Source organism: Primulina huaijiensis, chromosome 8 (genome assembly GCF_012295235.1).
Source record: "Primulina huaijiensis isolate GDHJ02 chromosome 8, ASM1229523v2, whole genome shotgun sequence".
Lineage (NCBI taxonomy): Eukaryota > Viridiplantae > Streptophyta > Magnoliopsida > Lamiales > Gesneriaceae > Primulina > Primulina huaijiensis.
Genome location: NC_133313.1, coordinates 2,343,285 through 2,414,288, shown reverse-complemented (window position 1 = coordinate 2,414,288; position 71,004 = coordinate 2,343,285). Strand labels below are relative to the sequence as shown.

Here is a 71,004-nt window from a genome sequence, read left to right as displayed (position 1 = left end):
CAACCAAGATATAACTTTAATTTCTTATACTTATAACGAATTAGAGCCTCATATTAAGCGAGAGTGGAAATGAGCGGCTACACCTACTTGAGTGTTGATGGATCGGACGGTTAGTTTCATGAGTTCAAAGAGAAGATTGTCTCATTGTTGGTGTTGTCTCGTATATCTTCGAAACCAGTGTTATCATTTCTCTGTCATCGATCATATCCTCATCAGAGACCGTCTTATTCGTTAAGATCTTACGTCTCTCTTTTACGGTTCACCTAGCAAACTAAATCAAACAGCACAACGTCGACAGCTTGACAAGCGAATGCTTTCCAAAGTGTCACTCATCTCAATACTTATATCGCTAATACACCTTAACCCAACAAATTCAATGCATTTTAACGACATAAATTAGTCAAACACTAACTAAGGATACTGAAGGTTAAGGTTGTTAAATTTTCTTTCGCTACATCAATTTTTCTGTTAAATAATGTAAGTAAATATTAACCGATTATCTCGTACCAAACTATTGTGTTTTTACTTCTTAGTATTTTTATAATTCGTCCTTTTATAACTTTTTTGAATAATATTTCGTGAAACATGGTACATATTCTTAAAAATTCCAAATACGTTTCATTTTTGGCTTCGGTGTCTCTAAGGTTTTGTTCTTGACGTAGGTGATGATCCAATACGTTTCATTTTTCGCTTCGGAGGAGCGACATCGGACCACCTGAATCCAACATGCTAATGTTTGCTTGAATCTTCCTCTTTCATCTGATATCAAGTGTTTCGAGCTCAATCATCTTCAAACTTCACCATTATATTAATTTTTTTTAAAATAATATTGTAAGATATAATTAATTACTAACAATAAGTTTCGAACATCGTCATCATATTTAATAAAAAAAAAACTTTATTATTGTATATAATTATTTGCTGAATATCTAATTAATCTGACAAAACAAAGTAAAATAAAATTTAGTTTTAATATTTTTTCATTGCAGTTGATGAATAAACAAAGAATCAGTTAATTACTAACAATTAGTTTTAATCAAAATAATTGCTCGCTCACTCGTCGGAAATTCGGTTTTAATTTTTCAAAAAATCGGTCAAATCGATTGATTCGGTTTTGTTTTGGTTTTTTATTTTAACAAATCGGCTTTGTCTTTTTTAATTTTAACAAATGGATAACCAATTTAACCCTTTTTTAAAATAAAATTATTTTTATATAGATTTTTTTTAAAAAAAATCGGTCATAAACTGGTCATAGCCTTGCAAAATCCAACCCTAAACACCCCACAACCATCCAACCCTAAATTGCAAATGCATCGTTCCTGAACACTTTTTGCTCGTAAACAACGACTGATTTCCAGGCTAACAACGAGATTTGTGATAAAAATTGCACGGTTCTGTTTCTGAACTTTAATAGAAACCTCTCATTGATTAAGTTTTTTCTCTTAGTTTTTTTTTTCTGAAAAATCCATTAATTCGTTCGCTGATTTTAATTCGGTTCGAGTTTTTGCATAAAATAGGACAGGTGGGATCTCTGACAAGATCCTAAGAGGTGTCTTATAGTGTAATAAAAAGGTTGGAACCAAACAAAATAGGACATAATGAAGTTTGTGCCATTGCCTGTGAAAGCACGAAATAGAGACGACACCTATTTGCCCTATTACCAAACAACAAAAGTTGCCATGTGAAGGAGGCCCATTTTTCACTGCTCTTATATTTTATATCCCTTTTTTTCTGGATGACAAAAATTTAATGTCGACGCTGCAAACAGTTTGATTTTTATGTATATTTTAAAGAAAATTGTAAAATTTGTCATATAAATGGGGATGTTTTAGTTTTTGATCATGTAAATAAATTAAAGTTTGGTTTCATTACAATAAATATGTTGTCGATACAGTAGGAACATGATGAAAATTCTTATCAGAACATCATTGTGATGAAAAATGACTTAAAATATAAAATAAATCAATTTTCTGATCAAATTTTAACAAATTACAAGACCAAAAACCAAAATATGTCAACATTCAAGACCAAATTTTAGAATTTCTCCTTGTGAATAAAATGTTCGAGATTTTTACTCTAAAAATTCTAATCAGACAGTCTTTTTTTAAAGCGTGCCGCAATAGCCGAAGTATCACATAAATTTGCTATCACTTATGATCAAATCGAGGTCTCTCTCATATCGCTTGTGCTCAAGTCGATAAGTTAATCATATTCGAAGGAGAGCGTGTTGTCCAACTTACTTTCCCGGCTCGTTTGCAGCCCTAACCCTTGCTTTGGAAGGTAGAAGAACAAGTCCTCAAAAAATGCACTTTAGAAATAAGGACTCTTTGGGCTTCCTATCATGCGCCATAAGTGGGGTGATAACCGACCTGACTTTATGACATGCCAAATGGGAATTCAAGATATATTCCTTATAATAAAACGGTTAAAGAATTTGAAGATTCTACTAAAAGCCAATTTTATAATTCTCTGGTCAATTGTGAAATTTGGAATCCTCATCGACTCAGCCATAACAATAACTAGTGTATCGACGCTCGTGTTACATGTTTGTACCGTCTTTTTTTATGATTAAATTGATTTGTATTCAAATAGAAGTAATATTATAATTGTAAAATTTATTAAAGATTCATAATATAAGTTTTTTTTTGAAGGAATTCATAATATAAGTTGAAATTATAAAATGAAAATAAAATAAAAGATATAATTTTAGTTTTTTATTTTATTGGATATTTCGAATATTGAGATACCACTCAAAAGTCAAACCAGACGGTAAATAAAAAGTCTCCACTAATGACTCAAAAGTCAAACCTGTAGACGATAACCAAATGCTCCGTCCTTTCGAATGGACCCATAATAAACCACTGAAAGAACATATAGAAATTGGTCTTCAATCTTCGATCGTCGATTTTTTTTGTATTCAGTCCCTGGGTATTTTTTAGTACCACATTTCCATATGAAGTGTACCACATTTTGTATGACATAGTACCATAATTTTGTGGGTAGAGAATGAACCCAAAGAAATATTTTGATTAGAGATTTTTCACCAACTTTCTCTAAGAAATATTTTGATTAGGGATTTTTCACCAACTTTCTCTATTATTTATGCGGATTATTTAAAAACAAACAAACAAACAAAATTTCAAAAACTGTTTTGTACATTGGCCTAGTTTCAGTTTTTTCTTCTAATAATTAGTTTTAATGCAATAAAAATTGGCAGTTTTGCACATTTAGTCCAATTTTGTTGCAAAATTGACAGAATGCTGGACAATACTGGTGTATCGAAAGACATTTTCATATCTTGAGATAAAATTGAGGATTTCAGAAATGTATAAAATTTACTGCAACAAAACCAAAACTTTATCAATCAGTGATACCCTGCTCACCCTTTAATGAGCGACCATGAACGTCAGCTGTCAGCTGTAATTTTTTAAAAAAAAAAAATAAAGCAAAACAAAATTAAAAAAAATGAGACCCATTACACTCTCAAATTTAAGAAAAGGATTGGACGACTTTCAAACACTCATTTCATGAACCGAATGGTGAAAAGCTTCTCGGCCATGCTCTTTGTGAGGATCAACCAAGCGCTTAGTCGACTCACGCTTGGGTGGTAGACCCAAGTTTTGGCCAGCGCTTGGTCGACCCAAGCGCTTGGTCGACCCAACCCAAACGCTTGTGGGTCGACCAAGCGCTTGCGTCGACACAGCGTTTGGGTCGACCGCTTTGTGTCGACCCACGCTAGCGCTTGGTCGACCCAAGCGCTTGGTCTTTTTGTGATGTGTGTGATTTTATGTATTTGTGTAGACAATAGTGTTCAAGAAAATCCTCCATATTTTTCCAAGCTCCAAAACAGAAGAAAAATGTAACAAAAGTAATAATATTTATTTTACTGTTTATTTATTTATTGTGTATATACTTAATATATAATATAATGTTATAATAAAATAAATTTTTTAAAAACTTGTTATAAATCCTGGGAGGATGTTAAGACGACATCTCACACTCCCAGTAAGGGATACGACAAGTATAAAAGTCTATAAGGTTTTTACACAAAATATCTTATGACACCTCATTATAATATTGTGATATGATATACATAATTATTTAAAACATTACTAATATTATATACACCATATTATTACCATAAAATTATACAAATACATATATTTATTTTCTTGTACACCAACGGTCATAAACGGTAACAAAACGGCTAGTTTTTGCCCTATAAATATGATCTCACAAACATATTCAATCACTCCAACTTTCTCTTCTTCTCTAAAATTATTCTTCATCAAATTTTTGAAGAAAAAAGAAGATGGCTTTCACAAAGTTATTTTTAATTATTTTGGTTATAATACTCACGAATCTTGTACTTATCAGAGAATATCCTCCTCGTGTGTTTTCTTTATTTTTACGAATGCTTGTATTTGTAGTTTATCCATTACTTTGCATTGCAATATTCATTAACTAATAAAATGCATCATAATTTTTTTTAGTACCACCATGTCAAACTTGACAAAGCTCGAATTTGTTGCACTCGACATTACGGGGAAAAATTATATGCCATGGACTCTCGATGTAGAAATGCATCTTGAGTCATTGGGTCTAAGCGAGACCATTAAAGAAAATGGTATATCTTCATCACAAGAAAAAGCAAAAGCTATAATATTTTTGCGTCGACATCTTGATGAAGGTTTGAAATGTGAATATCTCATCGAAAAAGATCTCATGGCTCTGTGGAAATTATTAAAAGAAAGATTTGAACATATAAGGGAAGTTATACTTCCGACCGCCCGTGATGAATGGAATATGTTGAGATTCCAAGATTTTAAGAAATTAAGTGATTACAATTCGGCGATGTATCGAATAATCTCGCAATTAAAATTTTGTGGACATGAGGTTACAGAATCAGAAATGCTTGAAAAAATATTTTCCACGTTTCACGCATCAAATATAACTCTACAACAACAAGATAGAGTGCGTGGATTTGCGAGATATTCTGAACTCATCGCCTGTCTTCTTGTGGCGGAAAAAAATAACGAGCTATTAATGAGAAATCATCAGTCCCGACACACTGGATCAACAGCATTTTCAGAAGTAAATGCTGTAAGCAAAAATGAATTTAAACCTGGAAACCAAAATCAAAGTTATAGACAAGATTTTGGTCGAGGACAAAATCGAGGTCGTGGTCGTGGACGTGGACGGGGACGTGGAAGTGGTCGTGGTCGTGGTCGTGGTCGTGGACGCGGCCGTGGTTTTGAACATAATCGAGATAGTTATTTCTATAACTCATCTTAAAAGAGCGTCCCAAACCATCCACCGAAAAGAAATCAAGAGAATATGAGTGTTAATGAGAATCACTCAAAAAGATTTGAAAGTTCTTGTTTCAGATGCGGTACTCCAGGACATTGATCCCGTATTTGTCGAGCCCCTGAGCACCTTTGTAAACTTTATAAAGAATCAATAAACGGGAAAGAAAAGGAGACCAACTTCGCTGAACATAGTGAACATTTGAGTGATTCAACTCATTTTGATGCCGGAGATTTTCTGATTGATTTATCAGACAATGATCAATTTGCTGGTGGATTAAATATGTAAAATATTTTATTTTTCTATGTACTCGTATGATAATGTTTTATAGTGTGTTATATTTTTAAATATGTATTGTATTGTATTTTATTGTCAGTAATTTTATTTCATTGCATATTTTTTTGAAGTTCAAATATGGAAAATGCTATGAACCAAGCTGAAGTTTGCATACCTGATAGTGGTACAACGCACACTATCCTCCGAGATAAAAGATATTTCTTGGAACTAAAACCAACAAAAACAATGGTGAATACAATATCAGGTCCTGTAGACTTGATTAAAGGATATGGTAAAGCACAATTTTTGTTACCTAATGGTACAAAATTTTTGATCAATGATGCTTTGTATTCACCACAATCGAAAAGAAATTTGTTGAGTTTTAATGATATATATTCCCATGGGTATGATACTCAAACAATGAATGAAGGGAGTGAGAAATATATGTGTCTTACCACATATAAATCAGGAAAGAAATATGTGATTGAAAAACTACCAATGCTCCCTACTGGATTGCATTATACACATATAAGTCTCATTGAATCAAACATGGTAGTTGATAATTCTTCAATATTAACCCATTGGCATGATCGATTAGGACATCCGGGTTCAACAATGATGCGAAGAATTATAGAAAATACACATAGTCATCCGTTGAAAGACCAGAAGATCTTTCAGAATAATAAGTTTCAATGTAAAGCATGTTCTCTTGGTAAAACTTATTATAAGACCATCACCAGCCAAAATCCAAACTGAATCACCAATGTTTTTTGAACGTATTCAGGGTGATATTTGTGGATCAATCCATCCACCATGTGGACCATTCATATACTTCATGGTATTGATTGATGCCTCCAGCAGATGGTCACATGTATGTTTATTGTCAACTCGAAATGTTGCATTTACAAGATTACTTCCTCAAATAATAAAATTGAGGAATCAATTTCTCGATTATACAATCAAGAAAATTAGACTTGATAATGCTGGTGAATTTACTTTCCAGACTTTCAATGATTATTGTATGTCTATGAGAATCATTGTTGAGCATCATGTTGCTCGTGTAGATACNGACCTCAAAGAAAGATTGGAATTTATATCGGTTATGATAGTCCATCAATCATTCGATATCTTGAACCTCAGACAGGCGGCGTGTTCACAGCACGTTTTGCTGATTGTCATTTTAATGAGGAAATCTTCCCAATGTTAGGGAGAGACAATAAACATACCGAAAAGGAAATTACATGGTTTGTATCATCATTGTTACATCTGGATCCAAGAACACAACAATGTGAAAAAGATGTACAGCAAATTGTGCACTTGAAAAGAATAGCAAATCAAATACCAGATGCATTTACAGATGCAAAAAGGGTAACTAAATCATATATACATGCTGTAAATGCTCCTGCTCGAATTGAAATTCCAAAAAAACAAATTGAACAAAGTCATGATGTCGTAAAACGCCTGAAGCGTGGAAGGCCAGTCGGTTCCAAGGATAAAAATTTTCGAAAAAGAAAATTCTTAGAAAAACACAATGATCACAAAATAGAGAATGATGTTCCTGAAGAAACACATGATGATCACAAAATAGAGAATGTTGTCCTGAAGAAACACATGATGATGAAAATGTTGTATCAGAACCACAAACTGACGAGAATCATGAAATCTCTATCAATTATATTAATACTGGAAAAATATGGAACCGAAAAGATATAAAAGAAATTGATGATATATTTTCTTATAATGTGGCAATCAACATCATAAATGATAATGAAGATCATAAACCAAAATCTTTTGGTGAATGTAAAAATCGGTAGGATTGGATAAAATTGAAAGATGCCATCCAGGTTGAATGTGATTTTGTGTGTGATGATGAAGGTAATGATGTAATTTATTTTTGGATTATTTGTAAAGATGAAGGTAATGATGTAATTTATTTTTGGATTATTTGTAAAGATTTTCTATAAATAGATCTCTCATTTGTGAAGAAAATCACAATTGAGTTGAGAGAAAAATATTATAAAGTGTGTAGTGTGATAATTTTGAGAGTTTGAGATTTTTACTTTTTACCGTAAATTTTTATTTTTTCACAACAAATCATTCCAGTTGGATATTTGTATAACATAAATATTTCGAGAAGCACTGATTAAATATCTCGATTTAAATAAATGTATATAACTTAAATATTTTCATTACTCATACACAACTTCTTAAATAAATTTTAAATATATTATTCACAAAACCAAACATCCAAAACCCATACAAAACATTTAAAATATCAAAAGTCGTTCTTCATCAAATGCCTCAAATTTTAATTATATTAATACAAGATATACTATATACATCGCACGAGTGAAATACTATTGTTATCAAATTCTACTATAGTTTTGCGACGATGACCCTTAATAATAGTGACCAGACTAGCGTGGGGGATTTGTAATTTTGCCAAGAATAACTCGGTGGGGTTGCGCATTTATGATAAATATCATCATAGGAAGAAAGCAAAGGACAAACACAAGGACAATGTCGTGAGTATTCCATTTTGCCACAAACTTCCAAAAACTCATCATACATTACAAATTTACTTATTCCAATAATAAGAGGAAAACGAAAGCAAAATTTGCCAAGTAAGTTGGTCTGTGTTTTTTTCTCTAAGCGATCAAATTTTAATTATAGAGTGATAAATTATTATTTTTTGGTATATTGAAGGTGATTTTCAACGTATGATATCAAATATTTTTTTAAAAAATACTAACATAAAATTGAACATGCCTGCTAGCACATCGACATTAAGAATTTAAGTGGAAATAGGACTTATTGTGCAAAAAATAGAGTAAGTTTCTTGTGAGACGATCTCGCGGATCTTTATCTGTGAAACGAGTCAACCTTACCGATATTCACAATAAAAACTAAAAGGTAATACTCTTAGCATAAAAAAAATAATTTTTCACGAATGACCCAAATAAGATATCTGTCTCACAAAATACGACCCGTGAGACCGTCTCACACAAGTTTTTGCCCAAAAAAAATAAGCCAATTTATTGCATTAAACCAATTTTTTGGTCAATTAGAGAAGCAAAACCTATACAAAGCAACTTTCTGAACCAATTTCGTTTTCTATAATAAAAAATAAATAAATAAATAAATAAAATAAAAGTAATCACACACTCGCGCTAGAATCCAATGCATCGAAAGCTCTGTCAATCCTCGATGGATTCTCGCTAGCTCCTCCTATTCTTCTCTATCATGATTCATTCCAATTTGTGGGTTGTCAATTGTCATGTGTCTTTCTCTTGGATTCATTTACTTAATTCGAGTCTTTTTAATATCCTATCCAAATTTTATGTTTAGCATGTCACCTCCATTTTGGCCCCCTATATTATTTTTCCTATTTGGATAGACCCCTTTATTTTAATCTTTAAAAGCTCTCATAATTTTCATAATTTGAGAAGGATGACCAAGGTTGGTTTCAGAAAATTTCATATAAAATGGTTGATATTACATCACCAAATTAGTAAATTCGTCCGGTAAATTCGTAAATTTCAAATTTTAGTCCTTTGTGTTAAAAGATCGATTTTTTTAGGTTGACAATACCTTAAGTTTTGTGAACTAACATATTCTGGTACAAACGCAATTAAGATTAGAGGTAAGATCAATTATCGGAACAAAGTTCAAAGATTACTTCACTAATATATATCAAGATCAAGGCAAAAGAAGATCAACATATCAAAATACTAAGGAATACACCAAGATCAAGACACAGAGATGACTATCAAAAGCAGACATCAAATCATCGGATCAGAACAAATGTTCGAGATCAAGAATTTATCTTTCAAACTCAAATATGAATACAAATATAAGCATCTCAGGAAACGAAAAACATCAGAGCGTATCAAGATCAATTAAGCTTATCAGAAGACTCGATGCTTTTTGAAAATTTTATTTAAGAATATTGGATTAAACACTTAGAATTTTTCTAAATATTCGATATCATAACATATCAGAAGAGATGAATGATAGCTGATCATGCTTATTTTGTGGCTTGCAACAACTCTCAACTATCATAAATGGATCAACATATCAATGGGAGCCGTTATTTTTTAATTTTCAAGTGATAATCAGACATGTGGAGTCCAACGACTTCTTTTACGTGATAATACGAGGAATTAAATGCGCATTAAATGACAATGTACTATCAGCACCAGAAAAGAGTATATAAGCACATTGATAAAAGATTTGATGATCAGAAAACGTCGGTGAACATTGGATTGAAGGCTATAAATACCCATAATTTGGTCATTTATTAGTAATCGAGTATTTGACATCTAGAACATTCAAGATACCTCAAGAAAAAACTTTCTTAGTTGATATACAATCCACATGGATGATCTTATTGCATCACACTTCAAAATTTATTTGTGTATTCAATTCGCCCATGCTGCAAGCCATAGCCATGTCAATTTTTTTGTAGCAATCTTGTATTGCATTTTTCTTCCTTGTAAATCGTCATACTGTGTTATTTAGACGTGCAGCTGAGTGTGTTGTAAATAAGTTTAACAACTTAGCATCAACTTGTGATCTATAATTTTCTTTCAATAAAAGAATTTATCAAAAATAGTCTATTTGTGCACGCCCTATCTATACCACAATTTTTGTTATTTCGATCATAACACTTTAATCAGTCAAAATTTGATTTCAGTTCAAGTTTTTTTGTTTGACTTTCAATCTTATTTTTTATGAGTGCAAATATGATGTTGGATATTGTTTACATTATATCAAACATTGCCTACATAACACTCCGAAAAAATACTAAAAGTTAAATAAATAAAAAAAAAAAAGCAACAGAAGACCTTTCTTTACTTTACTTAAGGGGAACTTTGACTCATCCAACATATATGACGACAAATTAAGATTGTGTTCACGTTTAAAATATTATTTATTAGATTAATAAACCTCTAAAGCATGATTAATGAAAAAAAATACTAAATCTTGCCCATACAAATTAATGCCCTTGACTAGATGTAAGGGTAAATCCTAAATCTCAATAAATTATGGCTTAACATGTGAAATTGAACTATCTCACATCATGATCACAGTGTTCACGACGAAAATGATAATCTACGCGATGTTATTTGCATTCTATTTTATGTCATATATACACTCATTCTTGATGAAATTTATATATTATATAGATTATGAACAACACATATTAATTACAATGGTCATCTAGCTAGCTAGAACATAAAAGATCGTTTAAATAAGCAAGTAGATCTCTTGTAAGATAGTTTCACGGATTTATATTTGTGAGACAGATCGATCTTATCCATATTTACTATGAAAATAATAATTTTGTCATAAAGAGTAATATTTTTTCATGAGTTGCGTTGGGTCGGAGATCTGTATCATAAAATTAACTAGTGAGACGGTCTCACAAGAGTTTTGTGTATATTAAGTAGAGTAGTTAACATTTACTTCATTAACAAATTCATCTTTGCCAAGAGTGGTGGGTTGCAAGAGTGACCCTATGAACTTGTGTAGTGCATGAAATAGAATGGAAAACCAACTATTTTCTGTGAGGAAATAATGTAAACGTGCACACTTGAAATGAAAAGACAAATGCAAGTGTTCCTTTCTATTGGGTCTTCACATTGGACACCATTATAGCTAGCTATGAAAAGAGAGAGAGAGACCATTAGTATTTCAAAATATTGACAATGATTCTATAAAACGATCGAATTGAAATTACAAAATTGCCCTCATTCACTACATAACTTTATTCATTTATTCACAAATTCCTTCTATTTCAATTCGGCCATTGAAATTTTTTTCTGCATCCCTTTACTAGTCCCGACTGTACCTAGTAAGAGGGTCGATCGACGTAACGCCGGTGATACTTTTCGAAAAAGAAAATGGAAAGGCCAAATGATATATTTTAGGGTACGTAGCTAAAGTGTGGTTGACCTTAAAGAGTGCACTAACACATGATGTATCAGCTTATAACTCTCATAGGTCAACCACGATGATCGACGATATGTTCCGTTTTATCGTTTCTCTTTTTTAAAGAATCACCGGCCTGGGATTCGAGCGAGCGAGTGAGAAATCATATGGGATTATTGAATTAATCAAGAAATTTCAGCTGTATTTTGTTGTTGTTGTTGTTTGAGGATCCAAGTAGAGAAACTCTTAAGGGTATCCATGTCAGCTCTGTAATGTTTCTGTGTGAACTCGAGCAAGGTCGGCCACCTGAAATCCGGATATATTCTAGGGTTATTGGAGTCCACCAATTCAGGTGGTGGGCTCACCACCTTATCCTTTTTAGGACAAAGAAAAAAAGCAAGAGATTTCCTAGGACACTTGCTGTTCACCACTGCCCTGTGCAAGCAACTTTTGTACCTCCCATTTGAAAGTGCCTATTCCAAGAAAAACCCACAAATTTTTAGAATCAATAAACTATATTAAACATGTATTTTTATGATTTATAATGTTAAAAGATTGGTTCTTGATCTTATCTAACCATGAAAGTGTCGCCTATGTTGACAACAAAGGCATTGAAATTGGGAGTAATGGATCTCCATTCGTCGTCCACAAACACTTGGAGTCCATTTACTTTGTCTTGGTGAAGAATAGTTAGTGAGGTCGGATCACAATGCGGGCCCGTGCCTAAGGTCTCCTCGGGCCTTTGGCACGGTGGGTAGTAGTTTAATCTCATTATAGATTCGTTTTCCTCGAAAAATTCTTTGAAGTGGCTACGGCTCACCCCGAGGCTCATCCCCAAGAGTTCCATGATCCCTAGAGAAAGTTCGTTCATGGAACCACAATAGTCTTGGTACGCTTTCCTGTAATTGTAATTCATTCAACGTTTCGAGAATTTCGACAAAAAAAAAAAAAAAATTAAACCAACTGAATAATGTAAATCTTTACATACCCTAAATGTTCAAAATCATGGCCCAATGTGTTTAGGAAGTATTGCTCCACAATGTGTGATGAGTCCTCGTGCGTAGAATAGTGAAAAGAGAGCGTTTCCTTCCATGGTAACTTGGACGAAAACCGCCCGGTAAAGCTACTCGCGTAGCCACAATGCTCGCCGAGTTTCCTCTGAGCCTTCTGCTTCTCATGAAGTGGTTGCTCGAAGAAATGGTCCATGTAACGATGAGCATCTGAGATAAGCCCCGGTTTGACTCCATGATTCACCACTAGAAAGAAACCATGCTTTCGACACGCCTCTCCCACGAGCTCCGACGCTTTAGTGGAGGCGATAGGGTCTCCGGAGAGGAACCCCGCAAGGTCGATCAGTGGCACATTGAGCTCCGGGAGATTAGCCTTAGGCTTCTCGTGGTCTGGCCATGTGAATTGTGATGGTATCTCAGTCTGGTGTTTTAGAAACGAAGCGTCGAAGATGAGTGACTCATCTCTCTGCTTGTCCTCAAGTGGAGGAGGCATGGAGGGCTCTTTCTTGATCATGCAATTAATCGTCATTGAATCGTAACCAAAACGCAGCGGAATTTATAAGGGACGAAGGGGAGGGGATGAAAATAAAAGTTTAGGGGGTGTGATAAAGGAAAAGTCAAGGCCGTTCTAAGGAAACATAGGTGTACAAGACTTGGAATCTTTATAGTCTCCCTCCCCAGTGTCCCCAACACAAACAACAAAAACTAGGTATTTGCATATAGGGCCCTTGGAGGATCGTATTTACAATGAGGTCCTTCGGCTTGGGTGATTCTCAGATACGGTCCCTCTTGTTTTTGTTGTTTATATTATTGACAGATAAGCTGTTCCCAATGGCTTTTGGCGTTTCTATCGGTGTTTTGGAACAGTTAACAGCCTTCCTTTTAAGGGATAGAGAAATCTTATTTTATTACCTCAAAACAAAAATCTAAGTAATTACAGTTTAGTCCTTGTGTCATTATTTATCATCCATATATCCATAAAATAATTACAATAGTACAAGTAGCCGAAGCGTCGATGTTGTATGCTGTAAACGTTTTCTGCTCGCAACTTCATTTATCACATAATCGAGTAAGAAGGGAAACATTTGCCTATTAACTTTTAATTTTGATTATCTAATCAATCGAAATTTGGTTTAAACACAATAGACATTGCTGGCTTTAGATTAAAAATCATTGGCGTGTTCGATGTCATAGCAACCAGAATTCAGCGAAAAGGACTGAATTTTGTGGGGAAAAAACAGTTTTTGAACTATGATCGAATTTTGACTACTTAAAAACTAGTAGTTGTGTTAAAAGATCAAATTTTAACAAGTGATCTTATAAAGTTGCTAGCATTTTTTTTAAAAGTTGGGTTTTACTTTTGCAAGATTCTCCAATTATTTTTCTATCAGGAATAAGTTTCCACTACTAAAAATGAATCTTTAAATTCGGAGATGAAGTAAGTATTTTTCAAGTTGAAAATTTTACGCATGAAATTCGAAGAATTTTTTTTTTTTTTTATCGAAAAGGCAATTATTCCTCTTACGAAAGATGAATCGAAAGGGTAAAATTGAAAAAAAAAGACGACTTTACCCCCCATCACATGCCAACATGAACTAACTAGCATAATGATCAAATGGTCATCTATCCACACACAAATTTCAAACATCAAATTTCAAACATCAAGAAAGTTTTGAAACTTTTACAGTTGACTTTCAATTTTGGTAGTGAAGATGACCAACTAGGGTTGTTTGGAGTTTTTCTTCTTCTTTATTTTTTCCACATGATGATAGTCTTTTCAGTTGGCCATCTTTGTTCCCCAACCTCTTGCCCTTCAATGCTACTACTATGTGTACCATTATTAATTTGTCCAATCCTATATTATATATACACATTTTTTATTAAAAAAATTGACACGAGCAAGGGGAATTCGAAGTACCACCATGATATAGTGGTACACGAACAATATTGTTATCAATCTTGTCGTGGATAAAATTGCAATAAATAAAATGTAACTGAAAACAATTAATATATGTGTTTGTTGTAGTGTCCAAAAAACGCCACAATCTGTCTAGATATGGCTTATTCGAGTCTAGAACTTGCCCTATTCATCAATTCCCGAGGGGTTTTTGTCTATATCCCCAAGGGATGGAGGAGTGGGGAGCATTAGTTTTTGGGATTTTGCAATGGGTTCACGTGTGGATAAATATATATATCGGGTTCAGATTTTCTTGGGTATGGCATCATGACGATTGCATTCATATTAATTAAGAACAGTAATAGATTGGAACACTTAACATTCTTAGCCTAGAGATTTAGTTTTCGTAAACATGATATCGAATAAGATAGATATGATTTATTTCTCTTTATCGTATGTCTACTTTAATTTAACATATGCATCTTCATGTAATATCTAGTTATAATGTTGCTTGTAGTTTGGAATGGAGGATTGCTCAGGACGGGCTTCCGCTATGGTGCATTGATGGGATGAGATCTATGTCCCTGGAGAATAGGGGGGTTCCGGCCAGAGCGGACCTTTATCATGGTTGGGTTAAGTTGAATATGGTTTGTAATAATTGAATAATTATATGTTTAATCTCGGATCGGACTATACTTCAGCAGTAGTAATTCTTGTTGAGAAAAATCTATAAACCGCATAATCCATCATGATAAACCATTAAAAATTTGACTGAAAACTTAAGCGGAAGCGTACCTAAAGCCATAATTCTGAATTCTTTAGAACATGTATTGATCTTCCAGACCTACACGCTCTTTCCATGAGAGAATCTTTTAATTTTTTCTTCTAAAATATTTTCTTAACGAGGAAGAGAATAGTGAACGTGATGCAACGTGATCTAGGCCGGCACCATGACCTATATATATAAATAATGTTTATCATTATCTTCTGATATTTCTGTTTTAGCCCATCATAAAAACAAAAATTGCACTTATGTCTCTACACATTAAAGACCCACAACCTCTTAGATACATTAAAGTCCAATAACTCATAACATTAGTTGATCACTTTGTTTTGAGCTTAACTTAATAGAGAACTCACAACACATAATTATTCACGTATAAACTTATATAAATAAAAATTGATCCAACAATTCTTCAACGAAACACAAACTTTTACACACTGATCTTAGCTCGATTTCATCATTTGTTTACATGCAACTATGATGATTTAACCAAGGGGGACTCGCATTTCGGAACTACTTGCCCCGAGGGACTGTGCCTTGATACTAGTATATCTTTTGTCCAATATTCTCCCAATCCTCTCTCTTTTTCCCCAACTTTCGTTTAAAAATAGTCGGTTTTCTACATTCAAATAAATGACAAACATTAGCTACCCCAAGAGTTCGTCCTCTAATTCTAGGGTGGGAAAATTGCAACGACGGTCCTATAAATTGACCTATATAGATTTTTGGTTATTTAACTCTTAAAAATTCGATAATAGTGTAGTAAATTAATTTGTTTTGCATTTTCCGTCGGAGTGTTAATACATCGTTGATCGAGCACGATGTCGGGACTGTGATTAGTGTAAAATCAATCGTTTTATTCTGATAATATCACATTTCAACGAACTGATGAACCTAAACCCTACTTTCAAGCTAACTCGGCTTACTTCACAATCCAAATCCTAGATATAATTGAACAAAGACAAATCAATTGATTCATCTGCGCAAGGGTAAAATTCAATCTTGTTCCAAATTGGACAAGCTTTTATCTGTGAGACGAATCAACCCTACCGATATTCACAATAAAAAGTAATACTCTTAGCATAAAAAATAATATTTTTTCATGGATGACCCAAATAAGATATTTGTCTCATAAAATACGACACGCGAGACTGTCTCACACAAGTTTTTGCCAAATAGTAATGCAGATGAAGAAAAAATAAAATAAATTAAATTTTGGCACTATCACATGATCAAGATTGGATTTTGATTTTAATTAGTCAAATATTTCTTATTGCAATAACTTTTTAAAAAATATCGTGAGAATACTGACATGATACATAATCGATAATACACCTGCATTCAAGCAAAAAGAGACGAATTCCAAGGTCAGGATAAATTTTAGACCAAATAGATGACAAATTTGTTTTTTTCTTGATACAAAATGTTGCCTTTGTTCAGACGTCTCGAACCAAGTTTAAATCTGAATCAAAACTTTAGATCACACATTATCATGTGTTTGAATGGATAATGATTCCCGAGCCAGTCATCATCCAACAGGTGACAAATCCTTCCCTTTTCAAGAAAATCAAACTATAACCACGAAATCAGGATCATAATTCAAATGTCAAAAATCCTGTGTTTAAAAAACAAGAAGAGGTGGGGAAGAAAAGGAGGTCCACAGGTGGAAACAACTAACATGGTGGTGGAATGGCACCATTTCTTGTAGACAAAAGGGTGGGGCAAATGAGTGCTACACAAGAACAAATCCCATGAAACTGACAGACTAATCAGAGTTGGATCTTTACACTTAAAAAATAACTGTACTTAAACATAGATCATGTATTAAAGCACTGTTGCTGCTGCCTCCAGTTAGGGACTAATACAGTTTCATCCCCTTCTTTATCCACTAAAATGATTGCTCTATTTTTTCCTCATTGTAAAACCATTATTTATTTGGTGGGTCTGGTGAAGAACTTGGATCTTATTACAACTGGGGGAGCAAAGACAATCTTTTATTGATTCTGTGCATGGATTTCTTTGGTGTTTTCCTCTTTTAAGGGATGTGTATGTTAGCATATAAAAATAGAAAGGTTTCCGGGACACGTGAACTTGTTCGGTTTTATGTTTGACAAAGGACATGGGTTCTATGGAACAAAGGTATCAAACCTGGTCGGATTAGATTAAGCAAAAGCAAAACAAGAGGTAATAAACTAAAGTATTTTTCATTCACTAAAGAGATTGAATTGACAGATATAAAGAAACTAATTCTCCAGTACCTCAACAGTACTCTCTTCCATTGCACTTTGTGAATTCAAAAGTTGCACCATCGACACGAACAAGCGTAGAGCTCATCAAATATATGAAACACTTCATACACAAATTTATACGATGTTGTAGCCTCATAAGTCGACAGGTATAAACAAATGTAAATCATTTCTATTTCGATGTATATTATTCCTATGGTATGTAACTTTTGGGAGAGGTCACTAAGTTCGTGCCTAGCTTTAAAATTACCGTAGCCTAAAGAGGATATCCACTGAAATAACTTCAATCCATTTCACCACAAAAGGAATATTTTTCATTGTGAAGGGCTTATCGTGCTTCTCCAGGTTGTAGACCACCTTTCCCACATTTGGTGGTCGGGTTGTATTATTGGACAAATTTGATTGTGGAAATGCCACAAGAGGAAGAGGGCCCCAAGAAAAGCAACCAGCAATATGCTAGGAATGAAGAGATGTATAAATTTTCTGACTACATAGGTGATAGGTTTAATAAAGACAAGAGAACCGTGAAAATCGAACCACTAGAGGATGCCGACAACCACAAGTTGAACGGTTGCGGCAGACTGACATTGGATTCATCGTTCAGTATGATGAGACTGGTTTTATATAATTGACATCGATGTAAAGAAAATGAAAGTGGCATCATGATGTAAAAAGAGGTCCAGTTAAAGGTCAAACAGAACGTGAATCTTCAGGAAATTGCCTGACATAGGTCGAGACCGCTTCATAATTTGGACATGGTGAAAAAGAAGGCTAATGGTTATACCATCTTGGATCATATAGACAGTGAAGAAAACAAGAACTATATTGTGAAGCCAAATTAGAAATCGTCTTTAGACAAGGCTCCTCGAGGACATCAAATGGGATGGTTTGGTTTTAGTGCCAACAAGGACTGCTGCAATCGAGAGATTGGCAGGGTAAGCGCAAAAAGAATGTCAAGGGAATTGCTCCATAGCAGTTTGAAAGAATTTTCTAGCGAATGATATTGAAAATTTAGCAGTTCGTAAATCATTGGTGAATCCACATAATGAATAATTTTGGTACTCCAGAGATGATTGATTCAAGAACACAACATCAACAACTCAAATCCTGTTCTCTTCCCTAAAAGCAACAATTGTAGCATAAAATTTAAGATTATTATAACCACAGAATCGCTTCTCCAAAACTGGAGTTCATTATTCTATACATCTCTCTCACGAATAAATTTTGCTTACCACCTATTATTTATGATCATCCATCATCCCTTAAACATATTTCATGTTGTACATAAAACTAACCTGAAGAATGTAATATAAAGCATTCCGAGCAATATATAGAAAGCGGACCTGGCATAGTTGTCATGCCATGAAAGTCTTCCAATCACAAAAATTAAGAACTGAAAACTTCACTCTTATGTGATGACTGTTGGCTGCTCCCTTCCCGTAAATTCCGTCAGCTTCGATATAGACAGCGCAAGATCTAAGAAAAGAAACAGACAAGTCTTGACAAACTGCAAGTAAAACCCAAAGAGGTTCATAGAAAGGATCTGAAGTTAAAAATAGAACCTATTAAAGGTTTCAAAGCTATTTGTGCATCAACGTTGTGTTTAGATGAGTCTGGCTCAAATTGTTCAATATATATTCGAACAGTAGCGCCAGCAGAACCAGTACCCTACAATTAAGATATAGGTTACATTTTCCCATGAAAAGAGAGCAAACTTAGCAGTGTGATTCAGAGCAACTAGTGAAATGAAAGAACACAGACCGACAATCGAAATATGATCCTCGATCGATCGGTGAAAACAAAACGAATGCCTTGCTTGGAAGCAACACTTCCATCAACCTGGAGAAATTTAAAACTTTCATGTTACTGGCTAATAGTTCTTGGATTACATGAGAGAATTAAGCATAGAAGAAGCTTCAACTTACAGGATCAGTGTAGGTGAAGTCATCAGCAAATTCGAGGATGTAGCTTCCTGCAATAATAAATCCCCTTCAGCATCATCTAAAATACTTGAGCAGTTCTGGAAAATTGAAGGCTCAAAACTTACCGTATGTATCACCTGCCTTGCTTTTAGAAATTACATCTCTAAGATATTCTATCATCTTGTTGGCCCCCTCTGATTCACATTCCTGAACAGTAAGTGGTTTCAGCGCCACTTTGGAATACGTAAGATAGAGATTAAACAAAAGATGAAAATTATGCTGAAAAAATGAAGCATGGAAACACTGACCTCATAATCATATCTAGAAAAGAAATTCCTCCCATAAGTGGCCCAATGTTCATTTACAACATCAGAAACAGAAATCAACTTTTCCCCTGGTTTCTTGTCCTTGTTTCGAGACGCAATTATTGATAACCAAGATAAAACAGCCCTGTCATCGATCACTACTTCAGTGGCAAATCAAGGTAATAAACATAAAGCCAACACAGAAGACTCAAACGGGCTTTAGTGAGAAATTTTTTCACAATTTTGATGTGAGTTCTAAACAACAGCATGGCATAAATACTGAACTATGGTCTACAATGGCAGGCGCAAAATCTCCCATAATTATAAATTGTAGCATGGAAGGTAAGCGGAAGCTAGTAGCAAAGTTTGCTTCAACATCTCAAAGTAATTCACTAATTCCTAAGAATAGGCCTTGATCTGCCACCATGATTTTTATTTAAAACTACGAGCATTTTACTCCAAAAACACAAATTGAAAACTCCTTGAAAAAAGAGAAGGAAAATTTTCGAAATGCTCGACCAAAGAAGGTGAGAATAACAAGCAATATCTACTTCTTGCCGTTTGTAACCCATATCTTATGTCCATAAATAAAATAGACCAACTATTAGATCCTCTTTATCAAGGGACAAGGGGTGAATCATTCGAACTGCCGTGCATTTGAAAATTTGCAACTTGATTGTAAATGCATAAATATAAAAAAAAAAAGCTATAACATTATTCATGTATCTTTTAGTGGTTTCAATGAGCACCTACTAATAGAAAATTTTGGGGATCAATTATGGGATTTCCAGAAAACCATACTCCGACATTAAAAAAATTGTAAACAACTAAAAATTATTGTGGATGAGAATGTCAGTACCATATACCATCTTTCTCACGTATGTGGTCAGAACCTGTTCCGAAACTTTCTTCTCCACAAATTGACAATTTCTCTGCATCCATTAGATTCCCAAAAAATTTCCAACCAGTGGGCACCTGAAATCAAAAGCCTATTCGTAAGCACGCAAATATCAAAACAGAAGAATTCCACTCATGTTGCTACATTTCACCAAGAATCGACTAGATGTAAACATGGAAGCGCTGAACCTCGTAAAACGGAAGATCCAATTTCTGAGCCACGCGATCTAGAGCACCACTTGTTGGCATGGAACGAGCCAATCCCTATAAAACACAGAAGCTCAGTAGTGGTGCGCATCACCGAAATAGATAATTAGTGGAAAAACCTTATGCAATTTCCGAACGGCCAAACCTTTGGGCCATTTTTGAAGTACGGTATCGTTTCTTGGGCGTTGGCAGCAATGACGGCAACAGAATCTGATGGAGTAACAAAAAATCCTTTTCCAAGAATCATGTTTCTATCACCATCTCCTGAAAAACCATAACCATGAAATATCATGATATATTTTCTCTACTTAAAAAGATATTTTTAACAAACTGGCGTTCTATTCCTCTTTGAAATGAAACGTGATAAAAAAACTGGAAGTATATAGAAATAACAAATGAGCTCACTTCCAGAACATACGGAAAACTCTGAACAGTTTTATTTTATATTTTAAAAAAAGTCGTAAAAAATTAATTTATGGCTTACATAAATATACATGGTAAATGGAAAAAGAGAAAAATACAAAATTCCCATTTGGATTTTCTCTTTCTTTTCTTTTCCAAATTTAGGAACCACAAACTTTACGAGAAATGCTTGAAATAAGCAAACAAACATACCATCACTTGCAGCTCCAAAATCAGGTCCATTCTCAGCGTACATTATGTTGACCAAATCCTTAGCATATCTTTTTGAGAGGAGGAAACTTACTGATCAGTTATACTTTTGTTTAATATTATATTACATATATATCATATATTTCGAAAACATCATTTCTTACGTAAGATTAGGATCTGGATGACCGTGTCCGAAGTCTTCTAATGGCACTCCATTTGAAATCGAATCCTGTAATACGAAAGGTAACTTAAATCAGAGAATCATGAGCAAATTTTCTAATATTGAGAGTTAAAAATTCAAAATTCATTGTGTACCAGGCTAGCTCCCAGCTTGTCCACGAAAATTGGTTTGGCATAAGCACCAGAAACCGCATGCATGGCGTCAAATGTAAACCTGGATTGAAGATTTGAAGTCATGACTCATGGTTAGTTTGTTTATTTACAACACATCATTCAATCTGTGCTCTTTCATAAAGAAAACTACGTAATAGGAGTCGGTGGTGGAAATGATCAAAACGAAAGAAACATTTCAAAATTCTCGAGGCGATTGAATGGAGATAGGAAGCAAAAGGAGAAAAGGTATCACATCGAAGTTTTCTAATGGAGAAAAACATATCAAATAGACCTTAAAAATGAGTGTCAGAGAAGTCTTCTTTAAATATTGTACGCAAATATCATTTACCATGGAAACTCAGAATCTACAGCCTGCGTAATTGTAGGAATTTTTTAATACAATTAAATTGGATCGGGTCATCCAAACTATGGACCGATGAAGGGGAGAATTAATATACCTGAATTCTGGCCTTGAAAGAAGACTCCTAATAAGTTCAAAATCAAATACAATCTGCAGAATAATCTCAGAATACTGTCAATGTGATATGAGAAGAATATGATTATTCTACGAATACTTAGATATCCATATTTCAGGTAGCTCACCTCCATAAGTTCTAAATAATCAGATACTGGATCAACTACCTCTACGCTAAAAGTTCCAATGTCCGTTACTCCAAGAACATAGAGATCAACATCAGGAATGTCTCCCATTTTTATTTCTAAGATCTGCAAGAGATAGGCAAGTCAAATTCAGATGACAAACTGGTAATTTATTCAACATAAATACGTCCAAATTTACCCTTTTGGATTAAATTGACTTGTTAAATTTTATTGAATCCCAACCTCAAATATGATCTCACATATTCTCTTGAGAAGCTGAACAGGGAAGATCTTAGATGGAAAAGGAGAAGATACTTTCAGTGATTCAGAGATGGTTATAGAAGTACTACATGTTCTTCGGAAAGACTGGGCATAAAGGGCATGTAGGCAACGAATCGGGTTAAAAGTGAAAGTTGCAAGTGAAGTAATTGAATCTCTTAGTCCTCTTAAACAACAACGAACTCTATATATTTATACATACATTTTTCATCTCAAGATCATTATTAATATAAGGAATTTGTTCAACATATGACCACTTCATCTTCGAATTTAAGCCATAAAAATGAAAAATGTGAAAAACTTATAGATGTGAGACAAAATTGGATTAAAATAACAATTCATGACTGTCAAAACCATCTTTACAAAAACAAGGACATCCCACTAAAACAATCTTAAAACGAGATAGTTCACAGTTCTACAAAAGAAGGAATACAGGATCAGAAGCGTACAGAGAGTGTGTTTCCATAGATCTTGTCAGTTATGGACTCAGGTGCTGGTTGGCCACTACTATAATTGAACTGCAAAATATTTATTAAAAAAAAAAAGAAACAAGAAACCAATTTGAATGAGAATTTCAACTCTAAAACATGAGAACGGTTCATGCATAAATTACTAATAATACTACTACACCTTGATACCCCAATCATAATCAGGACCACCTGGATTGTGGCTTGCACTCATTACAAAACCACCATTAGCCTGTATTGTAAGATAAGTAAAAACTGTAAGATCCATAGATAGTGCACTTACAAAACGTAAAGTTATTAGTTAAAATAGAGAGGACTGATAATTGCCTTTCTTTTCCTAATCACGGCAGAAACAGCTGGGGTAGACATGATCCCATCCCTGCAGTCAACAATTTAAGTACATGTAGCATGGTCCAGTTAATAAGTCATTAATGAAATGAAACATGTAATAATCAATACTACCAGAAATGTGGTGCATGAATAACCAAGAAAGAAAACATGCTTTCAATCACCTATGTCTTCCAATAAAGTAATCATTTGGATGTTATAAACCAGTATAAAAATACTAAAATGCAGATAATAAACCAATTTCGACATCAAGTAACAGTAACAAACACTGGCTTATAATTTATAAATGATCTTTAAGAATAAAAGTAGAGTGAAATTTCAAATCAAGAATTATATGACTAAAAAACTGCAAGACCACGATTCTTTCAAGTACATCTAAGTGTATTTAAATAAGAGAAACTAATATAATGATCCAAGTACGTCTTAAATGATCTTTAAGAATAAAACCATAGTGAAATTTAAAATCAAGAATTAGATAACTATACAACTATAGTGAGTCAGTGACAAAATTCATTCAAGTACATCTAAGCGCATTTAAATGATCTTTAAATCTTCCAATAAAGTAGTCCATAATTTGGATGTTATAAGGCATAAGGTACAGAGAATAAACCAATCTTGACATCAAGCAAGAGTAACAAACACTGGCTCGTCAATGATCCTTAAGAATAAAACTCCAGCAAATTTTCAGATCAAGACTTAACATTTAGGTGCCATGAGATACGAGAAACTCACTTTCCAACCAAGATTTTACCAACGCCATTACCCGCGGCAATTTTAATAATTATCTGCAATTCAAGATCACCAACTCAAAAGCTGGAAAATGAATACAATAATGGACAACTGAAAGTGGTATATACTCGTATCCTTGATACCTGTGCAGCCTCCCGATTAAAATACCGACCATCACCCCCTAAAACCAAAACTCCATTCTTGTAATCCTCTGGTGGCAATGAATTAAACAATGCCTTCATTTTACAATCAACTCCCTCGTTAGAGAAATACGTAAAACATTAATTCACTGCCTCATTGTTAAGAAATTATCAAACCTGAATCCAATTAGCCAGATAGTTTTCTTGCATGAACAGCTTCACCTAAAGGGAAAACAAATTAAATATTATTTTAAACCGCCAAGCATGATCACAGGGGGTACGCCCCCTCATTAACAAACCAAAAGGAAATACCTTTTTTCTTAGGCCACTCGTACCAGTCTTCTGACCCTCAAATGGCTTGGTGGGCACACTCTTAATCTGAAAAAAGATACCCATAAAATTTTTTTTAAAAAAAAAAAGCACCTACCACCAAACGTCAATAAAATCAAAATCCCACTTCATAAATTCAACGCAAATGCAAAAATCGACCTTGAGCTCATCCCATTGAACCACGGCGGTGGAAGGAGAAGAAGCGGAAGAGGCCTTAACTAAGACAGTAGAGAAAGCAGGTGAAGTTCTCTTGAACGAAAGATTGGAGAAAAGAGGAGTAGGATTGATAAACGTGAATGATTTAATGGGTTTAGAGAGAGTAGAACCATTAGTGCCACAACTCCTGAAATTTCTCGAGGAGAAGAAAGTTGTTCTTGAAGTAATGGAATTCAGAGCCATGTTTTAGGCAAATCGTCCCAAGAATCAAGAAACTCCACTCTCGGAGATCTATTTTTCGGTATTGTATTATGTAGGAGGAAATCAAGGTCTGTGATTGAGAATTCTTGGAAGTATAGAGTAAGTGTGCTTGTCTGTGTGGTTTGGAGAGTACTGGGGAAACTGGCGGCCACATGTACGAGGGATGACTTATCTTTGAATTTTGTAGGCTTTATTGTCAGCCGGTCCACGTGAATCCTTTTGTTTTTTTTTTATTTAGCAGGTCTCTCTTAGTCGATCTTACACATCTTTATCTGTGAGACAGATCAATTCTATAGATATTCACAATAAAAAAGTAATACTCTTAGCATAAAAAGTAATATTTTTTCATAGATAACTCAAATAAGATATATGTCTCACAAAATACTACTCGTGAGATCGTCTCACACAAGTTTTTTCTTTCTTTATTTCACTACAAAAATATTTACTATCAATTATTATTATGAAATATATAAATCTCATTTGAATTTTTTATGTGACCCAATTTTATATGTATTTGATATCATTGTTTCAAATTTTGGATGAGATTTGAATTTTGAGATTCAATTATAAGAAATTTGTCTCTTAACTTATAAAAAAAAATCCACTAAATAAGAAATTAAATCTCATTTTTAACTTATGGACCGATACCATACAAATGAGTGACTTGACATTTCAAGCTTCATGCCACCACTTTACCTTATATACCAGTGTTTGACTATTATTTTGAACTTTTGACATGATGAATTAGGAGTTAAACGAACTGAATCGAGATGAATATTAGTAAAATTTTAAAAATTGAATTCAACTCGAATTAAGTATGTTCGAATTCGAGTCCAATTCAAAGTTCGGATTTTTTTATTTTTTTGCTCGAGTTCTGCTCGAAAAAAAGTTTGAGTTCGAGTTCGGCTCGAAATCTTTGAACATATTTGTGAGTTCTTCGAACTATTGTTTGGATAGTAAAGTTCGAGATCTCAAAACGTCTGAGTGGCTCAAAATGTATATATTTAATATATAATTATATTATACTAATAAAATATTAAGGCTCGCGAACTATCAAAAAAATGCTTTTGACTCGAGTTGGGCTCGAAAAAAGTTTGAACATATTCATTTTGACATGAGTTCGATAAATTCAAAAACAAATCAAATATTTATCGAATCGACTCGAAAAACTCGCAAACCGACTCGATTCGTTTACAGTCATACGATTAACCTAGATGCTCACAATCCCAAATCCTAAATCCAATAAAAGGTCGGTTGAGCAAATCAATTGGTACGGGACTCGACTTTGCACTTGCCCGACTTTCTTGGATGAAATTGAATTAAAAACATAATTAGAGATAGTTTGTCTTATATTGAGCAGGTCTCTTGTTAGACGGTCTCGTTAGGCTAACACTTGAATTTCCTTCTGGTTACGATTATTGTAATCTTGTATCTGAATTTACATTAAATAATAAGGAAATAGATGTTAAGTATTTGATAACTTAGTGAGAATAAATATGATTTATATATATATTGATTTATTAATGAGGATAAAGCAATGTGACAAAACATAATGTCAATTATAATGCAAGGATTGTTTAGGATTTTAGATAATATGTAACGAGCTAAATAGGTCAGTGTGGTATTTTTCTCTACGTATTCACATAAGATTCATATAATCTACTATTTATGAGTGATGATAAATTTTTCTTTGAACTGAAATATTCGATGTGAGTTGTTCCGATGATCGTATGCCCAAGTTGATAACTTGTTGATCATTAAACTCACTTTCCATACTAAAGCCGCATTGTCTAATGAACTAAAAATCCAGAACATTCTCCTTTTTTTTATAGGACTCCAGTCATGTATTCATTCAACATGGGTATTCAATTAGTAATTTGTAACATTCGAGAAAATTGAATATGCAAAATAATATGACTAATGAAACGATAATATGCACAATATGATATAACATATATGTAGGGATACAATAATTGACTCTATTAGGAGAGCAACCAAATATTGGAACTTGGCAAGCTAAGGTTTGTGGGAACGAACCAAGTGAAAGCTAGTGAGAATGTGTGTCCAGAGGCTTGTGAGGGAGGAGAACGATCGCTGGTTCTAAGAGATATGACAAACAAAGTGTGGCCCATAACAAGGCTTTTAGGCAAAAGAAACACGAATAAACCACTTCTGGCCTCACACCATTATTAAAAAAAAGCTTAACGAATTGATAGATAATATTCATACAAATAAGATGCATATCTTTTCGGAAGCCTATAACTTTAAAACTTCAAAGTTATGTGTGTTTGATTTGAATTAATTTTGGGATGAGTGATCTCGTAAGAAACTTATCAAAGAACGTGTGAATGATGATATAAACACACTGAAAAAGCTCGTCACTGTGAAGGTATCACCAACTCGAAGAAAACCTCTAAACTTGTCTGGCAACAAAGACTCGGGCTTTAAAAATCATCGTAAAGATTATAATATCCATCAAAATATTACAAAAATTTTCATAAGTGACTAAAATATGTGCATAAATATTTGAAAACCGTAAAAACACAAAATGAGATGGTGCATTGATGTGTCCGCGTATGGCAGTGTTCCGACCTCCACCCATAACAATTTTTTTGAAAAAGAGGTCATATTTTCATTATCTAAAACTTTTATTAACGTGAGATGTAAACTAGATAACATTTTGAACAATTTTTATTTGACATTTGCGAGTGAAGACCAAAAACAATTTGCAGTTGTAATAACTGAGAGCATGAAATGTAAGATCAGATTAGTTTAATACATGTTAAATCAAAGTCTCGCATGTCTTTCTAGGCAAGGGTGTGTATAACCGAACCGAACCGAATTTTATTTTGATAACTGAACCGATCGAATTAGTTTTAATAACCGATCACAAATTGACCGAATTAAAATCGGTTAATTCGGTCACGATTTTTTTTTAAAAAATAAAATTAAATATAAAAACATTAAAAATATTATAAATTATATAATAAATCTATTTTTTTAAAAAATTAATTTATATTCGGTTAATTCGGTTAACCGATTTTTTTACGAAAACCGAAACCGAACCGAATTAACCGATTTTTTAAACTTTCAAAACCGAATTTCCGAAATAACCGAACCGAATTTCCGAATTGGCTCGATTCGGTCGGTTATTTCGGTTTAACCGAGATCTTGCTCACCCATATTTCTAGGTGCTTGGATTTTTTGGCTGCGAAGCTATCTCCCTCGCTGTTTGATACAATGATAATAACACTACTTTTATTAATTTAATTATCTTTTGATGAGAAATCTTTAAATGTTTTATTATTAATACAATTTTTGGAAATTAAATGTTTTATTATAATACATATTTATTGAATAAAAATCCGAGAATCTTTATTGGAAATTGGTTTAATGAGTAATTTGGTTATATAATTAGTATAAATTTGTTCTTATTGATATAAATTGGGTTTTCTATATTTAATTTTCTACATATTTAATGTCAGCATTCTCTAGATGCTGGCACATTGCTGGTATCGTTGACTTGAAGCGTGATATTTGTCTATCAATGGTTTTGGGAAATCATGTTTATTAATGTATTTAGATTGGAATTTTAAATTTTATAATTTTTTAATTTTTAAAATTGAATCATTTAGAGATATCAAAATCAGACACAACTCATCAACGCGACACGGTTCAACCTGAAAAAAAATTAGGTTTTGGTTTGAGGTTTTCGGGTTCGGGTCAGCTATCGGGTCCCGGGTCAAATCGGGTTGGACCCGATAGCTGACCTGAAAAAATAATCGGGTTGGATTGGGTTCAGTTGACCAGAAAATTTTATTTTTTTCTCAAAAAAATATAATTAATAAATATTATCTACATTTTTATATATTATATGTCTGAAAAAATATTTATTGTATATGTATATCATAAAATTTCATGATTTAATATTTATTTTGAACATTTTTAATTTTTTAAATAATTGTTTATTTGATTTATTAAATATATTTTAATGTTCTACAATTAGACTTTCAAATTTAAATCATATATATGAGGGATATTTTACTATTATGTATTTAAATTAAAATATTATTTTTTTTGAATTTATTTAATCTTCTTCAAAAAAAATTAAAAAAATTCAAAATCAGGTTGTTCGGATTGGCTCGAGTTCGAGTTGGATTAGGATTGAACAATTTTTAAATAGTATTATTGCTCAATCCGACTGAAACCACCAAACTCATCGAAATTGACATCATTAGAATCATTCAAGTTAATTTCAATTTAATCCTAAAATAATATATAAAAAATTTTAAAAAACTAAAAATGTGGCTCGTCACCATATGTCAATATGTCAGTCACCGTGTCAGCTTTCCCATTAAACAATCTGACAGACTAAAAAAATGACATCAATAAAAAAAATAAATAAAAAATAATAATGTTGCAGCCATTAGCGGACAATTACAGCGTCCGATATTGGTGCAAAATGCCACCACTTGAATTACTTTTAAATATTTTTTAATTTTTAAATTATTAATAAAAAAACCTTTCACAGTTTTCATCGTTATAGCTACTATTTATAGCATATAATTCATTGTTTTTTGTGATACGATCTCACGTATCTATATGTATAAAACAAATCGATCTGTATTTATAGTGAAAAGTAATACTTTTAACATAAAAATAATAGTTTTTCATGAGTTGGATAATATCAGAAATCCGTCTCACAAATTAACTCGTGAGACAGTCTGACATAAGTTTTTGTGCTGTACATATGAGACATGAATACAAAAATTGAAAGCTAAACTTATTTTCAAATTTTTTTTTAAAAAAAACAATTCATGACAGAATAAAGGTAGGTTTATTAGACCTAAGACACAAGGAAATGTAATCAGAATCTAGCTAATTCTGAATATCCTGAGTTAACTTGCCATAAAAAATACAAAAAAAAAAAGCTAATCTGGAGGTTTAAAGGATGGAATCATACAAAAATTCTCTATGCCCCATCACATTCTCTTTTGTTTTCTTTTTCCTTGAAAAAAACTATATTTTGATTCCAAAAAAGAATTTTTTATAAGAGGCCAAGATTTGACCAATGATATATAAAACGAGAAATAAAAATGACGTCAAATAATATTGGATATTATGACATTAAATTCTAAAAATGAGACGATATCTAAGATTCGATATTAAATTATAACAAATTTCTTTATAATTTAAAAATGAAATAAATAAAATCCAATATTTTTTTTTACTTTAACTCATATTTTATCATTAAAAACATTAACAATAAATCCGGTTTCTTTTATCCAAGACCCAAATTCGAATTTTCTAGATAATAAATATGGTGAGAAGAACAGATCAAATTCACGTGTGAATTCACCTAGAAAAAACAAATCCTTCAACCACTTGATATAATAATTACACAATAAAAATTTGTGTGTAACGGTTTCACGAGTTGTATTTTGTGAGACGAGTCTCTTATGTGGGTCATCCATGAAAAATTATTACTTTTTATGCTAATAGTATTATTTTTTATTGTGAATATCGGTATGGTTGACCCGTCTTACACATAAAGATTCGTATTTAGAGAGATAAATACTTGGAGGCACTACTATTTCTATTTTTTTAATAATATAAGATGCTTCAAATATAATATATTTATATATATATTTTTTTATAGAAAAGAGAAAAAAACACGGAAAAGATTGATGTTGTGGAAGAATCTATGATTAAAGTAAATATAGAAAATGTTATGTTATACGAATAACAAGTTATAAAGTGTATTTGAAAGGATAAAACTTTTTTTAAATGTATTTGTAAAAGATTTTTCAAATAAAATATAAAAATAATTTTATAATTTAAAATATATTTTACAATTTAATTTTACCTTTTCCATATAAAAAAAATATAATTAATAAAGTCGTGTCAAACAAAACGAAGGCACGTGATGCATCATCCATCATACTTCATACACATCCAATCTCTACATGTTACCATAAATATAGATTTCAGCCATTTGCAGCTTCCCTTCCTATGCTTCTCAACTTCAAGAAACCTATTATATCCTGCTCCCCTTTTTCCAAGATTTCATTTTTGAGCATCCACGCCCCGATTTTTACACTTATACTCTGTATTTAACATCACCCACCACTTCACCCACTCCAATCTCTCTATATTCTGCGTGTTTTCTTGAATTCCTGTTGGTATACCGGTGCAACATGGCTAAGAATCCCATTTCAGGTCGATATTTTCCGTTGCTTTCTGTCTGTGCAACTATTTGATGGTATTGTATGATGATTTGGTGATTGGTTGAAATGGTTGGTTCATTTGGGTGCATCGATGAATCTGATTTAGTGTGCACTTTCATTCATCTTCTTGATTTTTGATGCGTTGGATGCGTGGGTCATCCCTCGTTGAATTTGAGTGGCGGCTTTCTTGGATGATCTTTATGGCCTTATTTTTCAATAATATATCATTGTTTTCATATTCTTTTTATAATTAGCCAAATTGTGTACGTTTCATTTTTTCAGAAGCATACATCATTAGAAGAGATTGGCATTTCTATCTTTTCTTCATGTTTATCTTATTTCGGGCTTATTCATGGTTATTGATATATGCCACGCTGATGAATTATTGTTAGATCATTTAGTTTTCCGTGGTCCCAAGAGCCCCTATACCCCTCATGATTGAATGGTAGTGTATCGTGTGTGTATCACCTGGTGTGACATATGGAGTTTCGAGGAAACAATAACGGTCGAACTTGATCCATGTCTATTCATGCCTGTATCGAATTCTTAATAGTTTTCGGGTTTGAGTGATGGTTAGAAATTCGGCTACTGCAATATATACCAGTTACCTTTTATAGCATGATTCTGTTGATCTATCGGCGCATTAATTTCTTATTAGTTGTGACTTCACATAGGACTTTTGGATTATTTGGGCATTGCAGATGATTTTAAAAATCTCTCCCTGAATATAAATGGAGATTCAGTCACGAAAGGCTCTCTAGTTGTTTGCTTTGGGGAAATGTTGATTGATTTTGTTCCAACGGTTGGTGGAGTTTCTCTCGCTGATGCTCCTGCCTTCAAGAAGGCTGCGGGTGGTGCTCCTGCTAATGTCGCTGTTTGCATAGCTAAGCTGGGAGGTTCATCTGCTTTTATTGGAAAGGTTCGTAACTTAATGTAGATTGGTTCATATTTGTCGTAGCTTTTCAGATATAGGAATTTCTAGAAACGTGCCTGGATAATAATCCAATGTGTTTATGCATTGATGTGCGGAATTGATATATCTTGGTAGCATGTAAATAAATGGCATCGAATAGAGATGTCTATCTTAATCATATTTGGCTCAGAAAATCCCCATCATTTGCTTCTCAGGTAGGTGAAGACGAGTTCGGGCGAATGCTTGCAGACATATTGAAAAACAACAACGTAGACAATTCTGGTTTGCGGTTTGATCCCTCTGCAAGGACTGCACTAGCATTTGTCACGCTCCGAGCTGATGGTGAGCGGGAATTCATGTTCTACCGTAATCCGAGTGCTGACATGCTCTTGCACGAATCAGAACTTGACGTAAATCTGATGAAGAAGGTATGACTTTTTTTTTTTTCTTTTGGGCAATGAAGGCGATTTAATATATTTGAATGGAAAAATTTAGATTTTTGTTAGAAAATATGGATTAAATTTCAAAACATTGTATCATTAGCGGATTTCCTCCCACTAGATATGCGCTGAGCCCTGCAGATTATGGTTATTGAGTATGCTATTTTTATAGTTCAAGGACATACATTTATTGAATTCAGGCAGCCATCTTTCACTATGGTTCCATCAGTTTGATCGAAGAACCAAGTAAGTCAACACAACTTGCTGCTATTGAAATTGCCAAGAAATCTGGTAGCCTAATTTCCTATGATCCGAATCTGAGATTGCCTTTATGGCCTTCCAAAGAGGCCGCTAGAAAAGGCATAACGAGCGTTTGGGATCGAGCAGACTTTATCAAGGTATGTAAAACCTACAAGAGGGCATCTAAATTAGAAGGTTTTGTAGCTCTTTGCTGTAAGATACTTGTATTTGTATGCTCATGAATGTCACAGATAAGCAGTGAAGAGATCTCATTCCTGACCGAAGGCGATGACCCCAATGATGATAATGTGGTGTTAACAAAGCTTTTCCATCCGAATCTACGTCTGTTACTTGTAAGTGAAGGAAAAGCTGGATGCAGATACTACACTAAGGTAGGCTTCTGCTTAACTAGTTTCAAGAAATCAATAAAATTGTTGGACATATAAACTTGTCAGTCTGTCGAAACAAGATAGCTGAAACTGGACCATAATAACCAATAACAGCAGTGGCTATTCATCGTTATATTTTCACGGCTCGTTTCTGAAAAATTGTTAACATCGACCAAATTATGTGCAGAAATTCAAGGGAAGAGTACCCGGTGTGAAAGTGAAGTCCGTTGACACAACTGGTGCTGGTGATGCATTCACGGGTGCAATACTATTTTGTTTAGCTGCATGCTTGAATCTTTATGAGGTATTTGTTTAAAAGCTGGATTTGTTCGCTTTAGCATCATTTGGTTTATTCTCAAGATCTTTTACGAGTTTCTATCGTGTAAACTCTCCCGACAGGACGAAGATAAGCTGAGAGAGGCCCTCTTCTTTGCAAATGCATGTGGTGCCCTCACCGTGACAAAGAACGGTGCCATTCCAGCCTTGCCTACGAAAGAGGCGGTCCAACAAATTGTGGCAGAAAATTCTAACGAATGAGGAGATACAAGAAACGACATCACAGTATTAATCAGCTTCATGTTTTGCGGGGAAGTAAACCTGGAATATCAGCTGTTGCAGTAGAAATAATTAGATTTGATGGAAATTGTATGAATCTTTGAAGAGTTGTAGTTTTTAATATGAACTAAATGTATCCGCCAGCTTTTTTACAATAAAATCTTATTTCACAAGAGAAAAATATATTTTTTATATTATTATTATTATTATTATTATATTTTTTGACATTTGACTCAAATTGTAACATGGAGTTATCTACAAGATATACTTACTATATAATAATACGCCAAACTTTATAGTAATTATCTTAGTCATTTTAATAAATAGATAAAAAAAATTCTTTTTTCATATTTCAATAAATTTAGTATTCATCCTTATTGCAATTTATTTTTTTCAATTTAATTTAGTTTTGAATATCCGGAAAATTACGAGTGCCGGATTACTTAGTATAAATTAATTCAAGGGTATCACGTTTCCACCACCAGATTTTGCCTCGGTTTCCATCAGATAATTCCTCGCCACTTTGCACACCCATCTTCGCCGCCGGGAATAACGGTTTACTTCCTCGTCCGAGTCTCCACCCTTCTCAATCTAGAGGCGGCGAACGAAGATGTGTGCTTGATCCGTCGGATTTGTATCTATGGCTACAAACAAGAACAACAATGTGGGTTCGTTGTTGCTGCCGGAGATCGGGCCAGATGGACTTGCCCGAGAATCTCCGGTCATAGCCTACACTGAGAAGGTCTTTCGGAAACACATTCAATTGCGCACCTAAATGCTAAATGATAATGTAGTAGATTTTTTAATTGGTATGAAAATCGTGAATTATAATTTACTGATGTTTGATATGCTGGGTTTTATTTAATTTTAGGTGATTGAGGAAGAGCAGCTTCAATTGAGGAAGTAAGTTGACTTTTTGCCTCTTCTTCTTTTTGTCTTTATGATGGAAAAACTGGATAGCAACCATGTATGAAAATTTACTTTCTGGTCTTATTGGCTGGATGTATGGTTTTGTTCTCTGATCTTCCTATGCATTTTAGCAATGGGTACAAAATCGTTTAAGATGAGATAGAAACTGCATACACAAGGACACGATTGAATCAGAAACTAACGTCTGTCTGTTAGATATTTTCTATCATATAATACTTGTATAGATTGGAATTTGGAATAGACATGGAGAAATGAGGATGAAAACATACAGGGTTTTAAAAATAAGCATGATTTCTGTAGATCCTAGCAATCATGACATGTTTTCGATAATAAAATATTCTTTGGTGAAAGTTTTTATGTCTATCTTCAAATAGTAGAGTAGGCGCTTAACGGACCATAACCAAAATGGGATGACCCTTAACGTGCAACCATTGACGACTTAAAAAGGATTAACCGATTTGGTTCAACCGATGATTACTCTTATACCATGCAGAAGTTTGTCACCAACTTCCATGATTCGACTGATGAAATGCATTGTTGGAGGAAATGATTTCCATTTTCATTGAACTCTATGCAAGATGTGGATATGTTCTACCCTTTATCGTATAATCTACAAAGTCCTTCGAAGCGTGTCTTTGGACATAGAAATTCTTATGCTTCTGTTAGGGTGGGGATTTCATTTTCCTGTATAACTTTCTACTGGAACTTTTGTTCTTATCATCTGGTAATGCTATAATTGGTGCTCCATTCAAATATCTTCAATTAGCCGGAGAATGCAAAATTACCAACTTTTATTAATGCTTTAAAAAAGATTCAACCTTATGTATATGGTAAGCCCCCATCGTCTAGTGGTTTAGGACACCTCTCTCCTGTGCTTCCAGACATGCTCACACTGTTGCAGATTTATATGAATGTTATGTTTCTATGAATCATCTCACCAGATATCCAAATTTATGTTTGATAACCATTAATTGTAGAAGTGGCACCTCCAAAATTTAGAAACTTTCTTTCCTCTGTGACTATGATCAATTGGGCCATCTTGGAAACTGGTTGAAATACATGCCTCTTTATTGATATTTGATAAGATTTCACAGGTATTTATACGGTGTATGGCTTACCGGGATTAATAAAATATTGTTTCATCCTTTTGGATAAATTTGTGATGTCAGATACATTGAAGAGAATTACTCGAAGATTCGTGATGTTGAACGGGAACTAACAAATCTCAACATGGAAATGAAGCTAACTTCTGGTCCAAAGAAAGCTGGTATAGCATTATGTGGCAATTGAATAGATTCCATTGATTTTGCTTATTATTGATTCCTTTTGTTTCACATTATCAGCGCTTGAACACATGCGAAAGAAAATTGAAATGTCAACAGAGAGAGTTCGTGTTGCTAAGCTGAAAGAAGAAGAAGCAAAAAAGGTATGTCTCTCTCTCTAGATTCTCTCTTTTGTGATCATAGTATGCATACACATGAAAAATCCTTGTATCTATTTCATGTATTGATTTTTTTTGTTATTTGAAATCCTGGATTTTTGTGCCTGAATCATTTGTTGAGATGGACAAACTTCGTTCTACTTGAGAGAAAGTTAAAGTTGGAACTCTTTTTAATATTGAAAACTGACTGGTAGAAGAAACACTCCTTTTATCACTAGGTGTGGGAAGCAGCAGCAAAAACTGTGCAGGATGAGGAAGCTGTGAAACAGAAGCTTTGTGAAGATTTGAATAATCTGGTGCATATAAAGACAGAGGCCATTTATTCTTACATTTGTATTTGTGTTCTATATTTATTTTTGTTTAAGAAACAATGATTCTTTCAGGTTCAGGAAAGCAGTAATGCCCAGTTCGCCAGACTAGAGGAATTGAAGCGTAGGCTGGAGGCTCTGAACCCAAGCAGATCGTCTACTTATGTTTCTCATGTCAGATTCTTGTTTGCTTCGTGTAGAAATTTTCATGATTTGTCTTTCTCTTGCTAAGTATTTATACTTTTTATGGACCCTGCACGTTATCTAGGAATACTTTGTGACTTGTGAGAAGGAACACTAATATAGTTCCCCAAAAATCTGACATCAAGTTTGGACATGACAGCTGATGCAATAGAATTAGCCAAACACAAAACCGATTGCAGCAAAAGAAGATCTCATGGAGATGCATGGCATGAAATATCTTTCATACTTTTTTACATTCGATTCATTGATTATTTTCATGATCATGATCAACTTAAATTTATAGCTCGTGTTCATTTTAACTGCTTACATGCTAGAGTAACTGCAACAGAAGTGAACCCATTTACTCAAAAGATCATAGGCAATCCCAACAGCCCAGGAAGGAGGCTTAGTTTACAAGACTTAACAAGAGAAGGATGAATGCCCAAGTGAGGGAGCCCATAGTTAGTTACAATGCACATGAAAGGGGGACAAAGGGAGAAAATTAAATATGAAGGGAAGAGGGAGATTAGGTCATGAAATCCCTTGTACAGATGCAACTCTGGGAAAGATATTGTTAACATATGGCATTATATTTCAGCTTCTTCATTTTATCTTCTATTCTCTATTGTTGTTAGTTCGGTTGGAATTTTGTGGTTGTAACATTATAGTTCTTCAGAATTAAATGATGAACTAGATTAGATATACTTTGAGTAAATATAGCAGAACATGAGTTGAAAATTGACCATGAAAGTTATTCTTTTACCTTATTGCGAAGTGAGATAAGAACTTAGGCCAAAAATGCACATGAGATTAATTAGAAATTTTAGTGGGCATATAGTGTTATTTTAAAAAAATCATATGGATTTTGTTGGACATAAAGTGTTATTTAAGAGATATCGTATGGATATTGTTCATGTTATATGGACTGACTTATATGTGTCATACATTTCCGATGCAAAAATAGTTTTTTGTGAAGCATTGATATGATTTTTTTAGTCTCTGATGCTACCAACAATTGCAATTGCATTTTCGAAATTCTTTGTAGAAATTATTAAGCCTTTGTTGTGTTCATTATTGTTAAATGCAATAGCTGGTTTTTCCATTTTTAACTCAGAAAATTACTTATTCATGATTACCTGGCTCGGAGATGCATTGGCTCTAAGTTTTTCAGGACTATAACCGTAAAAAATCTTAATATTTTTGTTTGAATATTAATATGTAGGATGTGGAACAAACACCGGCTCAGATTAATACAACTCAAGTTGGTTCTGCAGTTCCGAGCACTTCAGAGCCAATCAGTGGATCGGCGGGTAGTACATATGCGGCGAACTCCCATGTAAATGGCCAAAACCAACAACCTCCTAGTGATGTCGAGGGAAGAGGGAAGAAGAAAGGTAATGCTCAAGGAAGGGTAAGAGGAATTGGAGCTCTACCTAAAGGTAGAGGTCCTGCTGCGCCTGGTTGGACCGGGGCTGGTTTTGATGTAGATGGTCGGGGTTGAGAGCAACATTTGGTGAATATATTTCTCTTGCTAGATGCGTTTATCTGGAGATACAGTGCCGTTCAATCAGTTGTCTTTATATTTTTATTATTTAATAATTGGATTGGTTCTAAAATCGTCATCCCAACTTAACAGGTCATTAAAGTTTAAGATTTTGTTTTTTTTAGAATGAAGTTTATGAAATTATTACAGTTTACACTGAGAAGAGCACTTACGTTGAATCGTAAACTCAATATTATCGATACAGAGTTTCATGTCAGCGTTCTTTTAGGGAGAAATTGTTATCTTTTGTTGTCTCTTCACAGTCCAGTGAGATAAAGTAGTTAATCTCATGAGATTCTATATTAACATCTGCAATATGGTTGGATTCAGCCACAAAAGTTCCAACAAGTCTTCAAAGGATGGTTTTGTTTTACCCTTTTGATTATTGAACCTCGGAGGAGGATACAACACATTTTTGTTGTTGGTATATGAAAAATTTTCATGGTCACGTAAACTAGATGACAAGTATTAGGCAAAGAGTTATCTCGATAGCCTCCATAATCTCTATTGTTGACATATTGAGCATCTTTCATGCTAGACCCTTCTACAGTTGAAACTGTAGCTGTTTCAAAGACGAATTTATTTTCTTCATGCATCGCTGCAATTTGTGTAGTCAATACAAAGACTTGAGCAATAAATTATGTAAGGGGTTATATAACCCAGACTCCAGCAGGTCTCTTCAATCAAAATCTTTCAAATGACCATTGTAAACTGTTAATTTTCATTTTCTCCGACATCTCATAAGCTGTTGAGCATGAGTCTTGGCAAAGATAGTTCTTCCATATATAATATTTTATATATGATATCTTCAAACAATAAAACATATGAAAACATATGCTAAATTATGAAAATTTCATATCAAAAGGTAATATATACAGACTCCAAATATATAATTTGATTTAACAACCACCCACAAAACAACAACTCGATTTCAATTCAATGATTAAAATTTTTATTATTATAATAAATATGAAATAATTCCAAATAACTCAACTACAAATTCGTTCTTCGTTAAAATCATATATTATCTAACAATTTTCAATTTCGATTTAACAATTTATCATATTTATTTTAAAAATCGACGAATTCCAAACTTCGCTAAATATGAAATTCATAAATCAAATTGAAGACTTTATGTCAACGATTCCATAACTAATATTAGTTCGTCGATTTAATNTATATTAAAAAAAGCCCCGATGTTAAGCATAAAACAATATAATATTATAAAAATTTTGGTACAGTTTGATTTGCAATCAACCTACTTATTCTGACAACTTTAATCGTGAAATATAATAATAAATTTCGACATATTATTGCATGAAATTGTATCCAACAACATGCTTCACCACACCAAATACAATAACAACCACAAACACGCATGCATAAAATAAATAACACACCAGTAGCCAATATGACCTATGTGATTTCACAATTTATGCTCACCATGTGATTCATCACTTATTTTATTATCGTTGTCGTCGTCGTCGTCGTCAACGTGCCTTGAGATGATGGTTCTCGATATCTCTTGTAAGGTTAATTAGAAGTCCCAAGATGGAAAGTGGATCTTCAACATCTTCATTATGTTTCTCATACTCTAAAGTCCATGTCACGGAGTCGATGTCTCCATTGGTTTCCACATGAAAAGTTGCTCTAAATATCTTGTACAACTCCGATAGATCACCTTCAATTAATTTTAGTGTGACAAGTTTCTTTTCTTCATCAATGACTTCGACTATCTCTTTCGTCACTTTCTCCTTGCCATCTACAATTCAAGGAAGGAAAAATCACAATGTTAGCCTTTTATTGTTTTCTCAAAGTTCAATTTCAGTATGCTAACTTTGCATTTTTGTCAATTTCAGTCTTCTTTTATGCGTGGTTCTGGCATGAAATTGACATGAAGACGACACATTCGATATCACACAAGTACTCTTATAGAAAATAACTATATAGAGTTGCAAAATAAATTACCAAGATACTAAAAAGAACGATAAACGATAGATAACTAAAACTCAGTTTGAATTTTCCCATTCAAGAAATGAGTTCTTGAATAAAAAAAAAGAGCATCAATTTATGCAAATTCCAACCTATGAGAGATATAGAAGTTACAATTCCAACTGAAGTGATTCAGGGTACTATTTCTCTATGTCTAAATGAACTTCTAAATGAAATCATGATGAGCTTGAGTTATACTTCAAATATTTTCATAACATAGCTAAATATAACTAAGGTCGGAACAAAACAATTTGGGCTCGACTTCGTGATCTGTTTCAATCTGAATTCGAGATATATATGTATGTACCGTGAGTATACTTCCAAATGATAATTGAGCCCACGCTTCCCAACTCTCCTTCATGCAAATCACAGCCTTGAATTATGTTGGGGCTCATGTTGGATATCTCGTGTGGCATATATCTGAACACTTTATGAAATACATCTCCACTAGATTTATACTCTATTTGGGCACTTAATTTTCCAGTAAGACCCATCTCTAGCTAATAGATTTTAGTTACTGCAGAAATATTATATGTAATGAAGAAGATGGCATGGTACTCAAATATTTGGCCATCTATTTATAGATGAAGCCAGTGTTGCGTGTACGTGTAACATAGAGAACTTGTAATAAAAAGAAGTGAGTGAGACGATATCACGGATCTAGACAATCATGCTTATATTTCAATAATAAAAAAAATATTTTTACCCATGAAAAATATTTGTTATAACATGGAAAACTTGTGATAAAAAGAAGTGAGTGAGACGATATCACGGATCTAGACAACCATGCTTATATTTTCAATAAAAATAATAATATTTTTATCCATGAAAAAATATTTATTTTTTGGGTAATCCAAATAGAAGATATGTCTTACAAAATTGACATATGAGACCGTTTCACAAGAAATTTTTGTGTAAAAAATGATTTATTAAATTCGAATATTGTATTATTTAAATTATATAAAGGTTCATTAATTAAATCTTCATCCACTTGGATTTGCAAGCTGCAGCCACTCAATTGTTTGTTCTTATATTGTTTTCCGGATTGGTGAAAATTATGATGCCTATTTGGAGGAGGATAAAACCATTTTTTTCATTGCTGGTTTTCCCTAACCGAATCGAAAACTTAGAGAAATTTTGACAATTTCGATCCATGGATTCCGGAGATGATCGATTGAATTTGATTCATAAAATAAAACATAATTTTGATTCAAATTAAATACATTAATAATAGAATTTTACCACACGGCCTTGGTTGTGGTGACAACATTAATTTTGTTCAACTTTGAACGCAATATAAAGTCGAGTAGGTCTCTTGTGAGACGGTCTCACGAATCTTTATCTGTAAAACGGGTCAACCCTACCGATATTCTCAATAAAAAAATAATACTCTTAGCATAAAAAGTAATACTTTTTCATAGATGATCCAAATAAGAGATCTGTCTCACAAAATACGACTCGTGAGATCGTCTCACACAAATTTTTGCCTATAAAGTCAACAGATAAAAATCTGTTCCACCACCAAATGGACTTACCACAAATAATCGAAACCGGAAAACTACTCAGGGTTTTACAAACAATAAATCTAATACTATAACGAAATCACAGTTATAACAATATATCGATCGTCGATAGCACAAAAGAATCAAATTTTTATTTTATTTTGTAAATCATTTCGGACGAGATTCTCAATCTCAATCTTCAAAATCATACTTATAATTTTATTTATTTATTTTAATTTCGAATTTGAATTTTATTTGATGAGATGAGATGACCTATCTCATCCAACACGAACAAATTCAACATTTCAAGTCACGTAAAATCTCTTCCAAAATATTTTGAAGATGAACTATATACGGGTAGAAATTATATAGAATATTCCCCGTAAATTATGGTAATATATAAAGGTTTTTATCTTTATTTAAATGCACGAATACAAATATAAAGAATTTCAAATAATATAATCCTTCTTCTGTTCATCGAACGTGAACTTATTTAGATATTCATGATTACCAACCGTCGCGTAATCACATTTTCATAAATTATAATAATATCAAGGTCTTTATATTTATTTAAATGCATGACAAGTGTGTTTTACATCATAATAGTATAATAAAAACTCATATTCACAAGTTGGTTTGTTAGGTATTTATTCTAGAGTAGGTATCTTGTGAGATGGTCTTACGAATCTTTATCTGTGCGACAAGTCAACCCTACCGATATTAACAATAAAAATTAATACTCTTAGCAGAAAAAGTAATACTTTTTCATGAATGACCAAAATAAGATATCGACTCACGAAATTGTTCATGAGACCGTCTCAAAAGAGTTTTAGTATTTATTCAACAATAATAACATATTATCTCGGGAGAAAATCAAAATCAATCCTTTAAATTAACATATATTATTCATAATATAGCCTAAAGTTGCTGCCTATTTAGAGTGCATGAATGAAATGGTTCTCAAATCATTGTCAAATTAATATTTCCATTAATCTTCTATTAATTAGTAATTAATAAAATAAGAAATCTTTACGTACGTGTTTCTCAAAAGTCATTTCCAAATTAATGTTTCCACACTCTATGTATCAACGAAACGGATCGCGTGTCAAGAAACACTAATCTCTATTAAATGTTTTTTTTTTTAAAAAAAGAAAAACAATTTCATTAAATTAAAGGTTCTTACAACCCTTTTGTTAAGATTGGAACTTGGACCTAACTCAACCTCAAAAGCTAGCTCAAGGGGGAGGATTGTCCAAGTCCATATATTCAACTCTCAGGTTATTTATCCAATCGATGTGGGACAATTAACACACCCCTCTCACGTCCAGGAATCAACATCTGGAGCGTGTAGTTTCCAAATGACCCAACTATGGGCAGAACGGGTGGTCTAACTATAGACAGTCCAACACATAACGATGGAACATGTGCTCTGATACCATGTTAAGATTGGAACTTGGACCTAACTCAACCTCAAAAGCTAGCTCAAGGGGGAGGGTTGTCCAAGTCCATATATTCAACTCTCAGGTTATTTATCCAATCGATGTGGGACAATTAACACCCTTTATTTTGGAAAATCAGGCATATTATTTTACACCTAATTTTTTGAAATCTTGGTTGAAAATATCATTAATTTCCATCTAGAATAGGGATCCATCTTCACTAGTCAATTTTTGAGCAAATTATTTGAGCTGATGGGGCCTCACCTTTGCATGAGTTCCTCTTAGGCTCTCACCATCCTCAAACCGATGATCAGATTGGACGGAGTATCATCGTGATACTAGTGCCTATTCCGTCGTTGGCATGACTCTCTTTCAAATTGTTTCTGGTCGGAAATAACCTACAATTCCCATGTACGCCCAAGGCAGTATTTAAATAGTTTAAAATTAACTATCATTTAATCTTATATAAATATATATTTTTGAAGTTTTTAAATTTAATACAATCTCTACACTTATCACATCAAACTTTTTTTTTTTTTTTTAACTTAATGTTAAAAAAATATTGTTCATAGAAACCTGATTTGTACATACACGTGTATACAGATAGAATTACTAGTGGTTATAAGTTTTGTCCCAAAAAATCTCGAGGTAAAAATGATCAAATACTAGTGTTTCATGGCACGTGATGCATGTCATATTAATTTTGTTTGTTTGATAATTTTTGTGTAAAAAATATATATTAATATTTTTCAGATACGATACTTATATATTAGTTATTAGATAAGATCTATTGAGATAATTTGAATTTTTAGATTAAATTAGAGATAAGTTAGAGAAAAATCAGAAAAAGATACAGAGATTTACAAAAATTACTAATAAACTCACACCATCAAAGTTAGCTAATAAATACAATGAAAGGTAAAATTGGAAAAAAAAATTGGTGTCATATGGACATACCAAATTAGTTAGTATAAAGTGTTCAAATTTAATAATATAGTTTAGAAATATAAGTGTATATATAAACAAATGAATAGTATAAATTGGGCCGGGTCTTTACTTTCTATAAGATGTCCCCAAATAACCTATTAAAACCTTGAAAGGCCCATAGAAATCTGATCAAATGATCCAGCAAAGGCCCATAAAGTTTCATATTTGCGCGAAATATGTTCCCAAGTTTCGAAAAAATGAAGAGAAAAATGGGGGATCGAAGAAAACCAGCTAATGATTCGAACAAGAAAACGAAAATTGAGTGGCCAACCATCAGACCTAAGTCTAATCTTCAAATTATTCGCCTCAAAGATGACGATCTGATTACTGTACGGTGCCTTCGATACAATTGCAGCGATTACTTTTCTTCTTCTTTTTTTTTTTCAATGTTCTGCAGAAAGAACTATGACGTTGACCAAGATTATAGTTGTTTTTTCGATTATTTAATGATTTTTCTGCCACGCATTGTTAAATATAGGGATTTGAAGGGTGCCCGTGGTATTCAAGCTCTGTTGAGTTTTTTTTTTTTAATTTCTAGTGTTGGATCGTATTTGGGATCGATTTTTCGTTGCTGTAGCATCAAGCATGTGAATTGAGCTTTTCTGTAATGTGTAATGGATGAAAGAGGGATTTGACTTGCATTTAGGTTACATCATTGAGTAAAAAATGCTCGATGTAGAAGTGATTTCCGGATAGAGATTGAAATTGATGCGTTGTTGTTTGTGTGATTTCTCATCGATTATTTCTATAGGTCGAGGGGCGACCCGGTATTTGTGTCTATTGATGCGAGCCATTGAAGCAAGAATTTTTCGAAAATTACATATAATATTTCATTTGTTTTAAATAATCCTGGCAACAAGTCTCCAATTGTTATGCATGAAAATTGAAATGACACGATATTTGGGTCTTAGTTTTTGTCGGGGTAGATGATTGGAGCTTTATTTTTATTATAAGAACGTAGCGCACAATGGGACCAGTTCTGCACTTCAGAAATATTTTTTGGTCATTGAACTCTCAAATCCATGACTAACGTTCTGGATTCCTTCTACTTTTTAGTGTTGATTTATCATTCACTTGTGTGACAAACACAAGTTGGGTTCAATTTTCACATGGATTTCTTTAGCTTGAGTCTTTCAGATAGCATGTGTTATGATTTCCGACCGCCTTTCTTGAACCAGCCTGACGATAATGTGACATTCCTTACCAGTTTTTGGTTATGGTATTCAGATTCAAAATTATTTTACATCTGCTGAATCAAAAGCATTTATAAAAGCTGCTGAATCAATTGGTTTTGCTCACCAAGGCAGTCTTGGTCCAGCAAAAGGTGAAGCTTACAGGGACAATGATCGTGTATCTGTCAATGATCCCAGTCTTGCTGAAGCAATGTGGCAATCTGGACTTCAACAATTATTGTCAGACTTTAGGATTCAGGGAAAAGTTGCAGTTGGCTTGAATCCTAATATCAGACTTTACAGGTTTGTAACGTTTGCATCTTTTAGTCAATAATTTCCTGGAATAAATAAGTATGACTTAGTAATGAATGTTAAGTTCCCACGGCAGGCGCATAATGATTGAAAGATACCTTTTATTGTGTGCTGATTCAAACTGCTCATTCCATGTTATTATTTTTGGAGGTGGATGAGGGGATATTTCAGCAGAATCGAACCCTCGAACCTCCGATCCATATTACTGTTTAGATTCACTTATGATAAATGGATCTTGGCAACTGGTGTATCTGATTGCTTATGCTTTGATGTGATTTTTAAAGAAGTTAGTTGTGTGTGATGATATGTGAAACGTTTGGTCATGAATATTGTTCTTTCATGGAAAGATCCAAAATCATTCTTCACTAACATGTCCATTTTTCTTATTACTAACCAATAGGAAATGTAACAGGTATACTGTTGGTCAACAATTTGGACAACATATTGATGAAAGTGTTTATCTTGGAGAAGGGAGGCGTACATACTATACTTTATTAATTTATCTAAGTGGTACTCCTGGCAGAACTAAAGCCAAGTCAAAGAATGATGAAAATGGTGCTCCTAGTAAAACAAAAGCCAAGCTGAAGAACAATGATAGTCTTCAAGATTCTTTTGATGTATTGGTTGGAGGAGAAACTGTTTTCTATGGTCCACGAAATGCTATTGTTGCTGAGGTACTATCTTTTTCAATATTTTGATATATCATGCAACAACGAGTCCATTGGCCATCCTTGTAGCTCAAAGTGGCAAAGTTGGTTTTCCATGGCAAGGTTACGGATTTAAGCCATGTCTGGTGTGTAAGTGTGAAAAGAGGGAAGAAAGAAAAACAAGCAATTTTACAAGCTAAGGAGCCATTCATTTTCATGTTAAGAATATGGCCTTAAATTTGGGGGAATATTATGACAAATTTTAAAAGTGTCGATTTTGTATAATGCATGCTCTTCTAGATCAACTACTTGTACATGACAATTAGATGTAATCTTGAGACTATAGTTTCTGCAAAGAACTGTCTGGGGCTGTGATTATATATGAGCTTGGGAAGTAGAATTTGGCACACACCACCCGTAATCTTGCTCATTTCTTCTTGGATCCCTTAGACATTCTTTATAATATGAATTTTGTGTTAGTTACATGCCCGATAAACAAAACAATGCAGGTACCTCCCACAGAAGGAATGGCTCTACTTCACATTCATGGCAGCAAGTGCATGCTGCACGAAGCTCGGATTGTCAGTAAAGGTGTAAAGTATGTCTTACGATCTGATGTAGTATTTTCCTGAGGATTCTTGAGCATCAACATGACAATCATTTTCCGTAAGTCGTCGATTTTACTTTACATATCCTGTTTAACTCATTGTTCTTTGTGCATCTATGCTTATCTATTGCTCATAAAATGTTCTGAAATGCATCCGTTTGGATATTCCTTTTTAAACATAATAACGCACGCCAATCATTGTTCAAACGCAAGTTACCAAGTTTTCATAACTTTACCTTCTACATGCAAAATTTGGATAAAAAAATCTTAATTAATAAAGATGTGGCCATCCTCCCTTACTTTCAGTTCTCAGCCACTCCAAGATTCCCTACCCTCAGCGTTGAAGTGCCAAATTCTCCCTCCAGTAATCTTCCTGTAATAATCAATATCTAAAACTGATGTCGTTGAGTTCAAGTAACATCCAGCATTTAGGATATCGAGTTTTGAACATGTAAACTTCAATCGGTGTCGTGGGTAGAGCTGAAGTTTTGGCCGCGGAAAATTGCTGGAGTTCTTTGATTGAGAGGCCTCTTTGAAAGAAGCTTTGGATCAGCGGAAAAGTGCTGAATATGGTTCTATTTGTATTACCTTAATTTTTTAATACATGCATCATAAACTGGTTGAATGCTATTTTATGTATTTTTTTTAAAAAAAAAAGTTATTTGACGTATTTCAAAATAGAACGATTCCAAGAGCCTACACACACACACACACACACACGAAAGACTAATATAAACTATGTTTTTGTCAAATACATTCCATATTTAATTTTTGTATTATAAATTTATAACACAAAAATTCTTGTGAGACGGTCTTACGGATCAATTTCGTGGGTCGAATTTCTTATTTAAGTCATCCATGAAAAAGTATTATTTTTCATGCTAAGAGTATTATTTTTTATTGTGAATATCGGTAGAGTTGATCCGTCTCACAAATAAAGATTCATGAGATAGTCTCACAAGAGACTTACTCAATTTATAATGACCACTTTTAATTTATTCTTCTTATTTTTAGCAAGTTCATTAATACTCGCATTTCCTAAATTTAGTAAATTGTCTCATTTAATTAAGTTACCCAAAATGTCAATTACTCAAAAAATTATTGTTAAATTTGTCAGTATCTTTAAATATGAAAAATATACAAAATAAAAATTTTATTTATGAAATTAAGTGGTATTTATATTTTTCATCTGAATTTATGTTTTATTTCCAATTTTGGAATCAAGTGAAGTTTAATTTTATGCTTTTAATATTTCATTCCATTTTTTTAATTATTATAACCTAAAAATAATAACTTTTAGTTAATAATAATATAATATCTTACCGAAAAGACATGACTAATAATAAAATTGTTATTTTAAAATAATATATTCTTTTTCAAATTTATTATTGATATATTTATATTAACATTCTTCAAAAAAAATTAATTTTAATATTTAGTGTTTATTTACATAAAATGAGTGAAGTCAAATAATATTCTTTTATGTCGTTAATCACCAGAAAACATATTATAAAAAGGTTACTATGAGTAGTTCCGACAAAGTGTAAATAAATAAAATAGTGTGTTATTCCCATTGTGAAATATAAATAACAACACAAGACATTGTTTTTCTTCTTGCCACATATTACTGATTTCGTCATGTTAAAAAATGATTAAAGTTTATAATCCAAAAAATAAATTTTAATTAGTCTTATTATTATTATATGGAGCCATTTTTTATTTTATTATATATTTTTATATTAAAAAATTGATCATAATTAATATTGATTATCTACTGATATAAATGGGAAAATCTTGAACCATCCCGGATTCCTCAACTAGGCCTCAAGCTCCCCCAAGCTGCATTTTCGGTGCTCGAGAAGATACGATTGATTTTGGATACAAAGTAGTAGCTTACAACAATATTTAAATAACTTCAGATTTTTTTTTAAAAAAATTATCTAAAAATATATAATCAAAATTTACGATTAGGTTAATGTTAAAGAGTGTTTTGTTTTTATTTTTAAATAAATATAAAAGCACAAAAGCCAGAAAATATAGCTTCTAAAAATACACTTAAATAAGTGACAACGGTATTCTCTTTGCGAGTCAACGTAATAGAAAAGACGACCTAGAAAATAACTAAAAATAACTATAATCATTTCAGTGTCGATAATAAAAAATTATAAGTTAGATTGAAGTTCATGATGCATGAACTGAATATCGAAAGGTAAGTTAAATTCGTTTATAGTAAATCATCACGGACGTCAAACTTCTAAAAAATCATCGTTACAAACATCTCATATCGAATATTAAAATTAATGAGTAATAGATTATTGACTCACGATGTTATACCACAAACCTTTTGAGATAATCACTCTACATTTTATAACCACAATTTATAATTTTAAAGAAAATCATTTTTTAAAAAAAGAAGTTGCTTTTCCAACCAAACACGGTGGAGTTTCGAGTAATTTTCTTGAAACCATGGGGGATGATGATTGAAATTCGTATCTTCAAAATCCAGATAAGTCTTCGAAGTTTGGCTTTGCTGAAATGCTGATAACATGTTTGATGATATGCCAGTAAGAGTTATGCAGTTGTAATTCAACTTGTGTATTTTCCGGGAAATGGTTGTGGAAAATTCCTATAAGATGTAGAGATCTGTCTCCATGAACGTAATCGAAATTCCAAAACGTTGGCTTTAGTGATTCTTTTGGTGTTCTATACGACAAACAGTAGTTTGCATGATGCATGGAGATTATCCTATTGGTTTCAAATAGCAGTTCATGGTATTTTTTCAAGAAAAAAGGGAATCCACTCACAATTTAAACAGAAATTATTATAGTTTGGGCTGGCAACATTTAAACCGGTTTTGTTCTTACACTTCAATGGTTTTTTGATTCAGGGCCTCGTATCTCCACCGTTCCCTCTCCACAAAGTCTGCATCCAAGAACTGGGCAATGAATGTCCATAGCTTGTATACATCTTCAAAGTCAGCCAAGAATGTAAGTGCAACTGTTACTACCGATATTCCTTGTCCACCTTTCCTGCTCTTGATTCTTTCTGTTTCATTTTCTTTCATGTTTCTGTCAATGCGTGTCTGTTTCTCTGCTTCGGACTTATCCGGGAACCAAATGTGGTGCAGAAATCCATGCCCAAGAGAAATATTGTTCCTATCGGCTAGCTTCTGCACAAGAACTGGTTCGACCTTTTCTCCTTTCCAGTCGTGTATATTGAACGCTAAACCTTGCCCCCGATCAAATTTTACCTTTGGTCCGTAGATCTTCACGAGTGGGAAATCGTCCAACCGACTAGGATGATGAAATTTCATTAGTGCACTGATCAGCCAGTTGATCAGGTACCTTCCTCTGCTACTGATAAGCGTCAATCCCAGTGTATCAATTTGATCCAAGCATCTGCATTCAATGTTTGAGCTTTCATTTTTCGCGTGTCTTTCATGTGCTATGACATGTTTCTCGATTTCTTCTTTTTCTGAAGACTCCAGCTTTCTTTCTGCTGTTATAGATTCTTTTTCAGGCATAACAGTATCACAGACCTCATTGCCTTCAGAAATTTTATTTTGTGATTGTTGATCAATATTGGGATCGGCCTGAGACACGGATTTATCGACAGAATCTTGATTTCTCAAAAGTTCAGTTTTTTGCTCAATATCGATGTCTGTGCCTGGGAAGCTGAACACATTCTTTACTGGTACAATAGATACAGTACCAGCATCGGTTGAATTTTCAAGAAGTTGTGCAGTGGATCTCTTGATGAATAGGCATCCAAAGCCAGTTGGGTTTTCACCAAAAATCTTGTAGAAAGAGCAAATGAGAAAGTCAGGGCGGAAAAGGGAAAGGCCGAAAGTGTCCATATTTTTCGGTCCCAATGCACAAGCATCAAGCAAGACGTGCCATCCGTGCTGTTGCGCCATGGTCATCCATTGATAAGAATAATTAGCTCCAGTTACTCTTGACTGAAGAGGGAACACAAATAGCCCGCTATGTTTTGATTTCTTCTTTTTCCTCACTATCAGCTTCCTAAGATTTTCTGAATGAATCCTAAGCCCTGGCCACTTGAACTCAGACGCCATGACACGAGCCCCTCTCTTCTCGGATGTACTGATCATAGTCTCAAGTGCCTCACTCTCATGGTCATAAACCGTAAGGAGTTTTCGACTGGATTGAAAAGGGTAAGATTCTGCTACGAGTTTGAAAGCCGAGGATCTGTTTGCTGTGAATACCATACAGTACTCGTTTTGAGAGATTCTGAGAAAATCCATAATCCTTTTCTTGATAATAGATTCCAGTTCAGACCCTTCCCCGCCATAAAGAAGCTGTAACTTGAGATTCAACGACTTATGTTTTAAACCAAACGACACAAAATCAGGTGCATTTTCAGTTGTGGAGTTGTATTGGGACATAACTTGAGACTGTGAAAGGAGGCCAATACCGGCATAATCAAAGCACAAACGGTTTCCAACTGAGAGCATGCAATACTCTCGAGCTCGAATCTCGTCTATTTGCGCCGTTTCTGTGTACTTCGGATACGCTTTAAGGAATTGGATAAACGATTCTTGCAAAGAATGGATGGATTCATGGTTGGTGAAGTGAGTATTGGGGAACAAAGAAGACTTGGTTATGGCAGTAAAATTGTGACGACAAACCGCAGCTGTGCTTCGACTCTTTGCAATGGTTTGCACAGGCTCTGGCCCTGGCATTGGCACTCTAAAGATAGGATTTGGACAGCAACCTTGAAAGCAAACTTGGTCAGTTGCCTGCTCCATTTGAGGTAAATGCATATTTTCTTGATGAAATTATTTGTCTTTGCTTATGTTGTTTTATTACAGTCTTTAATCTTTTATGCTTACTCATAAAGAGACTTGGAAAGGACATCATTTTGAATATCTGTGATGCCTTTTTCCTATAAATTTATCAAAGTTTCCTTTATTTATTTTGTATTCCTTTTGGCTTTTGCTAAAGCATGCGCGTGTTGGCCAAAGTTGACTCGGCATGATGACATTGTTGAGGAAAGTCGCCACATTTTTTTAAAGATTTTCCCGTAAATTACATTTTCATGCTCCTATTTAGGGGGGCTACTTTTTTTTTTTCCCCTTGATTATTTATTGAGCTTTTCGTCGCTGGAAAAATTCTCTCCCCCAAATGATACACAATATAGTACAAAGATATAATTTTCCATCTTTAAAGTTTTAATTTTAATGGCCGGCAACAAAGCTGAATTATGGCGCAAAATTTGACCGCCGTTGAGGGCCATCTGACCAAAAGGAAAAGAAAATACTTATTAAACCAATCATAAGAAGCTGTGGGATGTAAAAATACATCGGCATGGGACAAACTTCGACGTCAATGAAGTTATTAAGAATAAAACAATTTTGCCTCCATTATTTACGTCACACATAAGAAAGAAACATTCATACCACTATTTTATTTTTACAATATCGATCTTTTTATATTAGGATTAACTTTTAGAGTAGATCTTTCATGAGACGGTCTCGCGGATCTTTATTCGTGAGACGAATCACTCTTGTCCATATTTACAATAAAAAGTAATACTTTTTTGTGGATGATCCATATAAAATATCCATTTCACAAATTGACCTGTGAGACTGTCTCGCAAGAGTTTTGGTGTAACTTCTATTAGAAACACAAACCTGGGCCTAAACTTGGACACTAAATCCAAGAGTTTGGGCTACCTCGCCCACGACAGTTAAAGATGAGGGTACTCATAATATCTGACGGGCCTGAAGAATTGATATTTAGGTTTGAGAATTCTACACATTTGGGTTTTCTGGCCCAATAAGTAAATGGCCCACCACATGTTGATCCACTTTGAGATTTTTATCCATAACTTTTTGTAAAATCATAAACTACCAACCTTTGTAAAAAAATTCAAATTAAATAAAATGATAGTACACAAAAGAATAAAATAAAAGAATTTCCCTATTTTAATTTAGTATTTTTAAGTCATGGTCGTAGTAGCTAAGAAATATAGCGACATACGAATTATAATAAAAAAAATATATAAATTTAAATCGAATAATTCCATAATGACACGTCAGCATTCAATTCCAAGTCCTCACTATACTGAGGTGGCGGCATCATCAAACCCTCCGCCATATTGGCCAGCAACTCATGCATCCCAAACAACGCTTCCTCGTCCAGAAATAAGAGATCCTCTGACGACTCAAAGAAGGCGGCGGCGGCTGATGTTTCTTCTTCATGGATGTCCTTTCTGGGCTCAGATAACTCCGGCCGGAAAGCCTCTGCTGCCTCAGCCGCCGCATTTTGAATATCCTTAGCACTCCCCGACGCTGGAATCGGCAACCGCCACAAGGAGTCTGCGAAATTAAGACAAGCTGACCGGCCACGAAGCGCGATTGCCGCAACATCATGAGCACGTGCCGCCATTTCTTCTGTCTGGAAAGTTCCCAACCAAATTCTCGATTTCTTGTTAGGCTCCCTGACCTCGCAAACCCACTTCCCGGAGTTCCTCCTCCGCACGCCTCGGTACACTGGGTGCCTTGTCTCTCGGAACTTCTTCCTTCCCGCTCTCTTCTTCGGGTTATTTGAAGCTAATATAACTTCCTCGTCAGAAGAACTGGATTTGGCGCAGATGCTTCCACTTTTGGAAGAAGATTCAGGCGACCATGATTCTTGAACACTGGAAAAAGGTTCCCAATTATAACTTGTAAACATCATCTGCATTCTTGAAAACAGTTGTACTTCTTCTAATTTCTCTGTGTTTATTGCAGCTGGTGTGTTTGGGGGCACAGTAGTGCAGCATAACTGTATTTATATGTTTGTATTTCAGTAAAAGCAACTTGACGTATGGAACGCGAATCCTACGCTGGGAAATGTGGATAAGGTGGAAAAGGCTGGTACTGTGGTTGTCCACGGATTAGACTTTTCAACACACAACTATATATATATATATATTAGTTCATGCGGGCCATGGCTTGCCTTCATGAATAAGTACATCCTCTTTAGCGTCGAACACGTGTGCGTATCTACATAGATCAGTCTACATCTTTTATGATGTCCATGACAAGTCGTTAAAATAAATAATTCAATCTTTAATTTTAATGATTTAACACACGTGCCTACGGGATTTGGGGTGAAGATAAAATTTCAATTTTGATTTATGTATATATCGATATATTTTAGATTTTATTATTAGTTGTAATTTGTTGATGTTTATCCTAATTTAATAATTTGGACTTTTTTTGTTTTGTATCATTTTTCGTCAAAATCCAATAAATCATCGAAGATTATCTTCTTGACATCGGTGTTCTCTTACGTAGCTTATATAGTGAAACTAAATCTATATTACATGTATTAAAATAAATATAAATAAAAAAGATTAAATAAGGCTAAATAACACCCGATAAATGAGAGGAAAAAAGTTTGTTGTTTCAATTTATTTTTGCTACTATAGATTTTAATGTATATAATATAAGCATCCTTCTCACCTCATAAGCCATGTAGGAAAGAATCAGTGTCAAATAATCAATATTTTGTGATTTAGTGCCTTCATACAACAAAATGACCAAAACAAAAGGAAATTTAAATTACTAAATCGAAATCAAACATTGACAAGTTATAAAACTAAAATCCAAAACATTTCAATTTACATAACAATTGGAATTTTCCTAAGCTACAACAATGTGAATTAGTTTGGATTCAATAGTTGCTTTTAGATTTTCAGTTGTTACAACACTAACATTGTTGTTGTGCGATAATCAAGTCGTGTTAGTTCGAAAATAAAATTTTGGCAATGAAATTGAATGAAAATTGTGGTTTATGAACGTGGGAGTGTCTTTGTATCTCCACATTCTTAAATTAATTGTAGAATTTTGGTTCTCCACATTCTTGATTTAATCATAACATTAAATATGTTTTTAACCGCAAAATTAATCTCGCATGTCTTTTAGTGTGCATTTCTCAATTAAGTTTTGGTAATAAAATGAATATTTGAGTTGAGTTCACCCTAGTAGTATTTTGTGCTTAATTAATTCACTATTGTTTCAACCATTGTATACTGAGAAACAGACGTTTGTGATGATCCTCAAGCACCACGTGGAGATGACAAATCTATTTAAGAAAACTGAGAGTTTCACTTGTCTCTGTATTGATAGTCAGTTTTGATTCGAGTATATGTTTTTGTGTGATTAAAATGTATCTCTATATCACTCAACTGATAATTGGTATAAGTCGAAATTATATGTTTGTTGAATCTCTACAATCGACTGCCGCTTCCTCTGCGAGAAAGTTAACTATAGTTCAATCAGACTTTGGTGTTAATATACGTGTCACTAAAAACAAACCCTCAATTGACGACATAATTTGATTAAACCGTCGCTATTGATATTGCGTGGAAATCATACGTGTAAGTAATGATTAGCAATAATATATCACGCACGAATAAAATATAAGTAATAGTACCTTCACAATCAGTCAAAGAAATCCCAAATACCAAAATTTTAGAACGTGATAATTTATGTACGCGTGATTGACTGGATATGGATTAAATTTCATACTTTTTATAACTGAATAATATATTTAGAGTATGTCTTTTGTGAGACGATCTCATAAATCTTTATCTGTGTGACGGATCAACCCTACCGATATTCACAATAAAAGTAATACTTTTAGCATAAAAAGTAATATTTTTTCATGAATGACCTAAATAAAAGTTCCGTCTCACAAAATACGACCCGTGAGACCTTCTCACGTAAGTTTTTGCCATATATTTAAACACTAACACATCATATTAACAAAAAAATTAAAACTTTCTAAAATCGAAAAAGTTAATGAACAAAAAAAAACTATTTTATCTTGTATATTATTCCATACATTCATTTTATTAGCNGAGACATATAGAATAACTTATTTTAGTCAAGTACTATATTTATATTTTATAAAGAATATTATAAAAATTTATTTTAGTAACTTTGTGTATTCCTTTATCATAATCATATCCATTTTATAAAATTTTAAAACTAACAAAATATTTTTTTAATTATCCTAACTTTTGAATTTTTAAATAATTTTATCATTCCTTAAAAAAATAAAAATTAAAGCATTAAATTAAAAAATAACAAAACATTTTAACACAAAAATCGGTAGTTATTAAAATAAAAGAAGAGTGGTCACATTTGATTTCTGAAAATTCAATCCTTTTATTTTTTCTAAAAATTATCCTCACGAATCTGAAAATGTTACTCTTAAATAAAATATATATAAAACAATAGAAATAAATATAAAGAAAATTGGAAATTTTCAAATACACGTGTTGGACTCTGGACGGATGATGTGGAAAACAACTAAAGAGAAAAGTCTAAACCGTGGGAAGTCTGAGTTGAGTCACTCACCTTGTCCACGTACAACATATAAATACAACTCTCACTTGTGCAGCAAATAAGCAAACTTTACAGAGAAATAGAAGCGATCCACTCAACTTACTTAAAATACAATCAAGAAATTTGAAAAAGTTGTTACCAGATGTCTACAAGTTATGATTGGGAACCTTTTTCCAGCATTGTTCAAGAATCATGGTCGTCTGAATCTTCTTCAGAAAATGGAAGCTTCTGCGCCAAATCGACTTCTTTTGACGAGGAAGTTATCTTAGCTTCGAATAACCCCAAGAAGAGAGCGGGAAGGAAGAAGTTCCGCGAGACGAGGCACCCCGTGTACCGAGGCGTGCGGAGGAGGAACTCCGGGAAGTGGGTTTGCGAGGTCAGGGAGCCTAACAAGAAGTCCAGAATTTGGCTGGGGACATTCCAGACGGCGGAAATGGCTGCGCGTGCTCATGATGTGGCTGCAATAGCGCTTCGTGGCCGATCAGCTTGTCTAAATTTCGCGGACTCTTTGTGGCGGTTGCCGATTCCAGCGTCGGGGAATGCGAAGGATATTCAAAAGGCAGCGGCTGAGGCAGCCGACGCTTTCCGGTCTGGGCTTTCTGAGCCTAGAAAAGACGTCAAGGAAGAAGAAACATCTGCTGCCGCATCATCCGCATCCGCAGCCTCTCCTTTGAGTCGCCTGAGGATCTCTTATTTCTGGACGACGAAGCGTTGTTTGGGATGCATGAGTTGCTGGCTGATATGGCGGAGGGCTTGATGGTGCCGCCGCCTCTGTATAATGAGGATGTGGAAATGATCACTGACGTGTCATTATGGAATTATTGCATTTAAATTCCTTTTTTTTTAAAAAAAAAATTTTCCTTATTTTTTAAAATACTTTCTTTACATGCCGTACGATATTTTGTTCGTACGGACATGTCTTAAAAATATCAAATTAAAATAGAAAATATCAGGGAAATTTTATCATTCTTTGCTGTACTAAAATTCTGTAATAGCCTGAGTGTAATTATTAAAAAAGGAAATAGTTTGTGATATTCTGTCATGGTGCAAGTAAGAAATCAGTGTGCATAATATGTTTTATTTTATTATTGACGTCATATGTTATTTTTGTCATCAGCTTTTTCTTCTTTGTGAAAGAAAAACAATATTCTCATCATCTTCATTAGCAAATCTTATGGTGTTGTCGACATCAATCATTTGCAGTTTTATATCTGTATTTTTTAATTCTTTTGTTGGACAATTTTTTTTTATAATAATTTTGATACTGAAAATCTTTCTGTACAATACTTTAATTATCCTCAATATTCATTCTTGTGTTGTTATCATCTTCTATTACTTATATTTCAATATTGTTACAATTGAGACAATTGATGATCGTCTTTTTTCTTTTTAATTTCTTGTTGTTCAGAATCTATTGATATTTTTTTCATTCATTGTTTCTTTATTGAAATTTTTTCTTATATTTTGAATGTGTTCAATTATAAATGAAGAAATGTATATTCTTCTCTATTTAATGCCTCTACATGTCTCCACACAAATTAAGTTTTTTTTGGAATTTTTTTTTCGTTTAATCTACAAGCAAATAAAATCAAAAATTTTTGTTATTTCAGTCTTCTACAAATTATGTTTCTTTTTTGTAAAAAAATCTTTTAACTTAATTTACAAGTAAATAAAACCAAAGAATTTTGTTATTTCAGTTTTCTACAAATTATGTTTCTTTTTTGTAAAAAATCTTTTAACTTAATCTACAAGCAAATAAAACCAATGAATTTTGGTTATTTCATCTTCTAGACAACTGAAAAATATGATTTAATTAATATGATATTATTTTATCAAAAACTGTTCAACTCTTAGTGATATAACAGATTTATGAAATATATTATTTAAATACAAAAATTCAAAATTACGATCAACATATTTTTTTTATATTTCATACTATATTATTTGAAGTATTAAATTTTTATATATTAATTTTTTTTTGAGAAACTTCTTGCATATATAAACTCATTCAAAAGATCATAGATTGACAAAATAAAACAAATCATATTCAATTTAATATTTTGTGAAAAATATATGTTCACTTCATCTATAAGCAAATAAAAACCAAATAATTTTGACCTTGCTTATTATCAATCATAAGGAAAAATATTGAGTAATGCTAATGAGTAATATAAATTTTTGTAAAGATTTATTCATAATAATTTTAAAAATTTAATTTCAAAGATATGTCATTTCAGATTACATAAAACTATAATTGATTTGTTTATATCCATCTTTTATAAAAATACATTTTCGTCAATTGCAAGATCATCAAATAAGTAATTGTTATAGTTTCTGACCTTTACAAAGACGAAAAATAGTTAAAATTAGTAAAAAAATATGTATTCAATCATATATTGTTAAATTTTAAAAATAAACTAAGGCTTTGAAAAAAATTAGTTGGATTTTTTTTATAAAGAAATATAGATAGAATAAATACTCACGAAATATTTATAAGGTCATCTTTCTTCTATATTCGATAATGCTTCGTATCATTTTTGTAAAATGTAATTAACTGTGGAACCTTCTTCATGACACCAACCCACATTATTTAATTATTTGACATCATTATTTTAATTCGTCGTTTTAAATTAAATAATCTTAATTAATGTAAAATAAATGATATTTAACATCATGTCCTTGCACAAAATTATGTTTTTTTTTTTGTGAAAAAAATTCACTATATTTTCAACCAAATAAAACAAAAGAATTTTGGTATTTCAATATTTTACAAAATAATTGTTTTCGGAAAAAATTATTTTCACTTCGTCTATAAAAAAAAATAAAACCAATGAATTTTTGAATTTCAATATTCTCAAATTAATATTTTGTGAAAAAAAATATGTTCAATTCATCTACAAGAAAATAAAAACCAAAGAATTTTGGAGTTTCAGTCTTCTTGACAACTTGATCCTTACATAACATACATAGATTGACAATTTTGACATCATCATAATAATTGATTTTACCAAAACATCCTCACCAAAATAAAGATAAACTTATTGCATAGATAAAATTTATTAATCTTATTGATCAAAATAATTTATTAATCTTATTCTACTCCACTAAAAGAATAAGATTGCAATCTCAAAATAATTGATATTACTGAAGCACAAAATCAATAATTATATCCTCTGATTTATCGACCCAACATATCACCCCGGTCGATCAATTAGAACATCTAAAACAGGGTATCATGACCATATAACCCATATTAGATATTCATAGCTTCTCAACCCTCATCTTCTCTTTGACAGTCCCATGTGATCACATCACATAATTAATTCAATAAGAATGTTGAATTACTGAGCTCAGATTTTACTGTCTTCTAGAAGAACTTGTGAGTTTATGATCATACCTATTGACTAGGTGAAAGATTCCATATATTACTAACATATGTTCTTTGTTATTTCACTTTGATTCCCAAAACATCGAGATATTGACCAATAGTTTGGTCTTACTCATTGATGTATCAAAGAACTTCAAGTTAGTAATCAAAGTTCATTGTCCGCTCAGGATTAAGGTGTTATGTACGACAATCTAATGATTTTGAATTAGTATGGTCAAATCAAATTCAAATCTCAAGTGGTCCAGTCCAACACAACAAAATGTATCCCTAATTTTATTACTACATTTAAATGTTTTATCCTTTTAATTTTCTCTCTATATCATATTTTATTATTTTAATGCAAATTTATAATTATATTTTTAGTGCATTTTCTAATTAAGTAATAAATTATAGTATCACAAGAAGAAATATGAAAAAATTAATTATATATGCAATACGTAGAATAACATGATAAGTATATAATAATATAATAATATAATAATATTAAGTTTCATACTAACATATTTTTTGGTTTTTAAACTAAGCATTGAAAATAAAGAGTTTAATGAATTATTTAGAGGAATTCAATTATGAGTGTTAATATATTAATAATATCATAAAATATGAATATCTTAGAAAAATTCAAATATTTTAGCTATAAATAATAAGAAATTTAAAGGTTTTAATAACACTTTTTAACTCGACCATTATTTTCTGGAACACTGAAACCAAAATCAGAACTAATTTTTCTTGACTTCAGTTCCAAAATCAGTTCTCATAATATATAAATTTAACGCATAACTGTTAAACAATTAATTTCATTGTCTCACATAGTGTATAACTATTTCATTTAATATTTAAAAATAGATGATCATAGCAATTTTTAAAAAAAATATACAAATTAAGTTTTTTGTGGAAAAAATATTTTCAATTTATTTACAAGCAATTAAAACCAAAGAATTTTGGTATTTTAATCTTCTACAAATTAACTTTTTTGTGAAAAAAATCTACAAACTAAGTTTTTTGTGAAAAATTCTTCTCACTTCATCTATAAGCAAATAAAACAAATATATTTTGGTATTTCAATCTTTTCAAATTAATATTTTTTGTGAAAAAAGTTTGTTCAATTCATCTTCAAAAAATAAAAATCAAATAATTTTTGAGTTTCATCTTTCTTGACAACTTAATCATTATCTAACATAAATGTAGTTTGACAATTTTGTCCTGATCATAATAACTAATTTTACAAAAATATCCTCACTAAATTTCTCCTGTATGTACAAACTAAGGACAAAGTTGACAATACACAATAGAAAAACTTTGACCTTGGTTCAGACTTTTATAATATGTATAGATAGAGGTTTATCATTTAGTTTAACATAAGATATAAAAAGTGTACGAGAGTTTTTGTAAATCAGATTTAAATGTTATTTCAAATGTTGTAACATTTGGCACAACACGTAGAAGAATAATATAACACAAATAAATAGCTTAACTAAGATAACTTAGGATTAATTGTGAACAAGTGTAAATACTTGTGGCGATGTCTCATGGCAGAATGATCACTAGAAAACATCTTTCAGTTTACGAAACCAATAACTAGTGATTTTAAAGAAAATCAATTTTCTCAATACTTTGAGAAAACAAACTGTTTTCTTAAACAACTAACACCACTAAAACGTAATCAAGAAAACAAAACCATGGTGCCACAAACTGGAGCAACAAAACTTGACCTTCAGCCAACACAACACTTGCACGCGTGTTGTCTGTAGATTTCTCCAACAATCAGGACAACACGTGAAACATCACTCTTCAAAACAGCAACGTCCTTGTGAATATTTTTTCTTTGAATTTCACAACGTGCTAAAGTGCATCAGTACACAGCCACGAAAACTTTCATGCAAAGAATCAAAAGCAGAATAATTGAAGAACATTTTCATTAGCTTGCTTCTCTTATTTATAGTTTCGTCATCTCTTATGGTTTATCTTCAAAAAGAAATCTACAAAATATGAAAATCAGGAGTTTTACTAGAAATAAAATCTTTTAAATCGATAATATCATATCATAAATATCATATCTAGAAATGCAAAACTCTTAAATCAATATTTCACACAATCTTATCAATAAGAAAAGTAAATTTAAAGAAAAGATTATTTCAAGGAATAAATTATATTTTGGAGTCCAAGATTATTTTTCTTTTTAGTCTCCTAATTTTTGTATTTATGGACAAAATCAGTACAAACACTATTTTCCATATTGACTCCATTTGATCGCCCCCTGTATATGAGAATTTTTCTCACCCTAAATGTGATAATACGTCTCTCCCTAAATTTGATCAAGTTAACATATGTGTTGTTAGAAGTGTTAGCCACACATAAGACAACACAGGGGGGAATCAGACCATTAAATCAAAGTACCAAAATTAAAGGGCACAAAAAAAAAATTAGAGCAAAAAAAAAAAAACAGAAAAATATAATCAGTGATACGTATCAGTGTCAGGCATATCAATGTCATCTCCTTGTCGTGTTTCGGATGGACCAGCTCAATCAGTTTGTGCTTCAGTTTGATCTCCTCTTTTTTTGTCCAAAATGGACAGACACCTCCAATGCCAGCGTATAATCTTTAACAAGATTCTCATAATAGGCCAGGTCAGCCTTGGCTTGAACAATCTTTGCAAGTGCATGATCGATTTGGGCTTGAATGGCAACAATGGAAAACATCACATATCTCGTATGTGCAGTAGTATCCGGAATGGCTTGAGGAATGTCAGAGACAGTAGATGCATCATGAGACTCGGACCAAGGTAGGTCGATCTTCTTGTTTCCTTTGAAGAGGACAGGAACAATCTTCAGCAGTTCGCTGACATCTGATGATTGCTTGTCAATATCTCGAATGAATCCGTGAGATTCAAGGATACCATAAATAAGCGAGGGAAATGATAACTTGGATGACTTCATTCCGCCTTCATCATACTAGAGTACTGGATTGAATTCCAGCCTTCCAAATTTAAGCATACCAGTCCCAATTGCAAACAATGTCAAAGCTTGAGATTTTGTTACCACCGTGGAGTTAGTAGACGGTGTTCAGTTCCGAATGGCAACTTTATAAAGCACAGAGTAAAGTGAGGTGCGATTTACGACAGAGAGGCATTCTAGGTGCGCAAGAAACTGTTGAATCAATCCTCTTGTCAGTATTGAACTTACCCCGTTAAGGTTTGGTTAAGGGCCATCATCAAACTCAAGGGTGTTTTAATAGGCGTTGATGACCTTGGGACTGAATTTGTACACCTTGTTGCGAACAAAAACTCGGCCGAACTTTGCAGACCTCTCATCACCTACTCCCGCTTAAATGTTGGTGTAGAACTCAAGCACAGGTTTGCGAAAAAATGGAAGCATAGAATGCACGGTAGAGAATATACCTCGTGATTTGAGGAAATACACCAGATTGTTTCTAAAAAATGCTTCCATGTCGATATTTCTTTGTTCAACAAGGTCTTCGTTTGCATTGAGTGACCATTGTGAGATAGCTAGGGATGTAAATGAGCCGAACTGTTCGCGATCTTTTCGGATCTCGGCTCGTTAAAAAGCTCGTTCGGGCTCGTTCGTTAAGCTTATCGAGCCGAGCCCGAGCCTTATTTTGGGCTCGACAATTTTGTTGACCCGAGCTTGAGAGTAATGATGTTCGGCTCGTTAGCTCGTGAACATGTTCCATAATAGGTTCGTGAGCTCAAAATTGAGCTCGGCTCGTTTAGCTGGCTCGTGAGCTCGAGCTCGGCTCGTTTAAGTGGTTCACAAGCTCGGGCGCGAGCTCGGCTCGTTTAGGTAGATCGTGAGCTAGAATTTGAGATAATTAATGAGTTATAATATTAAAATAATTATGTATGATAAATAATAATAAATTAAAAATTAAAAATTATATTAAAAAACGAGCCATTAACGAGCCGAGCCCGAGCCGTGCTCATTAAACAAGATAAACGAGTTTGTTTAACGAGCCGAACCCGAGCCAGGCTCATTAAACAAGATAAACGAGCTTGTTTAACGAGCCGAACCTGAGCCAGGCTCATTAAACAAGATAAACGAGCCATTAACGAGCCGAGCTCGAGCCGAGCCCGAGCTTCATAACTTCCGAACGAGCCGAGCCCGAGCTTCAAACCAAAGGCTCGTAACGAGCCCGAGCCGAGCCCGAGCCGAGAAAATATTTTAACAAGCCGAGCCCGAGCCTGATACTGTTCGGCTCGGCTCGGCTCATTTACATTCCTAGAGATAGCCGTCTCGGTATAGAACTTTGTACTAAAGGTTCTATCCAAATCATAGTCGCTGAGATCAGTGTTGTCCGGGATGTCTTCAACATCTGGCACAACAATGGCATTATCAGAGGAAGCGTATGTGCCTTCTTCAAACATTTCATTAGTGCTCTTTGAGGAAGATTTAGTGGAAACTGAGGGGTGATTATCTTCGAATTCCTGCATCATCTCAGGATCGGGTTTTTCATCAGATTCTTGAGGAGCGGATGCAAGGGCAGAGTGCTTGGCATTCTTCAAATTGGCTAGGACTTGAGCCAAGGAGACTTCGTCTTCATTGGAGAATGATGGTTCCTTCTGTTTAGATTGTGGTGCTTCATCAGCAGAGCTCGAGGATTTCTCATCAGACGAGGAGGAGGAAGAGGACCTCTTAAAAGTTTTTGATGTGGTATTTTTACGGGCCACCAGCACGTAGTTCGCATCGTCTGAATCGTCTTTATAAATATTGTAAGGATCAGCCAGTGAGGGTAGAGCTGAGGGCTCACCCTTGCGACGAAACCTTTTGTTGGGTGTGAGGTCGGGGTTGTAACCGGCCCGCCTCTTTGATTGTCTAGCAATTGGCTCCGACGGAAATACTCTGTTTAGAACAGTAAAATCTAAAGGATTATCCATATCAAGTTCATTCACTAGCTCGTCTGGGGAATTTGCCTGGAGGGAAATCGACGTTTCTGCGACAGGGACGATTTGCAGATTTGGAACAATGGGTGTTTCAGCAGATGTTGCGTGAACAGGAGCAACATCCTCCATATGTCCCATGTCGCTTCGGATATCTAGTGGATCGTTTTTGTGTCCTGCCATTGTAGAATTTAGAGATGATGAAACGAAAGTGAAGAGTGTTCGAAAGTTTTGTGAAGAAAAACCGAGGGAATAACAAACAATTTTGTCGAAAATCTTTCAAAGGAAGTGAGCAACAATGTGATCCGTTATGGGTTTAAAATAATCCCTCACACACAGTACAACGGTAACAAAAATAAACACCCATCAAATCAAAATTGCTCGGTTAGTTTCCAATGGTAAAAATTCCAACGGGTTAAAAATCTTTCCGAAAATCATGCTACGTGATTGCATATTGTCTATTATCAAAAGATGATAAGCCATCCAGTTTCTATGAGGCTACTCAAAGCTCGGATGTATCCTTGTGGATAACAGCAATGCAAGAAGAACATGAGGCATTACACATAAATAAAACTTGTGATCTTGTTACAATACCACGAGGGAGAAAAGTCATTGGTAACAGATTGATATATAAGATCAAGCGTGATATTAATAACCAAGTGGAGTGGTATCGTGCTCGATTTGTGGGAAAATGGTATGCTCATAAAGAATATATTTACTTCAATGAGATATTTTCTCTTGTTGTTCTGCTTACAACATTCAGAGTAGTGTTAGAATTGTGTGCGGTTTTTTACGTACACCTAGAACAACTATATGTGAAAACGACATTTTTCATTGAGATCTTGAAGAAAAAATTTATATGCTCCAACCAGAAAGTTTTGTAGAAAAAAACAAAGGGAACTTGGTTTGCAGGTTGAACAATTCTCTGTACGGTGTCAAACAGGCGTCGATGTGTTGCTACAAGATATTTAATTCATATATCATGAGCCTTGGATATAACCGACTTAGCACAGACCCTTGTACATTTTAAAAGGTTTGTTGATGATCATATCATTTTGCTGTTAGATGTTGACGACATGTTGGCAGCAAGGCTCAACAAAGATCAAGTCCAAGAATTGAAGACACAACTCGTCAAAGAATTTGATATGAAGGACTTGTGATCAACAAAAAAGATTATATGGATTTAAGTTCACCGAGACAGAAACAACATAAAGATTTGGCCTTCTCAGAAAATTTATGTGAAGAAAGTCTTGTAAAGCTTCAACATGCAAGATAATAAGCCAATTTCGACACCTCTTCCTGTTAATTTTAATTTATCTTCCGAGATGTGTCCTACAAGTGAATCAGAGAAGATGAAGATCTCTCGAGTACCATATGCATCATCAATGAGAAGTTTGATGTTCGTCATGATCTGTACATGACCTGACATTGCTCAAGCAATGAGAGAAGTTAGTCGATATATGACAAATCTTGGACGAGAGTATTTGGGCATTGTTAAGAGAATCCTTAGATAAATTAAAGGTACCTCAAATACTGCATTATAATATGGAGGAAAAAATTCTACATATGAGAGCTATGTCGATTCAAATTATGCAGGTTATCCTGATCGGAGAAAATCTACCATTGATTATGTTTTTACACTTGCAGAATGAGCAGTAAGCTGTGTTTCAAAACGGTAAATATTTGTGTCGTTATCAACAACAGAGGCAAGATATATTGCAACTACTCAAGTTTGCATAAAGACAATATAAATTAAAAGATTATTGGAGGAGATCATGTACAAACAAGAGAATGATACTTTATTTTGTAACAGTCAGAGCGCCTTGCACATTGCAAGGAATCCGGCCTTTTATTGTATGACTAAACACAATGGATTTCAATTTCACTTTGTTCAAGAAATATTGGAAGAAAAAGTGTGGATATGCAGAAAATCTATACAAAGAATAACATAGTTAATGTTCTTACCAAATAAGTGAATACTAATAAGTTTGAGTGATGTAGATCCTCAAGTGGCATAGCAGAAACATAAACAACAGAAAATTTTAAGATTGAAAGGATGTGTGAGATGTGTTTGAATTTCAATCAAATCTCCAAGTGAGATAATGTAAGTGGAGTTAGGTGGACCAATAATAACATGCATTAATTGTGCAGAATTTTCGGATGAAAAGCAGCGGAGTTTTCAACAGCCTTGTTGACAAATGAAAGAAACACGTTTTCACATTAATGAAAACACGTACACGGTAATATATCATGTTCTCAACTCTTATTTTTAGGGATTTTTTCATAATTTGGGTGTCAAATTTTATTTTTTATTTTCATACTTATATTGAGAAAAAGATCAAAGTTTGCCTTTTTGAACTTAAATGAGTGCATGAATTTTGATCTCCTTTTCTCCTTTACACACGAAATTGGACATTATTAGTAATAAACGCGTGGAACAATGTGACAAATGTATTTAATTCATTATTCTGAATCTGACTTTTTACTTTTTCAATTAAAATTCAGTAACAATCCCAGTGCAAGTGGAAGTCAAGTGGATACAATGCAAGTGGGAGTCAAGTGGATCCAATTGCATATTCAAATAACTGAAGACTATGAATTTGGACAGCATCATAATAAATTGCATTCTGAAAATGATTTTAAAATAAGTGTGTATGAAGGTATATACATCAATTAATCTTGTCGATTCATCGACAACAGTTCAATAATGATAACATTAACTAAGTATGGCTTCATTTATTGGATTATTTTTCACAATATATAAAATTTAACTATATATAAATTTTACTGATAAAATATAATTTTAAGTACACAAAATTTTATAATATAAGTTATGAGCGTAAAAAACGAATCCAATTCGCTAAACCGATCCGATTTGACCCGAAAAAATAATCGGGTTCGGTTCAGGTCAAGTATTTTTTTTAAATATAGAACTAAGAAATATAGACTATATTTTTATGTATTGTATGTTTGAATATTTTTTATTATATATATATCGATATCTTAAATTTTCATAATGTAATATTTATTTTGTAAAATATCGCTTTTAGAATAATTATTTATTTATTTTTAGTAATTATACTTTAAAGTTTCTATAATTAGACTTTTAAGTTTATGAATTTGTTCATAAATGAGGATTTTTGAACTTGAATGTCAGGCAAATATGTTGGTCAACTCTTCTGAGGTCAATGCATGACTTAATAAAGAGTCAAGAAGCGTGGCAGCTGGAACCAGTGTATCAACCAACAGAAAGCCGTTGATAACTGCCAAGAAGACCTGGAAAAGAGGAGATACAAGTCAGCTGATTGTGGTGACTAGCAGAAGCCGGATCAGGAGCAAAACATAATAAGAAACGAAAGTGCAGAGTTGAATAGAATGACACCTATTGATTCAAGAAGGAATCGAAGTTTTGTTATGGGGTTTTGAGTTTCTGTTTCTTTCTGATCCTTGTAATCAAATCGAAGCTGAATAAAATTACTTTTCCTTCTCCCGTGGATGTAGATCAATTTGATCGAACCACGTAATTCCCGTGTTCTTCCTTTTCTTGTTTTAGATTCATAGTCTTGATTTGTGTTTGCGATAAACTGTACGAATAATCTTCATAGTTGTGCGTGCAAAGGTGCTCGTCCACAAAGTGTCTGTCATTTATTCACTACAATTGGTATCAGAGCATCAGGTTTCTTGATCGATTGTGAATAAACAACGATGACAACAAGAATTGATGTGGAGCGCTTCGACGGCAAAGGAGATTTTGGGATTTGGCGACGAAGAATTCATGCCATCCTTGTTCAACAGAAGGTGGCCAAGGCATTGGGTGGTTTTAAAAACCTACCCGAATCTCTCTCAGAAGATCAAAAGAATGAACAAATGGAATTGGCCTTCAGCACTTTAACCCTGCATCTTGATGATAAAGTGCTTAGAGAAGTCTCATCAGAGACAACTGCAGCCGACCTGTGGAAGAAACTAGAAGACTTGTATCTCACCAAATCCCTACAAGATCGTATTTACTTGAAGAGCAAACTGTTTGGATTCAAGATGAATGAAACAAAGATAACGACTGATAATATGGATGAGTTCAACAAGTTGTTACTTGACCTTGAAAACATTGGGATCAAGATCAATGATGAGGATAAAGCCATTATCCTTTTGAACTCTCTTCCAAAATCCTATTCTACTTTCGTTGAAACTCTAAAATATGCTAGAGATTCACTTTCCTTGAATGATGTACAAAAGGCCTTGAGATCCAAAGAATCTGATGCACTTACTGAAAACAGATCTCTATCAATTGCAGACAGTCTTCTGGTGCGTGGAAGGCCTGAGTTCAGATTTGACAGAAGAAAATCTCGGAGCAAATCTAGGAGCAAGTCAAGGAATAAGATTGTTAAGGGCAAGTGCTTCCATTGTCACAAGGATGGGCATTATAGAAGAGAGTGTCCAGAAAGAAAGAAAGGCCAAGAAAATTTCAAAAATCATGGTGAGTTAGAAGTTGCTCAAGATGGTTATGAGAGTGCAGAGGTGCTCTGTGTTTCAAATCAGAGAACGGATGAGTGTTGGGTAATGGACAGTGGCTGTTCTTTCCACATGTGCCCCAACAAGACCAGCTTTGAGTCATACCAAGAATTGGACGGAGGACATGTAATTCTTGGAAATAACAAGACCTGTAAGGTTGAAGGAATCGGCTCAATAAGACTCAAACTTCACAATGGCACTGAGATGGTTCTAAATGATGTGAGATATGTTCCTGAATTAAAAAGAAATTTAATCTCTCTTGGAGCACTGGACAAAAAGGGATGCACTTTCAAATCTGAAAATGGAAAGCTCAAAGTGACAAAAGGATCTCTTGTGGTTATGAAAGGAAGTCTGATCAATGGACTCTATGTACTTTCAGGAAATACCACTGTCATGCCTACTGCTCTTGCTACAAAATCCACTGAAAGCACAAACCTATGGCATTTGAGGTTAGGTCACATAAGTGATCGAGGTCTACAAGAACTAAGTAGACAGGGACTTATAACTAAGGCATGTATCTCAACACCTGAACTCTGTGAAGTGTGCATAAAAGGGAAGGCAACAAGAGTCAAGTTCACCAAGACTGAACATAAAACCAATGCGCCTCTTGAGTATGTGCATTCTGACCTGTGGGGGCCATCTAAGGAACCTTCACTAGGTGGAGCAAATTATTTCATGTCCCTAGTTGATGATTATTCCAGAAGAGTATGGGTGTATCCTATAAAGCACAAAAGTGATGCATTCAACAGATTCAAACAATGGATAACCCTCCAAGAAAACCAAACTGGAAAGAAGTTGAAACTCCTAAGGACAGACAATGGATTGGAGTATTGTTCTAAGGAGTTCAATCAGTTTTGTCAAGACAAAGGCATTGCTAGACATTTAACAGTTCCCGGCACACCACAACAGAATGGCTTGGCTGAAAGAATGAATAGAACACTATTGGAACGTGTGAGATGCATGCTGTTAACCTCAGGATTGCCAAAGGTCTTCTGGGCTCAGGCAGTAGTTACTGCAAGTTACCTGATCAATAGGTCACCATCTGTTCCACTTGGATTCATCACACCAATGGAAAAGTGGGCTGGAAAAACACCTTCATTAGATCATCTTAGACCTTTTGGATGCACGGCCTATGCTCACATCAAGCAAGGAAAGTTGGAACCAAGAGCCATTAAGTGCATGTTCCTTGGGTATCCAGAAGGTGTTAAGGGATACAAATTAAGGTGTATAGAAGCTGGAAAAGAAAAGACTTTTGTTTGCAGAGACGTTACCTTTAAGGAGGAAGAATTCCCTGTCAAGTTGAAACATGAACAGAATGTATCAAGTGATTATGAAGAACCTGAGATCACTGTTACACCAGTTGAGGTGGAGCTGCCAATTTTCCCATCTGAGGTTGAAAATGAAATTCAAGAAAGTCAAGAGCATCCCGACATACATGAATATCAACTGATTAGGGATAGACAAAAGAGAATCATCAAACCACCACAAAGATATGGGCATGCAGATATGATTTCCTTTGCTCTAACTGCAGCATCAAAAATTGAAGACAATGAACCTGCTTCATTAGGTGAAGCCATGAACTCTGCAGAAAATAAACATTGGATGAGTGCCATGAAGGAAGAAATAGAATCACTTGAAAAGAAAAATACTTGGAAACTGGTTCCCGCTCCAAAAAGGCACAAGATCATTGGCTCTAAATGGATATTCAAGAAAAAAGAAGGTATCGTAGGCGTGGAAAATCCTAGATACAAAGCCAGACTTGTTGCTAAAGGCTTTGCTCAAACTGAAGGGGTGGATTTTCATGAGATATTTTCACCAGTTGTTAAACACAAATCCATAAGGAGCATCCTATCCATAGTTGCTAAGGAAGATCTGGAATTGGATCAACTGGATGTTAAAACAGCATTTTTACATGGTGAGTTGGATGAAAAGATCTACATGCAACAACCAGAACTGTTTGAGGTAAATGCTGAAATTCCAATGG

At 33.5% G+C, this 71,004-nt stretch overlaps 9 protein-coding genes across 11 annotated transcripts; 4 read left to right on the top strand and 5 right to left on the bottom strand.

Moving 5' to 3' along the window:
• Positions 1-11,188: 11,188 nt before the first annotated feature.
• Positions 11,189-13,143, bottom strand: LOC140982350 (gibberellin 20 oxidase 1-D). Its single transcript, XM_073448830.1, has 3 exons — positions 12,506-13,143; positions 12,095-12,416; positions 11,189-11,990 (listed from the first exon to the last, which is right to left on the bottom strand). The coding sequence occupies exons 1-3, from the start codon at positions 13,054-13,056 to the stop codon at positions 11,703-11,705; spliced, it is 1,161 nt and encodes a 386-aa protein (XP_073304931.1). The 5' UTR covers positions 13,057-13,143; the 3' UTR covers positions 11,189-11,702.
• Positions 13,144-16,513: 3,370 nt separating this feature from the next.
• Positions 16,514-25,165, bottom strand: LOC140982499 (phosphoglucomutase, chloroplastic). Of its 2 annotated transcripts, XR_012176289.1 has the most exons (23): positions 24,783-25,165; positions 24,606-24,671; positions 24,471-24,515; positions 24,297-24,389; positions 24,157-24,209; positions 23,404-23,455; positions 23,240-23,308; positions 23,059-23,127; positions 22,334-22,456; positions 22,189-22,241; positions 21,713-21,791; positions 21,562-21,626; positions 21,401-21,468; positions 20,931-21,049; positions 20,768-20,842; positions 20,541-20,656; positions 19,685-19,826; positions 19,502-19,583; positions 19,380-19,426; positions 19,216-19,293; positions 19,017-19,122; positions 18,798-18,930; positions 16,514-16,762 (listed from the first exon to the last, which is right to left on the bottom strand). XR_012176289.1 is itself a non-coding variant. In XM_073449032.1 (22 exons), exons 1-22 carry the CDS (start codon positions 25,020-25,022, stop codon positions 18,863-18,865), a joined length of 1,908 nt encoding a protein of 635 aa, XP_073305133.1. In that variant the 5' UTR covers positions 25,023-25,165; the 3' UTR covers positions 18,547-18,862. The 2 variants fall into 2 exon arrangements, 1 of the variants encoding a protein (XP_073305133.1); XM_073449032.1 differs by lacking the exon at positions 16,514-16,762 and having other exon boundaries at positions 18,547-18,930.
• Positions 25,166-31,020: 5,855 nt separating this feature from the next.
• LOC140983625 (probable fructokinase-7) lies at positions 31,021-33,985 on the top strand. The gene is made up of 7 exons (XM_073450746.1): positions 31,021-31,259; positions 31,969-32,186; positions 32,396-32,608; positions 32,821-33,018; positions 33,112-33,252; positions 33,437-33,553; positions 33,649-33,985. Exons 1-7 carry the CDS (start codon positions 31,238-31,240, stop codon positions 33,784-33,786), a joined length of 1,047 nt encoding a protein of 348 aa, XP_073306847.1. The 5' UTR covers positions 31,021-31,237; the 3' UTR covers positions 33,787-33,985.
• Positions 33,986-34,257: 272 nt separating this feature from the next.
• On the top strand, positions 34,258-38,453 carry LOC140983134 (uncharacterized). The gene is made up of 7 exons (XM_073450050.1): positions 34,258-34,546; positions 34,676-34,707; positions 35,904-36,001; positions 36,078-36,160; positions 36,394-36,471; positions 36,559-36,657; positions 37,889-38,453. The coding sequence occupies exons 1-7, from the start codon at positions 34,445-34,447 to the stop codon at positions 38,165-38,167; spliced, it is 771 nt and encodes a 256-aa protein (XP_073306151.1). The 5' UTR covers positions 34,258-34,444; the 3' UTR covers positions 38,168-38,453.
• A 1,046-nt stretch (positions 38,454-39,499) lies between these two features.
• On the bottom strand, positions 39,500-40,754 carry LOC140982830 (kirola-like). Its single transcript, XM_073449576.1, has 2 exons — positions 40,509-40,754; positions 39,500-39,971 (listed from the first exon to the last, which is right to left on the bottom strand). The coding sequence occupies exons 1-2, from the start codon at positions 40,693-40,695 to the stop codon at positions 39,700-39,702; spliced, it is 459 nt and encodes a 152-aa protein (XP_073305677.1). The 5' UTR covers positions 40,696-40,754; the 3' UTR covers positions 39,500-39,699.
• A 3,522-nt stretch (positions 40,755-44,276) lies between these two features.
• LOC140982829 (uncharacterized) lies at positions 44,277-47,506 on the top strand. The gene is made up of 5 exons (XM_073449575.1): positions 44,277-44,458; positions 45,357-45,604; positions 46,026-46,287; positions 46,770-46,926; positions 47,174-47,506. Exons 1-4 carry the CDS (start codon positions 44,306-44,308, stop codon positions 46,890-46,892), a joined length of 786 nt encoding a protein of 261 aa, XP_073305676.1. The 5' UTR covers positions 44,277-44,305; the 3' UTR covers positions 46,893-46,926; positions 47,174-47,506.
• Positions 47,507-49,525: 2,019 nt separating this feature from the next.
• Positions 49,526-51,916, bottom strand: LOC140983066 (uncharacterized). Of its 2 annotated transcripts, XM_073449964.1 has the most exons (2): positions 49,961-51,916; positions 49,526-49,854 (listed from the first exon to the last, which is right to left on the bottom strand). In XM_073449964.1, exons 1-2 carry the CDS (start codon positions 51,648-51,650, stop codon positions 49,751-49,753), a joined length of 1,794 nt encoding a protein of 597 aa, XP_073306065.1. In that variant the 5' UTR covers positions 51,651-51,916; the 3' UTR covers positions 49,526-49,750. The 2 variants fall into 2 exon arrangements, with proteins under 2 accessions (XP_073306065.1, XP_073306064.1); XM_073449963.1 differs by having other exon boundaries at positions 49,526-51,916.
• An 834-nt stretch (positions 51,917-52,750) lies between these two features.
• Positions 52,751-53,651, bottom strand: LOC140983192 (dehydration-responsive element-binding protein 1C-like). The gene has a single exon (XM_073450127.1). The coding sequence runs from the start codon at positions 53,572-53,574 to the stop codon at positions 52,897-52,899; it is 678 nt and encodes a 225-aa protein (XP_073306228.1). The 5' UTR covers positions 53,575-53,651; the 3' UTR covers positions 52,751-52,896.
• Positions 53,652-56,283: 2,632 nt separating this feature from the next.
• On the top strand, positions 56,284-57,308 carry LOC140983191 (dehydration-responsive element-binding protein 1C-like). The gene is given in 2 exon segments (XM_073450126.1): positions 56,284-56,898; positions 56,901-57,308. Coding segments are annotated over 2 exon segments (687 nt in total). The 5' UTR covers positions 56,284-56,370; the 3' UTR covers positions 57,060-57,308.
• The last annotated feature ends 13,696 nt before the right edge of the window (positions 57,309-71,004 follow it).

Excerpts from the sequence above, each read along its gene's own strand:
- LOC140982350 (XM_073448830.1), bottom strand. The coding sequence starts at position 13,056 with ATGACGATTAATTGCATGATCAAGAAAGAGCCCTCCATGCCTCCTCCA. Across the intron at positions 12,417-12,505 it reads CATGATTTTGAACATTTAGG|GAAAGCGTACCAAGACTATT; the intron begins GTATGTAAAGAT and ends TTACAATTACAG. Across the intron at positions 11,991-12,094 it reads ACATAGGCGACACTTTCATG|GCACTTTCAAATGGGAGGTA; the intron begins GTTAGATAAGAT and ends TTCTTGGAATAG.
- LOC140982499 (XM_073449032.1), bottom strand. The coding sequence starts at position 25,022 with ATGGCTCTGAATTCCATTACTTCAAGAACAACTTTCTTCTCCTCGAGA. Across the intron at positions 21,792-22,188 it reads CTTTCAAGGCCAGAATTCAG|GTTTACATTTGACGCCATGC; the intron begins GTATATTAATTC and ends TCTTCAATCCAG. Across the intron at positions 21,627-21,712 it reads ACAAGCTGGGAGCTAGCCTG|GATTCGATTTCAAATGGAGT; the intron begins GTACACAATGAA and ends TTCGTATTACAG.
- LOC140983625 (XM_073450746.1), top strand. The coding sequence starts at position 31,238 with ATGGCTAAGAATCCCATTTCAG. Across the intron at positions 33,019-33,111 it reads ATCGAGCAGACTTTATCAAG|ATAAGCAGTGAAGAGATCTC; the intron begins GTATGTAAAACC and ends TGAATGTCACAG. Across the intron at positions 33,253-33,436 it reads GATGCAGATACTACACTAAG|AAATTCAAGGGAAGAGTACC; the intron begins GTAGGCTTCTGC and ends AATTATGTGCAG.
- LOC140983134 (XM_073450050.1), top strand. The coding sequence starts at position 34,445 with ATGGCTACAAACAAGAACAACAATGTGGGTTCGTTGTTGCTGCCGGAG. Across the intron at positions 34,547-34,675 it reads TCATAGCCTACACTGAGAAG|GTGATTGAGGAAGAGCAGCT; the intron begins GTCTTTCGGAAA and ends ATTTAATTTTAG. Across the intron at positions 36,472-36,558 it reads GTGAAGATTTGAATAATCTG|GTTCAGGAAAGCAGTAATGC; the intron begins GTGCATATAAAG and ends TGATTCTTTCAG.
- LOC140982830 (XM_073449576.1), bottom strand. The coding sequence starts at position 40,695 with ATGGGTCTTACTGGAAAATTAAGTGCCCAAATAGAGTATAAATCTAGT. Across the intron at positions 39,972-40,508 it reads CATTTGGAAGTATACTCACG|ATGGCAAGGAGAAAGTGACG; the intron begins GTACATACATAT and ends CTTGAATTGTAG.
- LOC140982829 (XM_073449575.1), top strand. The coding sequence starts at position 44,306 with ATGTTCCCAAGTTTCGAAAAAATGAAGAGAAAAATGGGGGATCGAAGA. Across the intron at positions 44,459-45,356 it reads AAGATGACGATCTGATTACT|ATTCAAAATTATTTTACATC; the intron begins GTACGGTGCCTT and ends TATGGTATTCAG. Across the intron at positions 45,605-46,025 it reads CCTAATATCAGACTTTACAG|GTATACTGTTGGTCAACAAT; the intron begins GTTTGTAACGTT and ends GAAATGTAACAG.
- LOC140983066 (XM_073449963.1), bottom strand. The coding sequence starts at position 51,650 with ATGCATTTACCTCAAATGGAGCAGGCAACTGACCAAGTTTGCTTTCAA.
- LOC140983192 (XM_073450127.1), bottom strand. The coding sequence starts at position 53,574 with ATGCAGATGATGTTTACAAGTTATAATTGGGAACCTTTTTCCAGTGTT.